A 52,139-nucleotide genomic window follows, 5' to 3' on the forward strand; every position below is an offset into this window, starting at 1 on the left:
ATCTGATCACAATAAGATCACAATGGGTCTTTTAATCGTGTACACCTGTCTAAAAATGTGGGCACAATCAGAATGTGGAAAATATCAGGACAAAGGACGCATGTTAGCACCAGGTGTAGCTCAGTTGGTAGGCGTGGCGTTTGCAACGCCAGGGTTGTGGGTTCGTTTGCCACAGGGGCCAGTATGAAAAATGTGTGCACTCACTAACTGTAAGTCGCGCTGGATAAGAGCATCTGCTAAATGACTAAAATGTATAAATGGGGCTTCTGAGGAGAACCTGTTGGTTTAAAGCTCAATACATCTGACAAAGGCATGACCACCAGATAGACTTGACACGTTCTCTGAAGCAGTACGAACATATTTCCTCTTTTATTTACATTCCTTGTTCAAATGTTAACATTTTATAACGCTATAACAGCTTGATCAAGTTGGCATTTTTTTCTCATTAAAATAAATTGGCACAAGTAAAACATATGTAGACAAAAGTTTATTTACACCATACAACATTTTTCGTTTTTTAAATATTTTATACAGGGCTGCAGATGAGAGTTTTTGCCGAGAGTCTTCAAGCAAGATTCTGCAGTATTAAAGTTTGTGAAATATATTATTCATATAAAAGTGAGTATTACCTTTATTGCATTTAAAGCAATGAAGAATGTAGCTTTGACAAACATTCATTTTTATATGACAGAAAAATCCTCTTTGCCTGCCACTCTCGCTCATATATGTTTTATATTATAAAGTAAAAAAGTGTAGTAATGGCCAAACAGACTTGTTATAAACTTTTTAAAAACCTGCATAAATATATACATTGTGCTTCCAGGGTCCAGTTTTGAGAAATATAAAACTGGACCCAACGAAGCTGGGATCGACATGGTATTATGTCTTCATTTAGCTTTTTGAGGTTTATTCATCTAGAAAGATTTTCACCTTTTTGAACCAATTCTTCTTACCACGGGTACTCTGAAACACATGATGGTAAATATTGTACACCCACCTGGCTGGCCTGCTGCACTAAGTACACTAGTGAGAATACAAAAAGTAACACTGATGTTTTTGTTGTATTTTTTGTTTTATTTTTTCCTCCTGTCCTCTGTCGTTTCCTCGTAAATCGTATTGGCACATCATGTCCTTGTCATACTCCTTTATAATCCAGATATGTAGTAGGCCAAGGCTGTTAGGACAGTCTGTCCATTTTTTCAGTGCAAAATACATCCTTTCCCCTTTCCTCCATGTCCTGGTTATCGTTTTTCTCCTGGTTGTCCTCTTCCTGGTTTCTACTTCCTGGATATACTCCTTCCTGGAGTGCACCCAAAATGTCACCCTATTCCCTATATAGTGCACTACTTTTGACCAGAGCCTTATGAGTCCTGTTCAAAAGAGCCCTATGGGTACTGGTCAAAAAGAAGCCTATAGGACCTGGTCAAAAGTAGTGTGCTTCATCTGGACCTATTTCGTGGTTTGTTTAGATCAGATCAGACCTCTGTCTGGAAGTCTCCTTCCTGGACGTCTAAGGGGAGATTGACACACTTCTCCCACTCCGCTGCGGTCATCTCCAGAGAGTCCTTGGTGTCAGGGTCTAGTACATTCATACTGCTGTAGTTCTGGTACTCACAGGCTGGGTTGTAGCTCTCCCAGGGGTTCTTGTTGGGCATGGCCTTGTCCTTGGGAGGACAGGGACAGGGACAGGTTAGCAGCAGATATGGACAGGGTCATAGCAGGACATAGGAGGTAGCATGCCTTATAGTCACTAGACATGGTTCACTATACACTGTTACTATATGTTATACCCTATGCACTTTATATGTTATATATAGGAAAAGGGGCAGGGATATATATATATATATATATACAGGGATATGTGAGGGTTATTACTTAGAAGGGAGCATGCCTCACTGTCACTAGTCACAGTTCACGGTTCTTCTTTTTCTTAAACATTGGGTAACATTGGTTAATAATAACTTCCATGAATAAGCATGAATAAACTGTTTTATAAATACATTTGTATTTCATCACTTTAAAACATTTATAAACATTCATATGAAAGCTATAATGGGTTATTCAAGAAAGTTATTATAAAGTTTAGCCAAACAATGGATTACACAGAGACTTTGAATTACGATGTACTGCCTCTATGCATTGATCACCTCAACTAATGTTCTGGTAGAGCACATTAATGGTGTAATGGTTCTATGAGAAGCGTAAGTAACAAAAGGTAATGAAAAGTATCTCAAATGTGAATAATGTGGTTAGGCTATATCATGGAAGAATTCAAATGAATAGTGCGCTTTCCCTTGTAGCTGAATAACGGTGACGAGGGACTAGAGGATGAGCTTCCACTGTGTCTGACTGTGTGCTGTTCTGTTCCCATAATCTGGATGTACTCTCACTGACACTCACAAAGAGACTAGTAGGGAGGCAAATAGCGCAGCGAGCTATCGGAGCTGTTACTATGCAGTCAGGGAATACACAATGGTTACTAATGTTGTCTGTAGCTCTGGAGCCTGCCAGCTATTCAGCCAGCCCAGCCAGCACTGCAGTACATTTATTCCCCCCCCCCAAAACAAAATGTAAGTGAAAAAAAAAAGAAGTCGTTTTCTATATAAATGTCCTTGTGGTGGTTACTAAGCAACAAGCAGCCGAATTACGCTGTGCAGTGGGGTTGATTGAAATGTGAGAGAAGAGAGAGAGGATTACATGACATGGCAGGCCGAGGGCTAACTGCCTGCCTGCTTGCATGCCGCAGAGCTGACTCTATTCTCACACAACAATAGGCCTGAGTGTGTTTTGGTCAACAGGCCAATTTCTGTCTGTAAACTATTCCCCGGGATACAGTGCAGAAAGCAATGCAGAAATCATTCACTCAGAACTGACCATGTCCGGTGATATGTCAGGACTGATACAGCTCCTTGCATTTGAATGGATGTACTCAAATTGAGATGGAATACCACGACAGAAAGCCTTCTCACAGGGGCTCCTTTTCAACACATCTAAGATATATAGTCTGATTGAACCTTTCCAACCCCCCAATTCACCTGGGGGTGGTAAAGAGCGCCAAAGCAGGATCCTTTTCCTCGATTCCTTGCATCCATGTCCGAGTGGAGGGGACCTTAGACCTTCTCATTCAATATGGTTGAGAAGGAGGCGAGGAGATGGGATACAAGGAATTGTGGAAAGATGAATTGAGAAAGAGCCAATGAGTCTTCAGACTGCCTGTGATGAGATAATGCCTGCCCTCTCTCAGACAGAGTCTCTCGTTTAGCGACTAGTCATCCCCCCTCACCACCAGCAGCTGGCAGGCCTGCTAGGTATAGAGCCATGTCACCGGATCTGTTCATTTGCTCAATGACTCAGTACGTGGTGCTGCTGAGCGGATGGACATCTAAAAAAAGGCTATCTATCTTGCTTTGTACTCTAATCGGTCGACAACCACCAGCTTCGACCAATCACCCCATCTGGATTTTCTCCAGCTCTGTAATTGGTCTACAACAGCCGACCGCTGACCAATCATCTCCCCTGCCCTTCACCATTTCCTGTTACTGCTGATTTCCTGTTCCTTTTCCTGGTATTATTACTCACCATGCTGCCCATATTTGGTATGTCTTGAAATCGATCCAGGGTTTGAAATTTCTGATTCAGTTCTTGGAACAGCTCCATGTGTCTTTTCCTGGTGTGCATGACTTTCTGCAATGGCAAGGGGTTCGTTTTGGTTTGGAAATCAAAGCCAATAATAGGATGGAGATTATAATGCAATGTGCTTTCCTCTCTACCCCCCTACACCTTTCTGAATAGCATTTCATCTGTCACTGGTATTATGGCAAGGCTAAGACATATTACAGGGGCCAATGTCTTTTAAGGATTTTGCATATAATGTAAGCCAGTTGAGTAATTACATATCATTTATGGCCAATTTTATTATCAAATCTACCTTTCACATTTATACAGAAAAGTCAGAATACAATAATTTGATGGAGAAATGGAATAAACCCACAAAAGTGGTTTGAGACCTTTGTGTCTTGGGCTGTCAGCCAATGTAATATTTTCCATCGAAAAAGCACAAAAGTCAGGTGTGAAATGTGCATGTGACTTTATAAAGCATAACAGTTTTAAAATCAACTCATAGCCAATGGATGTACGTAAGCGATGGAGGAGGAACCAAATGAGAGTGGGTGAGATTTGCTGGCTGACCTTTGTACGGCTTTAGTTTGACAGGATTGTTTTACCTTAACTACGCCACACATCAATACATCTGTGTTGTGTCAAGACCATGTTACTCCAATAAGCTTAAGTGCTACAAAAAAGTAGTAGTAAATTAAAGGGTAGGGCAAACACGAATGCTCAGTGTAACAACGATAGTAAATTAAAGGGTAGGGCAAACACGAATGCTCAGTGTAACAACGATAGTAAATTAAAGGGTAGGGCAAACACGAATGCTCAGTGTAACAACGAAAGCCTGAAGCATGCACTTTGCCAACCAGTAAGTTTACTTACTTCAAAGTCCAGGTCTTGGTAGCGCGATTTTCTTCTCTGAAGACAAGAAAAACATATTGCAGATAATTAGACAACATACAGTATGTTAAAATGAGGGGTTATGACCTTCTAAATACTATAGCAATTATAACTCAGTATTAATGAACACTAATTAACATTCTAAAGCGTGACAAAATAAACACATTTTCCTTTACGGCAACAATGTGACAATCTTCTCACTTGAACACAGCTGCAAATTAATTATGTATTTACTTCTGCAGCTATTTCTAATTTGAACATTACTACAAACAATGGCTTTATTTACTTAAACCAACACTTCAACAGTCTTCTCCACTCCAGCCTACCTCTAAGTTAAACCAACACTTCAACAGTTTTCTCCACTCCAGCCTACCTCTAAGGTTAAACCAACACTTCAACAGTCTTCTCCAATCCAACCTACCTCTAAAGAGCTCATGGATATGGTGGATCCCCGTCTCGCTCCTCGACAGCCCTCCAGTCTCTTCCATCTCAGCCAGGAAGTTCTTGGCGGCAGTGCGGGGTTCAAAGGGAAGGTTCTGCTGCATGTGTTCCTGTCCTCCTCCTGACCCGTACTGCTGCTGCAGGTTCTGATCCATGTTCATGTGCTCCATGCCCCCATCACGCCCATCCCCGTCGGGCTCATGTTGAAGTCCGGTGCCATCTTGTAGTGTTGCATCATTCTCTCGTGGGGCAGCGTATCGCCCATGCCCATGCCCACGTTCATCTTGGTGGAGCTATCGTCCTTCAGGAGAGTGGGAAGTGTGTTACAGTTCCCAGATCCGGCCGCCGCCGAAGCCCGTGGCATCACGATGTAGTCCGTCTCCATCATCTGGCCTTGGGGTGAATGCCCGCCCACGCTGCCCATACCGCCCATATTGCCCATGTCGTGGCCACTGCCCATCCCGCCGTGCCCGTGCCCGCCCATATCCTGGTCGGACTGACGAAGAGCATCATCGGTGCATAGGTAGACGGTGCGGCGCATGTCGGACACGCTGTCGCCCAAGCAGCCCTCTCCCATGTCGCCCATGGGGCCCATGTGCATGCCGGGCTGCTGGATCATCACCTTGGACATGATGTTGCCGGGTAAGGTGGAGTAGTTGAGCCCCTCGTGCCCCTTCTCATCCTCCTCGTCGTTCAGAGAGATGCGGGATAGGGTGCCGGTGATGGTGGCCGCGCGGCAAGAGCCCATGTCTTTGTGGAGAGCTGTGGAGAGGAGAGACAGGGGAGATAGTGGAATGAATGCACCATACTGACAGACAGGGGAGATAGTGGAATGAATGCACCATACTGACAGACAGGGAGATAGTGGAATGAATGCACCATACTGACAGACAGGGAGATAGTGGAATGAATGCACCATACTGACAGACGGGGGAGATAGTGGAATGAATGCACCATACTGACAGACGGGGGAGATAGTGGAATGAATGCACCATACTGACAGACGGGGGAGATAGTGGAATGAATGCACCATACTGACAGACAGGGGAGATAGTGGAATGAATGCACCATACTGACAGACGGGAGATAGTGGAATGAATGCACCATACTGACAGACAGAGGAGATAGTGGAATGAATGCACCACACCGAGAACTAATGTCAGTCTGTTTTTAATGATCTGTTTATTTCTCATTTTATGCTTATTTTAAATAATTCCGATTTCAGACCATTGTTGCAGATTTCAGAACCTAATGTTGCATTTCCTTTTTCTGAATGTGTGTCAAAACAAATAATTGAAATTATAATGCCAGGACACTTGAAACAATGAACCAGATGTGTCTGGTATTACACTTTAATGACTATTTCCTCACACAGGTGGGATGAAATAGACAAAACTTGGCTACCGATCTCTTCAAACAGGACACAGGGACACTACTTCAAAGGAGCCAATATAGGGCATTAGATGTTCCTGACGTAACTAAGTACAGAGCTGACAAGCCGAGACAAGCCGACAAACCTCTGAGGAGGACTTTACCATCAAATAACAGCAGGTCAGGAGAACCTTTCCTCAAATCCGACCCGAAATCCCTGATACCTACGACACCTTTTTATCTTATTAAGGTTTGGTTCACCTTGGAAAACCCCCCCAAACCCCAGACACATAACCAGGAGAGGCTAGCTTTTAGTTCTAAAGCTGCCTTGTCAGAAGTCAGAAATACCCTTTTGGAGGAACAGAACAGCCTGTACTGCCGCGCTCTGTGCTTCTCTCCAGCGCTGCAGAGCTGATGGTTGCGTCCCAAATGGTAGCATATTCCCTACATAGTGCGCTACTTTTGGCCCTGGTCCCTATGGGCCCTGGTCAACAGTAGAGCTATGAAGGTAATAGGGTGCCATTTGGGATGCAGGACAGAGGTGTTTTGGGGCCATTTTAATCTTCGCCTTCTGAATCCTCCACAGGGGAATTGCCTGTTCGAAAACCAACAGGCTGCAAGGAGACAACAAGGTCAGCAGTGTGTGTTTGTGTGTGTGTGTGTATGTGTCTGTGTGTGTCCAGCCCAGCCCAGCCCAGAGCAGAGCAGAGCAGAGCAGAGCAGAGCAGAGCAGCGCAGCACAGCCAGAAACAGAAAACCTAACAATTCCCTTTTTGTTTTCAGCCTGAATCACCACAGAGTGGAACAGGGAGATAAACAGTGGTGCAGAGAGAGAAAGGAAGGAGGGGGTGGAGGTGGTAGGGGGGTAGGGGTAGAGGGTGGTGGAGGGGTCGAGTGGTAGGGAGGTAGGGGTAGTGATGGAGGTGGACGAGGGGAAGGGGGTAGGGGTAGAGGGTGGTGGAGGTGGTCGAGGGGTAGTGGGGTAGGGGGTAGAGGGTGGTGGAGGTGGTCGAGGGTAGGGGTAGAGAATGGTGGAGGTGATCGAGGGGTAGGGGGGTAGGGGTAGAGGGTGGTGGAGGTGGTCGAGGGGGTAGGGGGTAGGGGGTAGAGGGTGGTGGAGTGTGGTCGAGGGGTAGGGGGTAGGGGGTAGAGGGTGGTGGAGGTGGTCGAGGGGTGGGGGTAGGGGGTAGAGGGTGGTGGAGGTGGTCGGGGGTAGGGGGGTAGGGGGTAGAGGGTGGTGGAGGTGGTCGAGGGGGTAGGGGGTAGGGGGTAGAGGGTGGTGGAGGTGGTCGAGGGTAGGGGGGTAGGGGTAGAGGGTGGTGGAGGTGGTCGAGGGTAGGGGGTAGGGGTAGAGGGTGGTGGAGGTGGTCGAGGGTAGGGGTAGGGGTAGAGGGTGGTGGAGGTGGTATGACTCCATGGCATGAGGGATGGGCAGGCAGGCGAGGGATTATTCCTGGTATATATTCTTGGCACAGCAAGTTATTATTGTTGGTATATTTCCTGGTATATATTCCTGGTGTTATTCCAGATAGTGTTCCTGATAGATAAAATAATTTGGATTTTACTTTAATCCTTAACACTAGATCTGCTAAAGCAGTCATTTTGACTGCTCATTATTCATAAAATGTTGCATTACTCTGCCATGTTTTAAGTCATGCCACTCTGTCCTTTACTTTTTTCTAATGAAGTCTATATCACACACTGTCCTTGTTACAATCTTAATATTAGAACCAGTTTTAAGAAGGCATGTCATTTTTTTGAATGGTTTTCCCCCCGTTGCCCCTCCTTCTCCCAACAGTAGGGCCTGCTTCACTCCAGTGCCCAGCTGATAATCACCCCGACAAACTGAACCTAAACTATAACAACAGATGAAATAAAAGTAAAGTATGATGGGGAGAATGGGGGAGAAAGGGGGAGAAAGGGGGAGAATGGGGGAGAGTGGGTGAATTGATGAGCAATGGCAAGCGAACAATGCATAATTATGTAATCACCAATGGTGAATGAAGAACAGGGTGGGACATTCTATTGTATTGATCCATTCTAATTATAGGTCTAATCTTGAAATGGTATTTACCCTATATCAGTTCACCCAAATCAAAGCAGTCGTATCAGTCTACTCTGGCCTACTGGGGGGTAGGCTTCACAGTGAGCGTGTGTAATTATATATGCTGAAAGGCTGAAAATATCTGGGGAAAATATCCACATTGGGCAGCAGACGCCAGTGTGGGAGAATGTGGTGGTAAGGCTTGTTGAACCTTAGGTTGGTAAGGGAGAAATGTCACAATGGACAATTTCTTCACTTCACTGTCATTGGTGAACAAGTTGCTTGCAAAGAAAACAAGTCTGGCCGGCACCATGAACAAAGTGAGAATGACAAGACAACTGGACACAATAAAGAGAAAACTGGAGACTATTGCACACTACAACCAGACAAAGGTACGTCAAAGTGTGTCAAGCAAGTGAAAAGGTACTAAAATTGTGTTAACTGTTAGGACAAGGAATAACAGCTAAATTAAATCCAACTGATGCCGTTGTGTGAAGACGCACAGAAGCAGGAGCTGACAAGAATGGACTATTTTTGACTGCTGTCACATCTACACTCATATTCATTATAATGCCTTTATTGCTTTTGTGCCGAGTTTCACTATTTATAATGATGTTTAGGCTACTGATGTTTTCCTCATTTGACTGCGTGTCTTTTGACCATGTGTCTTGGTGGTTGGGGTATTTTTATTTTATTTTGTCCTTATAAAAATTAACTGTTACCATGTTCCAACGTATATGCTTTCTGTTTCACAGTTGTAACAAAGGCACTCTCGAATAAAATGGATTGAACGCTTTAATTTCGTGGTGTTTCATTTAACTAATGAAAATGCTACTGTGTTATTTCAAATAAAATACACAAATTGTATTCTAATGTCGCCCAAGGCCTTCATAAACACAACCAAATGATTATTTTTGTGATAGCATATATTAAATACACTGTTAGAATGTTGCAGTCGAGGACCAGCGGTTCTATTGTTAAGAGTATTGACGCACCGCTCTAGCCGACGCTTGGCATTGTGCATGGTGATCTTAGGCTGCTCGGCCATGGAAACCCATGGAGCTCATGAAGCTCCAGATGAACAGTTCTTCTGCTGACATTGTTTCCAGAGGCAGTTTGGAACTCGGTAGTGAGTGTTGCAAACGAGGACAGAATATTTTTTATGCGCTGCACGCTTCAGCACTCGGCGGTCCCGTTCTGTGAGCTTGTGTGGCCTACCACTTCGCGTCTGAGCCATTGTTGCTCCTAGACGTTTCCACTTCACAATAACAGCACTTACAGTTGACCGGGGAAGCTCTAGCAGGGCAGAAATTTTACGAACTGACTTGTTGGAAAGGTGGCATCCTATGACGGTGCCATGTTGAAAGTCACTGAGCTCTTCAGTAAGGCCATTCTACTGCCAATGTTGTCTATGGAGATTGCATGGCTGTTTGCTCGATTTTATACACCTGTCAGCAACTGGTGTGGCTGAACTAGCCGAATCCACTAATTTGAAGGGGTGTCCAAATACTTTTGTATATATAGTGTATCTCCTAGATATAGGACAGACACTTCAAAACCTTATTCCTTATGATTTATTTAGTCTTTTTTGCCATTTCTGAATGTGTTATTCAATGCGTTTCTATGGGCTATAGTAGTAAAGGCCAAATTCAATATTTTATCAAATCATTTTTGTATATATATATTTGTTTAACCCTAAAGGAGTCCTTAAATTCCAAATCAAATAGCTAAATGATCCATGGTATGACCATCTTAAAACAATTCCATATGTTAGCTTAGTATCCCCCTCCCCCCAACAGCTTAGACTTTACAGTTAATAAGTGTTAATAATGCTCTATGTAGCTAATCATTTCATGTTTAAAATATTATATATGTAACGTATGCTTCATAATATACCGTTAATCTAGCCTAATTCATAAACGTACTTTTCGTCTTTTATACAGCATGTGTGTCTGCATGGAACAACGGCAGGGTATTACGTAGCAAAACCTATGCAGCTGCTACAATGTCTGTGACGGCTAGTATTGTCGTGTTCATTCACCGTCAGTAAAATCACTTATAACCCACTGCAATCATTTGCATGACTCATTCACACAACAAACACATCCACCTCAATACCCTGTAACAACAACATGCTAAGACCACTTGCCCAAGCCTGGTAGCTGACAACCGCTGTGTTCGCGTCGATTGACCGAAAACCCCACCTTCCTATAGTAACTCGTACTTACTGTGTTGACTAGAAACGTAATGCATTTCTAGTGTGTCTGCAGTAGGTCTGCAGGCTGGCAGCTCAGTCTAGGACTAGGTCTACTGCAATGAATTATTTATGAACTAGATGTGGGCTTCTACAGTACCAAGTTTCACGCATTTATATAAAAAGGTTGTCGCAGTGTGTGGCAGCGTGAAAGGAGCCCAAATTGCAAATCATTAAGTTCAGTTTAGCTCAGTTTACCTTTTAAAAAGTTTTCAATAAGAGGGCGGAATCGCAATAAACCAGCCTAGACTTTTACATCAAAAGACAGAACACTCTAGGCCTAGGGTGTCCACCCACTCGGCCCAGAGTGGGAGAAAACGCGCTTTGGAGATGACATTTCACTTCCTTATGTTATAAAATACATTTTACCTAGACAAATATGATTTTTCTTGTTTTGAATTATTCAGTGGGGTCTTTCTCTAACATATCATTAATATTATATCCAACAAGTCGGATTTAATAACCTAATACATCCGATAATAAGCACCGAGCTCTGTTGACAGAGCGGTGCAGCTTTCTCGATTAAACTTTTGAGGATTTTTATATTTTGTGGTCAGCGCGTCTTCCAAGTTGTTTCCGCCGGTCGCAAATAGCTAAGTTAACATGACACGAGCTGAATTAAATGTAAAAAACATTGAAAATAAAAAAACGTGCGGTTCGCTCAGTGCTCCACTGACATTTCCCAGAGATATGCTTGTTTTTGTGAGAAGTCTTCGAAAAAGAACAGTAACTTCACATTAATATGAACAGCGTATAGTAAAATATGAAAATACTACATGTCATGTCTCAAAATCGATATCTATCTTACCTCCATATTGTTTTATGTCCTCCGGATTTTAGAAGAAAGATGACAAATTCAACGGTAATCCTGTCTGTAGAGTTCAATGGTAATCCTGTCTGTAGAGTTCAATGGTAAGCCTGCTGTAGAGTTCAATGGTAATCCTGTCTGTAGAGTTCAATGGTAAGCCTGTCTGTAGAGTTCAATGGTAAGCCTGTTGTAGAGTTCAACGGTAATCCTGTCTGTAGAGATGGTAACTGTCTGTAGAGTTCAATGGTAAACCTGTCTGTAGAGTTCATGGTAAACCTGTCTGTAGAGTTCAATGGTAAGCCTGTCTGTAGAGTTCAATGGTAAGCCTGTCTGTAGAGTTCAATGGTGAGCCTGTCTGTAGAGTTCAATGGTGAGCCTGTCTGTAGAGTTCAATGGTAAGCCTGTCTGTAGAGTTCAATGGTAAGCCTGTCTGTAGAGTTCAATGGTAATCCTGTCTGTAGAGTTCAATGGTAAGCCTGTCTGTAGAGTTCAATGGTAAGCCTGTCTGAGAGTTCAATGGTAAGCCTGTCTGTAGAGTTCAATGGTAATCCTGTCTGTAGAGTTCAATGGTAAGCCTGTCTGTAGAGTTCAATGGTAAGCCTGTCTGAGAGTTCAATGGTGAGCCTGTCTGTAGAGTTCAATGGTAAATGTCTGTAGAGTTCAATGGTGAGCCTGTGTAGAGTTCAATGGTGAGCCTGTCTGTGAGTTCAATGGTAAGCCTGTCTGTAGAGTTCAATGGTAAGCCTGTCTGGGAGCCTTAATTCTCTCACAGCATCCAGCCTAGCTGACTCCATGATATTCTCCTGATTTATGACCATTGATTTTGTCACCCTAATTCTGACCATCCTACAAGGGTAAAAACTCCAATACATTTTGAACAGATTATGATAGAGACATTAACATATTATTTTAGCCATTGGTCAAAATATGTGTTTTTGATTGGATACTCTTAAAAACACAACGTTTACATGAAAAGACAGCGTACCGTTAAAAAACACGCAATACTTTCAACATGAGTCATCAACAAAACCAACGAAACCAGGGCTACAGTGCAACGCTTTCCCATCGTCCATTTTGTTAATGAACAACAGGCACAAAGGAAACGATAAGCGCTGTCATTATTATTCAGATTCACGACTCTCCCACTCTATCTTACCCTTCCTTTTGATTCCAAGCAATGCGTTTCATCCCACACAGAAAGCTAGCCGGCTTTCTGACACCTAACAAATTCTCTTCTTTCACTAAAGCCTCCTCTTCTCACTCCTCTGTTGCGTCCCAAATGGCACCCCTATTCCCTTTATAGTGCACTACCTTTGACCAGGGTCAATAGGGCTTTGGTCAAAAGTAGTGCATTGTATAGGGAATAGTGTGCCATTTGGGATGCATTCCTCTTCGCAAATCAAATGGGTCTGTTTTGATCATTAAGCCAGCAGGCGTCCAATGTGGATAGTGGGCTGTTACACAACCTGGGATATTATTTTATACTGTGTCTAACTCCTTTTTAGGGCTTTCATTTCAATAGGCAAAGTAATCAGGAGCTCATTCATTTAATATGACACCATCTGGTTGTTTACCTGATCGACAGGCGATGTCCACGTCTTTCTCAAAGTCCGTCTGTTGGGGGAGAAAATACAAAAGTGGTGAAAATACGGTCAGACAGATTTATATTTCAGCTTTGACACAACAGAATATGTCATATAATGTGACGCTGCCACAGATGTGAAGTGACAGGCACATACACATGCACATGTCTGGTTTAAAGTTTAAAAACCTAGCAAAGTTAAACCTTTATGTGTATTTTCCTTTTCATGCTGTTATGTTATGAATCTGCCAGTTCTGACTGTTATGTTATGAATCTGCCAGTTCTGATTGTTATGTTATGAATCTGCCAGTTCTGACTGTTATGTTATGAATCTGCCAGTTCTGACTGTTATGTTATGAATCTGCCAGTTCTGACTGTTATGTTATGAATCTGCCAGTTCTGACTGTTATATTATGAATCTGCCAGTTCTGACTGTTATATTATGAATCTGCCAGTTCTGATTGTTATGTTATGAATCTGCCAGTTCTGACTGTTATGTTATGAATCTGCCAGTTCTGACTGTTATGTTATGAATCTGCCAGTTCTGACTGTTATGTTATGAATCTGCCAGTTCTGACTGTTATGTTATGAATCTGCCAGTTCTGACTGTTATGTTATGAATCTGCCAGTTCTGACTGTTATGTTATGAATCTGCCAGTTCTGACTGTTATGTTATGAATCTGCCAGTTCTGACTGTTATGTTATGAATCTGCCAGTTCTGACTGTTATGTTATGAATCTGCCAGTTCTGACTGTTATATTATGAATCTGCAAGTTCTGACTGTTATGTTATGAATCTGCCAGTTCTGACTGTTATATTATGAATTTGCCAGTTCTGACTGCTATGTTATGAATCTGCCAGTTCTGACTGTTATATTATGAATTTGCCAGTTCTGACTGTTATATTATGAATCTGCCAGTTCTGACTGCATTATTTGCACTGGCAAAGCTAAGATGGCTGCCATTGTCATTTTGGTAGACTATCCCTTTAATGGGGCATGTCCCTTTAAGAAAAAAGTAGCTGTTTGGGGAAATGTTTGGCTTGTACCTGGCTGAGGTTCTATTTGTGTGGAAAACTTTTTAAGCACAGGAGGCTGCTGAGGGGAGTACAGCTCATAATAATGGCTGGAATGGAGTAAATGGAATGGCATCAAACACATGGAAACCATGTGTTTGATGTGTTGGATACCAATCCATTAACTCCCGTTCCATCCATTACTATGAGCCCGTCCTCCCCAATTAAGGTGCCACCGGCCCCCTGTTCTTTTAAGCAACTTAGATTTAACCACTCCAGGGAATTATTTTTGTTTATTATTGTTGATTTTTACTCCTACTTGGAGGATGAAATTTAGCTGTTGTGAGAAAATCTCCCCCAGGCCGGATTTCCCTCTCCCTCAACCATCCGGTGAGATCTATCCCGGTGATTGTATTTTTATTTGAATTAATTGTATTTTTGCATTTTGAAGGGGGATTGCTAATTTTTACCGTTTGATTGACTTTGGGACTATTTTCTGTTAGGATTCTATTTGGGATTTTTTCTTCCTGAACTTTATTTTGGGTCTATTTGAATTGGTTTTGTGAAATGATACACATTCTATGACAATATGCTGATGTTTCTCACTATATTCATTTAGTCTGTCTTGTTTTAGTCACCTTCATATATATATATATATATATATAGTATTTCTTTGAACTTTAATATTGTAGCATTGTTTGAGATCCAAGTTGATTGTTACAATATGATATCATAAATGAAACCTAGAGCAACTCCAGCTACATGCATTGTTGAGATTAAGTCAATAGAAAAATATTTTGCCTATCCTTTGATATCTGATTAAACATGTCATCATTATATAGGAGTAGTTTCATTGCATCTATCTATTGCCTTTCCCTGTTTGGGTCAGTTACTGTCAAGTTAAAGGTCCTATTCTTCACTGCTCCGTTCCTAACAATATGGCAATACGCATGTAAAAGGGATTTTATAGCACTAAAACAGCAGTCGGGAAGCAATCACTGTTTGTTCTCTGCAAATTATACTATTGAACCGGGGGCACCCCGACAGCCAACACACCATTCTACAACGGTGAAATTAATTCAATCTGAGTAGGAGGATATTAGGATATTAGAATGCAAACGATGGGAAGATCAGACGATAGATATGATGAGCGAAGGCCGTTGGCAGTTGGCGTTCTGCTGGATCAAGAGATTTGGTGTGGCGTTACAAAGGTCATTCAAAGAACTGGTGCTTTATTATGTGTGTTGGGGGGTTGGAGAGGGGGCTCTGTAAATGAAAAAGACGCTTGACGAAAGTGAACAGGAAGTAGGAAAACGGAAAATGGATCTCATTTATTAATGTGTGTGTGTGCATGTGCGTGCGTGTGTGTAATGTATTACAGGGGCCAGGGCCACATGCGGCTGTACACTGTGTGTAACTACAGTTGAACTAAAGCAGCTATTTGTAAAACGATGGGTAACAATGCCTCATCCAGCCGAACCAGCAGAATTGGAATTTCAGTTTACTTCCTTAATTGGCTGAAATGGAATGGACCCCAAACCCTGCTATGAAGGCTTGTCTTGAGGGTATATAATACTATACCCTTTTCACACTGAGCTGAGCCAAGGCGATCCCTGCCGAGCCGTACTGCACTGGCCTGGTTACGCATCCACCACAGTTGCTGGAAACATACTGGAAAGGACAATGTGAAAAGAATGTATCGTAGCCAGAGCCAGCACAGTACGGTTCAGTTCAGTCCTATAGTGTGAATCAGCTGTTAGGGGCAAATCCTAACCTCCACTTAAGTGGAATTTTCACTTGGTGTATGTCCCAAATGGCACCCTATTACCTGGTCAAAAGTAGTGCACATATAGGGAATAGGGTGCAATTTCAGACGTAGTCTCATTGACATCAATTAAACATTTTACTCGTGAAAATGTGGATTTGCTCCTTTGTCTCAAATATAAAGGCAGGTATAGGCTTTGGTTGAGCGCAGAGGAGGCTGGTGAGGGGAGGACAGCTCATAATAATGGATGGAATGAAGTGAATGGAATGGTATCAAACACATGGAAACCAGGTGTTTGATGTGTTTGAGACCATTCCATTCATTCCGTTCCATCCATTACCACGAGCCCGTCCTCCCCATTGGAAATGCCACCAGACACCACTAGGTTGAGGGTTATACTGGTGTTGCTTACCATAATCTGAGCATGACCGTTGGGGAAAGTTCCAGTGTTGTCAGCATTGAGGGGGTCTTGACAGTTTCTGGGGTCCTGACAGTTTCTGAGACGACATCTGAAAGCATCTTGGACCTGGGGAAAGTGAGGCACCATAGAAGTAGTATTATTATTATTATAAGTAGTATTAGAGCACATTAGTATAACATGATATATAATGTGTATTTTAGTTTCTGACATGCTATGGCCATGACTCTAGAGAGTAAAGAAAAAAACCATGCTCTATTGTTCCTGCTGTAACCTTGACCTTGCTCACAGTAATTACAGCTACTTTCCAAAGGGGAGGGGCAAGTTAACAGGAAAGTGATCTGGAGTTAATCTGGTCCAGATCACTAATCTCCTAATCATCTCCTAATAAATACTGTAGTTAGGGCCAAACGGGAAACAGGAAGTGTGAGTGTGTGTGGGGCAACACGAGATAAGAGGGATTAAACATGTATAAGGGTCAACAAAACGTAGTGACACAGGGTGTGACCTGGGGCATGTTCATTTGGCACCGAACGTAAAATAGATCAAATGGGGAGGTTCTATCTGAATTGGTCTAATAAGAAACCTTAATTTTTATATCCTGTTGGAAAGTATTTTTGAAAATAATTTTTCTATGGTGTGCACTATGAACAGAATCCTACTAAAAGAGTATCCCCTTCTCCCTAACCCATACCTCCCTCTCCCTCCTTCCCTCCCCCTCTCCTTCCCTCACTTCCCCAATACCTCCTCCTCTCCCTCCTCTCCCTCCTATCTACCTCCTCCATCCCCTCCCCTCCTCTCTCCCCTCCTCTCTCCCCTCCTCTCTCCCTCCTCTCTCCCTCTTCCTTACCTCTTTCCTCAGGATACAGTGCACCATGACGATGACGAAGCCCTGCAACGAGTCGAAGACAGAGAAGAGGATCTGAAATAGGATGGAGCGCTTGTCTGTCATGGCCAGCACTGCAGACATCCAGGTCAGAGCCAGCAGAGGCAGAACCACACAGGAACTCCACAGAGAGGCCCTGAAGGAGGGAGGGAGAGGCAGGAGAGGGAGGGAGGGAGGGGGAGGGAGAGGGAGGGAGACAGGGGATAGAGGGTAAGGTAAGTGTCTGCATTACCACCTGACACACATCAGATCATAGAAGACATTACTGCCTGGCCAGACTACTACAGCGGTCTCTCTTGTTGATAGAAGACATTACTGCCTGGCCAGACTAATGATTCACATTGCCAGCAACTCAGTCTAGGAAGACATACAGAAGCACCAGAAACACCATCTACTGTTTATGAACACATACTCTGTTACCAGCTAGTGTTCTGTTGTCTCTCTGACATACAAGACATTACTGTCTGACTGCCCAGTACTCTACTATAGGTCTAACATTACTGTCTGACTGCCCAGTACTCTACTATAGGTCTAACATTACTGTCTGACTGCCCAGTACTCTACTATGGGTCTAACATTACTGTCTGACTGCCCAGTACTCTACTATAGGTCTAACATTACTGTCTGACTGCCCAATACTCTACTATAGGTCTAACATTACTGTCTGACTGCCCAGTACTCTACTATAGGTCTAACATTACTGTCTGACTGCCCATTACTCTACTATAGGTCTAACATTACTGTCTGACTGCCCAGTACTCTACTATAGGTCTAACATTACTGTCTGACTGCCCAGTACTCTACTATAGGTCTAACATTACTGTCTGACTGCCCAGTACTCTACTATAGGTCTAACATTACTGTCTGACTGCCCAGTACTCTACTATAGGTCTAACATTACTGTCTGACTGCCCATTACTCTACTATAGGTCTAACATTACTGTCTGACTGCCCAGTACTCTACTATAGGTCTAACATTACTGTCTGACTGCCCAGTACTCTACTATAGGTCTAACATTACTGTCTGACTGCCCAATACTCTACTATAGGTCTAACAAGGTATTTCTCCAGACCATCAGACCATAGCAGTCTCAGTTGAGGAAGGAATACAGCTATCTATGCAAGGACACATATGCTGCCCTGTTTATTCTCTGTAGCGCTACCAAGGTCTTGGTCCAGACACACAGACCATCAGACGAGTCATACACACACACACACACACACACACACACAGCTAATCTTATTAATTCCCCCTGCCAGGTATCGATGTACTGTAAGACAGCACTTACATGGCATTGCTGGCTGTAGTTGCAGAGAGAGCAGTTGTGGACACCACACCACATTTGGCACATTTCAGAGTTAACCCTGTATGGGGGCTCGTTCATCGGTCTGTGGGACAACAAACAACAAGAAAACAACAGGAAATAGTGTTAGTGAAGAAGCAGCGCTAGGACTAGCATAGCATTCCAACTGTTCTATCATACAAGATGTGGACACTAGTGATGATAGTAGTGAAGAAGCAGCACTAGGACTAGCATAGCATTCCAACTGTTCTATCATACAAGATGTGGACACTAGTGATGATAGTAGTGAAGAAGCAGCACTACACCATCCCAACGTTCTCTATCATGTTAGTAGTAACCAGGGCCAATTTGTCAGTGTTTTTAAGGAAAAACAGTAGCACCCACAACTTTTCATATAGTATTAGCCAGACAGACGTGTGTTAGCGTGGGTGTTGTAGAGGGCTTTAGGATTAACACGCATCAAGAGGACGACATAACATAACGTTTGTGAAGAAAAAAAACATCACTAGGAATGGAATCCCAACTTTCTCTATCACCCAAGTAGTAGTCAGGCAGGGCCAAAGTGTTTTAACAACGCATTACAAGATGACATAAGGCTGGTCTATGGACTGTCTGTGGACAGTTGGCACATTCTAGTGGGCTACAGGCATGTTGTTAGACCAAGTATAAACCAGTCTTTACGTGGTGCTTTTTTAGAGGGATTCTGGTGTACCAACCAACAAGAAGACAACAGAAAATAACACATTCCAACTCTCTGTATCATGTTAGTAGTAGTCAGGGCCAATCTGGGGATGTGTGTGGGGTGTGGGCGTTTGAAAGGATTTTCATCATGGACTGATTCTGCCACGTCTACACACACACACACACACACACACACACACACGTCGTCTCCCCCAGAGAGATGTGACCTCTTTATGTTGATGTTCTCCCATCAGCCAGAGTAAAGAACGAGGTCTTATCTCCATGTGGAAAATGAAGACATCCAGAAGGTGTGGGTGAATGTGTAGTGAGGAGGAGTCAGACTATTATGTCAACTAAAGGACTAGAGAAGTAGGCCGCTGCAGATCTTAAGAGAGCTACACAGTCAACAGTCCAGCCAACCTGCAGGTAAACAACAAGCACTTCAATGTCCATAGACGTAAGTATAACCAGTTACTGTCTGTCTTTGTCGTGTATCACAATGTATTTTGTAAGTAGGTGGTTTCTTACCCAGCTGCTTCAGACATACTTCAGGTCATAGAAATATAATAAAATAGAGCTTCTCTTTGCTGTAGGTGGTTTCTTACCCAGCTCGATGCTTCGGCTTCTTCTCCAGAATCCCGTCTCTGGAGACCAGCTTGTTGAACACCAGGATGCCAATCACCATGTTGACCTGTTTATAGAGAAGGAATACCTTTATATATCTATTACAGTTTTTTTCAATTGCTTAAGCACAATTTTGAAAAACAGGGCCCGGTTTTTCAAACCCCTTCACACAATTAGCACAACACTACACCAAAGTAGCACAACACCTCAGATCATTTGCAAAATTGAACACTTTTGTCAAAACTATACAATGTCTTATAAAAACCTTATTTTGTTGTCATAACATAAACCCAACCATAATAAGCCATTTAGCAGACGCTTTTATCCAAAGCGACTTACAGTCATGCGTGCATACATTTTCTGTGTATGGGTGGTCCCGGGGATCGAACCCACTACCCTGGCGTTACAAGCGCCGTGCTCTACCAGTTGAGCTACAGAGAACCACAACCATCATATGGTCTGATTCTGTTTGAATCAGTTAAACACTCCTGTGCTCAACCTAAAACACTTTCAGCATTTACACAGAGAAAGTGTCAAAATAAATTCACCAACACCACATGACACCAATTGTGCAGACTAATGAAAATATTTATTTATTTTCATGTACTCAAGTCAGTCAATACTGAACATTTCAACAAAACATTCATAACAAAACATTTTCCAGTTTTCATACAGTATTTCTGAACGTACCATAAGCTTACAATAATACTGTAACATAAATTACATATCCAGTTCAGTACCGAATAACAAAGAAAAATAACCTAAACATCTCTCCGCCTAGCTGGATCTGGCCACAGGGCCTCGTCAACATCACAGGCTATATTTTCATTTGCAAGGCAACGTGGGAAGAATCTTTTGGAGTGACAAATCCACTCTTGTATGGATGCTGCATCAATTTGATCACATGCTTCCACCATAGCTTGAATGAGGGCCATCTGGACATAGGGCCGGAGATCATAAACCTTCCACCGCCATGCTGAGAAGAACTCCTCGATGGGGTTTAGGAAGGTATTGAACTGTAAATTGTGGGTGTTGATGAAACCAGTTTTGGACCAGAGCAGAACGATGGAAAGCTACATTATCCCAGACGACAATGTATTGCATCTGGTCCCTTTGGTTTGCTGCTGTGATAATATTGTGTAATCTGTCTAAAAATGTAAGAATGAGGTCAGTGTTGTAAGGACCCAAGTTGGCATGGCGGTGGAGGACCCCATTCTGTGTAATGGCAGCACAAAGGGTAATGTTACCCCCACGTTGCCCTGGTACATTGACAATAGCCCTGTGGCCAATGATGTTTCTTCCCCTTCTCACTGTTGTCAGGTTAAATCCAGCCTCATCAATGTATATAAACTTATGCGGGACTTCCTCTGCATCCATTTGCAAAACTCTCTGAAATACAGCAAAAGATCACATTGTGTAGATCAATTTACTGTAGGTCTGCTATACAGTAAAATTACATGTACAGTAAAAAGGTTATGTGTGCAGTACACAATACTACTGTCAGAATGCGACGGTGAAATGCGGTAGGCGAAGTCAAACGCAGGACACAGAGTATACTGGAAAACGTACTTTACTCGAAAGTAACCAGAGTAGAAAAACAATCTCCACATAAGGAGGAATAAACAACCCGCACCCGAACACTGCCGATGACGAATACAATAATACACAATACACAATGAACGACAGAGGGTTAAATAGGGAATACAATACAACATAATGGGGAACAGGTGTACACAATCAGGACAAAACAAGTCAAACACCGAAACATAGATCGGTGGCAGCTAGTACTCCGGGGACGACGAACGCCGAAGCCTGCCCGAGCAAGGAGGAGGAGCAGCCTCGGCTGATTCCGTGACAGTACCCCCCCCCCCCTTGACGTGCGGCTCCAGCCGTGCGCCGACCCTGGCCTCGGGGACGGCCAGGAGGACGCGGAGCAGGGCGAGTCGGATGACTCCGGTGGAAGTCCCTCAACATGGAGGGATCTAGAATGTCCCTCCTGGGGACCCAGCACCGTTCCTCCGGACCGTACCCCTCCCACTCCACGAGATACTGCAGGCCCCCCGTCCGACGCCTCGAATCCAAGATGGAACGGACTGAGTACGCCGGAGCCCCCTCGATGTCCAAAGGGGGCGGAGGAGCCTCTCGTACCTCACTCTCCTGGAGTGGACCAGCCACCACCGGCCTGAGGAGAGACACATGGAACGAGGGGTTAATGCGGTAATTAATGGGCAGTTGTAACCTATAACATACCTCGTTCAATCTCCTCAGGACTTTAAAGGGCCCCACAAACCGCCGACCCAGCTTCCGGCAGGGCAGGCGAAGGGGCAGGTTTCGGGTCGAGAGCCAGACCCGGTCTCCGGTGCATACACCGGAGCCTCACTGCGGTGGCGATCGGCGCTCGCCTTTTGCCGCCTGATGGCCCGCTGCAGATGGACATGCGCAGCGTTCCAAGTTTCTTCCGAGCGCCGAAACCACTCGTCCACCGCAGGGGCTTTGGTCTGGCTCTGATGCCAAGGTGCCAGAACCGGCTGATAACCTCTTCTTCACAAAAAAGAAACTCGAGGACACAGGGGAAGTAGACGGCCGTATGTACCCCTGTCTCAAAGATTCTGTGACGTAGGTCTCCATAGCGGCCGTCTCCTCCTGAGACAGAGGATACACGTGACTACGTGGAAGCACAGCACCTACCTGGAGGTCTATCGCACAATCCCCCTGTCGATGAGGTGGTAATTGAGTCGCCTTCTTCTTACTGAAGGCGAGAGCCAAATCGGCATACTCAGTTGGAATGTGCAAGGTGGGAACTTGGTTCGGTCTTTCCACCGTCGTTGCCCCTACGGAAACGCCTACACACCGCCCAGTACACTGATCAGACCATCCCTGGAGAGCTCTCTGCTGCCATGAAATGTTGGGGTCATGAGCTGTTAGCCAGGGAAGCGCCAACACCATGGGAAACGCAGGAGAATCAATCAAATACAAACGTACTATCTCCTCATGACCCTCCTGCGTTTTCATCCGGAGAGGCGCCGTGACCTCCCTAATCAATCCAGACCCCAACGGGCGGCTATCTAGGGCATGAATGGGGAAGGGCACATCAACAGGTACGATAGTAATCCCTAACTTATAGGTGAACTGGCAATCAATAAAATTCCCAGCTGCGCCTGAATCTACTAGCGCCTTATGCTGGGAGTGAGGAGAAACCTCGGGAAACACCACTTTACAGTTTTTCTCCATTGGTTTGGCTCATTTCTTGAAACAGAAATTACATTCTCAAAACTACATGGACAAACCTCCAAACCACTTGGCAATTGTTCACAACAGAATTGAATTTCTCATTCATTTCATCAAATTGCAAATGTCTAAGTACATGTCTCAATGTCTCAGTACATCTTTGCAAATGATTAAGTACAGGTAGCCTACATTTAGCACAATTTCCAAGTGAATAGATCTTGTTGATCTAAACTGATTGTTGATTCTCAGTCTAATGGTTGTTCGCTCCAAAACGTGTCAGCGTCATTTCATTGTATAAGTCATCACATGCACAATAGTCTGTTCAATTGTCAAAATTAGTCAAGAACATAATACCATGAATACCATATATGAATCCCTTGGAACATTTGATAAATTTATTACAGCAATTGACAGTCAGGTGAAACTAGAACTTGACTAACGAAGGAGGAGTTTCACACATCTCAGATGACCAATCAAACAGTATGTTTAGTTACCTGACAGGTGCTGTCCATGACTGTGAATGCTGCCAAACATGTATGTAAAGAGCTTGACCATGCAGGACCAGTACAATTTCTGAACATGGAGGCACCTGGCCAAGTAAATGAACAAGGGCAACTGCCTGCTCGAGGAAGAGGAAGAAGAAGAAGAGGAGGAGGAGGAGTAAGGGTGCGTGGTGGTGGAATAGGGGGAAGAGGCCGAGGAGCACGAAGACACCATGCTGTCCCGGATGAAATTCGGGCCACAATTATAGACCATGTCATCAACCATGGCCTCACAATGGCGGAGGCAGGTCGCCGAGTGCAGCCTAATGTGCCTCGCTCAACAGTCTCCTCCATCATCCAAACCTTTCGCAGGGAAAACAGGTATGTAGTCAGTCAATGATGGAATTATATGTTGTATAGGACAGGACACTGTGCATAGAGCAAGAAATATATTTATTTACATATTTACCTATTCATTTAGTGTGTGTGTGTGATAGGCCTACAGTAATATCTTACCTCAATGGGATGTTATGATACTAAAAATGACAAGAAAAACATTGGAGAAAATAAACTATGGAATAGTTTATTTTCTACAGTATTGATGATACAGTTTACAGTAGTATTCCAGTCACTGTGCAGTGATGCATTAGAATTGTGGTAAAGTTACTGTAAGTAAAACAACAATACAATTACATAGGTAACTCATTCTGTAAGGAATACATAAGGTATACATTACGAATGGAGTGTTGTCCTTTGACTTCTATATCTAGGATTGGACGACAACCTTGCACAGGTGGCAGAGGAAAACTTCTCAATGAACAACAAGAACAAGAGATCTGTAACATGGTGATGGCAAATAATGCCATCACATTGAGACAGATCCGCGCTGCAATCCTACAAGACAATGCCATATTCCAAAATGTCAACTCTATAAGCATCTTCACAATAGACCGGATATTGAAGAAGCATCAGATGACAATGAAGCAAATTTACAGGGTACCATTTGAGAGGAACTCTGATAGAGTGAAAGAGCTGCGGTACCAGTATGTACATGTAAGTCAGTTACTGGTTGTCCATCATTATAACATTTTTTACAATTAAGCAGTGGTTCCCAAACTTTTTTGGCTTCAGTACCCACTTTACCTGATTTGTGTATCCAGGTAATCCAGGTATGGAAGTATTTGATTTATCTGACTTCAACATTTCGCCTAAAAACTGCAGCTTACTGTATGATGCAATTATCATTATAATCCTTATTTTGAAGAATATAACATACAATAAGAAAAGGGGTCAAAGAGCTGCAATTAGTGCCTCCCATGTAAATCTATCTAATACTGTGGGTTTTACTGTAACATTTCAGTAAGTCTAGTCATTGATGATTTCCCCCCTCCCCTTTCTGTCAAATACCCCTGTAGTACCTCTGCATAGGGGTACATGTACCCCAGGTTTGGAACCACTGGAGTAGTGGCCAGTAGTATATTGAACTTGTGGAGAACATAGAACATTCCTATGTAATTGTCTGTAACTGTAGTGTATGACTCTTCTGTATGACTGATTTGATGTTTTCTTTTTTTACGCTATTGTAGAGAATAATGGCATTGGAAGGAAACGAGACCCATCACATCCTCGTGTTTGTGGATGAAGCTGGCTTCAACCTGGCCAAGGGCCAAGACGTGGCCGTAATATATTGGCCACCGGGCCGTGGTGGATGTCCCAGGCCAGCGAGGGGGCAATATAACTATGTGTGCTGCCATATCGGAGAATGGTGTGGCCACTCACATCCCCAGTCTTGGCCCATACAATACACAGAAGCTCCTCATCTTCTTGGACCGCCTTCATGTTGATTTGATCCCTGAAAATGAGAGCGGTCTCGTAGGGCCTCACCTACCACAATATGTCATTGTATGGGACAATGTGAATTTCCACCGTGGCCCGCTCATCAGGGCCTGGTTCACTACTCATCCAAGGATGGTCACGGTGTTCCTACCACCTTACTCTCCTTTCCTCAATCCTATTGAGGAGTATTTCTCCGCTTGGAGGTGGAGAGTGTATGAGCATCGGGCTCAAGATCAGAGGTCCCTGCTCCATGCAATGGACGCTGCGTGTGAGGATATTACAGGAGATCAGTGTAGGGGATGGTTGCGACATGCACGCCCGTTTTCTTCCCTCGTTGCATCGCAAGGGAGAATATACGCTGTGATGTGGACGAGAATCTGTGGCCAGACAGACAGCAGCGTGTGGATGGCCAGGAGGGTGAGGACAGCGACCAGTGAAGAACTGTTAGTTGTGAAACTCCAGCTTTATTTACAGCACTGTAGGCTGCATATAATTTTCATTGTTTTTTGTTTGTGTGTTTATATTACAGTATATTATGCTGTATACATGTTCTTTTTTTACTCTGATGTATGGAAGTTACTTTATGTGTGTGAATGATAATGGTTACAATTTCCTTGGCAGTATGAGTGCAATGTGTGATGTCAAACCTTGGAGGCTACTCTTACCCTAAAATCCTATTTATTTTTTTCAGTTTTATACACAATTGTATTCTGTGCTAGACAAAAAACAGTACAGTAACCATTGTCAATGAAGGACTGGGCTAAGACTGAAAGGTGGACATGAGGGATATTTCAATGGTCCTCTGCCATAGTGACAAAACATCTAAACATTTTGACTTGCAGTGCTTACACAATGCCAAAGGGACGAAGCATTTTGGGGGCACTGACTGTTTAAATGAGAAGGAAATTTAGTTTTGACACATGCGTGAACTGTTTTGGGAGAGGTATGAGCTTTTGCAGGTGAACCATGGTGTTGTGCCGAACCATCCACGTTATTTTGGCTAAAGCACCAAGAGTGTTGAGAACGTCCGGTCTGTTTCAAGAAATGAGCCAAAGCAATTGAGAAGGATCTTTGCCATTTTCGTGGCACTGACTCCTTATATGGGAAAGGAATTTAGTTTTGAAGCATGAGTGAACAGTTTTAGGAGAGATATGAGCTTTTGCAAGTGAGCTATAGTGTTGTGCTGAACTGTAAGACTGTTTTGCCAAATGATCTTAGAGTTTTGAGAATGTAATTTCTGTTTCAAGAAATGAGCCAAACCAATGGAGAAAAACTGTAATACACATATGATCAGCAGAGAGCTCTGGGTGAGTTGGGTGCCTACTCACCTGGAATGACTCATCAGTGCGTCGCCCACTGCCTCGATTCCTAGGAGACCCTCCCCAGCACCGACCAGCAGTGTTTCCTCTGCGGCCACAGTTGGTGCAGGGGACGGCCTCCCTCCTGGTCTCCCTCCTGGTCTCCCTAGCACCAGCACCCCCGAGCTCCATAGGGGTCGGCTCGGAAGTGCTGGGGGATGGAATGGACGGCCCCGAATCCGGACGTCCGCGGGTAGCCAACAGGGTATCCAGACGAATCGACATGTCCACCAGTTGATCAAAGCTGAGGTTGGTGTCCCTGCAGGTCAATTCCCGACGCACGTCCTCCCTCAGGCTGCATCTGTAGTGGTCGATGAGGGCCCTCTCATTCCATCCCGTGTTGGCAGCTAGCGTCCGGAAGCCCAGCGCGAACTCCTGCGCGCTCCTCCTCCCCTGTCTAAGGTGGAATAGACGCTCACCCGCCGCTTTACCCTCTGGTGGATGATCGAATACTGCCCGGAAGCGGCGGGTGAACTCCCCATAGCTGACCGTAGCGGCGTCTATCCCACCACATTCGGCGTTGGCCCACTCCAGCGCCTTGCCGGACAGACAGGTATGTAGAGTTCAACCTGGAGTAGGAAACCCTGACACCCGGCCGCGGTGCCATCATAAGCACTCGGGAGCGAGAGCCGAATCCCACTGGACTCCGGAGATGTAACGATGGGTATGGCTGATGGTGGTGGTATCGTAGGAGGAGGTGTGGGCAAACCTCCACTCTCCCATCGCCTCAAGGTGTCCATCACCCCTTGCATGGTGGTGCCCAGGTTCTGGATCATGGCCTCTTGGTGGATTACGCGCTCCTCCAGTGATCCACTTGGCACCGCCGATCCTGCTGACTCCATCGGAAGGTGTGTTATTCTGTCAGAATGCGACGGTGAAATGCGGTAGGCGAAGTCAAACGCAGGACACAGAGTATACTGGAAAACGTACTTTTACTCGAAAGTAACCAGAGTAGAAAAACAATCTCCACATAAGGAGGAATAAACAACCCGCACACGAACACTGCCGATGACGAATACAATAACACACAATACACAATGAACGACAGAGGGTTAAATAGGGAATACAATACAACATAATGGGGAACAGGTGTACACAATCAGGACAAAACAAGTCAAACACCGAAACATAGATCGGTGGCAGCTAGTACTCCGGGGACGACGAACGCCGAAGCCTGCCCGAGCAAGGAGGAGGAGCAGCCTCGGCTGATTCCGTGACAACTACAGTCAGTGAACAAAACGTACCACCACATATTCACGCCGCAGGCCTTTCACCCTGTCTTAATTTCTTTCAAATACAGTTGTTTCATCAGAACTTTATGTTTTTTAAGGATACGGGCTATTGTTGACAGAGAGACCTGTTGGACATTATTGAAAATTCTGAGATCATTGACAATAAAGGCTTGAAGTTCTCTAAGTCTGATAGCATTATTGGCCAAAACGAGGTTTATGATGTCTCTCGCTTGCTCCTGTGTGAATATGGGGCCCCTCCCTCCTTGGTGTTCTCGACGTTCAATCCTATGTTGGCCAAATGAAATACATGTAGCTTACTGTAAAATGATACAGGAATAGATACCAAAACTGTTGATATAGTACATGCAGTAAGCTATGGATTTTCTGTTGACAGAAGATACGTTTCTCACCTGTGCTCTTGACGAAATGTCTGAACTATTGATGCCACCATGTACCTGCTTAGGTTAGGCTGTACTCTCAGTCCAGTCTCCCTCAGCGTTAGTCCGTGGTTTATGGTCCACAATTGTAGCACGAATTTCGTTACACAGATTTGGTTGTCTTCTTCTTTGTGCATGTCCTACCCCTCCTCCAGGTCTTCCTCTTCCTCTTCCTCTTCCTCTCCCTCTCCCTCTCCCTCTCCCTCTTCCTCTTCCTCTTCCTCTGACACCGTCCATTTTTTTAAAAGACAGGTGAACTTACCTGTTGCCTTTTTATAGTGCTTAAACCTGATTGGTGTGTCTACAATTAAGCTCCAGTGTGTGTGCACACCTGGTGGCTGTGTTTAACTAATTGGTTCATGGGTGTGTTCATTTGAAAGCCTTTGCTTTGAAATTGCAAGGAAATGACATCATGATACATTTCTGTGTCAAATGCATACAAGTGTGTTTAGTGTTTTGCAAATCACTGTGTGTAATGTTTTGCAAAAAGTGTGAAGCTGACAATGTGCTTACAGTTGTGCAAATCTAGGCCGGTGTTTTGCTCCTTGAGTGTAAGGTTTTGCTAATTGTGGGAAAGTTTTAATTTTAGTGTGTAAGCAATTGAAAAAAACTGTAATATATCTGAGGGAAACCTGAATATATCTAGTCATATACCTGAGGGAAACCTGAATATATCTAGTCATATACCTGAGGGAAACCTGAATATATCTAGTCATATACCTGAGGGAAACCTGAATATATCTAGTCGTATTGGGCGGCAGGTAGCCTAGCAGTTAAGAGCGTTAGGCTAGTAACTGAAAGGTCGCTGGTTTGAATCCCAGAGATGACTGAAAATATCTAACTAGTTAGTTACACTCTCTCATGTTCACCTGTTTATAGAGAAAATAGGTGTAACTGGTGGGAATCAAACCTGGCTCTCACCAACCCAACTCCATTAGACTAAGAGGACACTGTCAAGGTCCGAAGGGTGACATTTACATTTTCATTGAGGGGAAACAAGGCAGGTTTGGGGTCAATTCCATTTCAATACAGGAAGTAAACTGAAATTTGGATTCCAACTCCAATTTTTCTAATGAAATGGACCCCAGCCGTGTAATAAGGTGAGGGAACAATGTCATATCTAAAGACACTTGTGTACTTCAGGACAGTTAGCTGCATCAGTATCTCAATATGATGTTATTATCCTTGTGAAATACAAAAGGTGATTGACATCATTAGTGTACCGTAGACATGATTTATTTCCTCCATTCTTCCTCTCCTCTATTTCCAGTCCCTGCTGCTGCTGCTGCTGTGTTGTCATGTGACCTCTAGGGTTGCATGGCTTACTCATGGCGTTGACATTTACTAACTCGACAGACCTGACCTCTATGCTCCCCTCAAGCCAACATAAGAGCCTTCAGGGAGGCTTTGTCTGTCTGACAGCAGATTCTGTTATTTTCTAAAGCAAAGGCACCTCCTTAGACAAACAGTAACTCCAGCACTGTAACAACAGCATTGTAATAATTGCCCCTTGTGGGATATATCAAGTATTCTGAATTTAATTGAATCAGTGCTTCCTGCTTTGATTAAAAAACTGCAAGATTTTGGAAGGAGGCTACAGTCTTAGAAAAAAGGGTTCCAAAAGAGAAAAAAGGGTTCCAAAAGAGAAAAAAGGGTTCCAAAAGAGAAAAAAAGGGTTCATAAAGGGTTCTTCAGCTAGCCCCATAGGAGAACCCTTTTGGGTTCCAGGTAGAACCCTTTTGAGTTCAATGTAGAACCTTCTGCGGAAAGGTTTTTTCAATGGAACCCAAAAGGGTTCTTCATAGGGTTATCCTATGGGGACAGTCGAAGAACCCTTTTGGGTTACAGATAGCACCTTGTTTTTCTAAGAGTGTAGACAGTGATTGTAATAATTACTAAGAATTGACGTTTCTTTCAGCAAATAGTCACAGTTGTACTAAAAGGATGAATAACCAACAATGCAATGAATGAGTAGCCTATGTTAGTGTCTATGTTTTATATTTGATAGTATGCATGCTCATCTCGCCTGCAAACCAATATTCTGTATGGGATAATTAAGACATCTTGAACCTTGAATAGTACTTAACCTAAACATACAGTGATACTGCAAGCCTTCTCCCTTTTAATGAGTAGATAAGCACTGTAATACTATAACACATACTTTAATCAGTAGTACTGTAATACTATAATATGTACTTTAATCAGCAGTACTGTAATACTATAATACATACTTTAATCAGCAGTACTGTAATACTGTAATATGTACTTTAATCAGCAGTACTGTAAAACTATAATACATACTTTAATCAGCAGTACTGTAATAGTATAATATGTACTTTAATCAGGGGTACTGTAATACTATAATATGTATTTTAATCAGCAGTACTGTAATACTATAATATGTGCTTTAACCAGCAGTACTGTAATACTATAATACATACTTTAATCAGCAGTACTGTAATAGTATAATATGTACTTTAATCAGCAGTATTGTAATACTATAATATGTACGTTAATCAGCAGTACTGTAATACTATATAATATGTACTTTAATCAGCAGTACTGTAATACTATAATATGTACTTTAATCAGCAGTACTGTAATACTATATAATATGTACTTTAATCAGCAGTACTGTAATACTATAATATGTACTTTAATCAGCAATAGTGTAATACTATAATACATACCAGAACCACTGCTGCTGCCGGTCCAACAAAGGCATACAGGAGACCACCTTCTAGAGATAGCCAGCAGCTGTAGAGAGAGGAGAGGAGGAGAGGAGAGGAGAGGAGGAGTAGAGAGAAGAGAGGAGAAGAGGAGAGGAGAGGAGAGGAGAAGAGGAGATATCAGCTAGCGAACCAACTCCCACAAAGAAATTAACACCCAGAATCACATAAAATGAATGGTGCACAGCTGCATACAGTTGTATTATCCTCCAGTGTGAATGGAGTACTAGCTAGCATATGCTGTGGTTCTACTTCAGAAAGTTTTACTGGAGAATAAAATGCTAAAGAGAGTTTTAAAACATTGTTTATGTACTAGTATTCAGCTGGGACACAACTTAGGAGCAAATGGGGTATTGTCAGAATCTTTTAAAATGCCCTCTGGGATTGTCTTGGGGGTTTTGTCAGGTTTGTAGGGTTCACCCTAGTCTGGGTTAGGAAACCCACTTGTTTCTGCTCAGGCTGTGCAGAGAAGAGACTTAATATAAGTTAAAGATTTGGTTGGCTGTCGCCTTGCAGGACTGCTCATAAGAGACTAGGTATGCTTTTTCCAACTGGATTTAGTTCACACCAACATTTGAAGGGGACACAGCATGATAATAGGGATTCTGAAGGTTTTACTGAGGGGTTTGAAGAAGATGAAGAGTTTATTTCCAAAACGCTACAGTATATCCACGTGTGTTTTTTCATCAGAAATGATTGCTTATGGGTACCTTCATGTGTGTGTAAAATATTACTGCTCTCAGATTTTTTATTTATATATTTTAGATGTGAATTAAAATGTAATTATTTTGCAAAATGCTATATATTCATTGTTTAGCTGGAATGGAATGTTGGTATCCTGTATATTTGACTGTGATATGTGGTTGTCTCACCTAGCTATCTTAAGATGAAGGCACTACCTGTAAGTCGCTCTGGATAAGAGCATCTGAAATGACTAAAATATAAAATGTAAATGTTTTACATATAGATCTCATATTACTGTATATCTATATATACAGTACCAGTCAAAAGTTTGGACACATCTACTCATTCAAGGGTTTTTCTTTATTTTTCACTATTTTCTACATTGTAGAATAATAGTGAAGACATCAAAACTATGAAAATAAAAAGTCTTAAACAAATCAAAATATATTTTATATTTGAGATTCTTCAAATAGCCACCCTTTGCCTTGATGACACCTTTGCACACTCTTGGCATTCTCTCAACCCTTGAATGAGTAGGTATGTCCAAACTTTTGACTGGTAGTGTATATATATATATATATATATATTTTAACATTTTTTTAATACTGATGCCATAAATGTATCATTTGTACAGTTCTTTATTATAAATGTAGTTATTTGTTATTTTTGCTGTGTAAAACCTAGCAGTACTACTGATTTCTCTGAGAGGGAGGCAGATATACGGTACAGTGTTTTGCAAAAAAACGTTATTATTTGTCTCTCTGAAATGAAACCATTAAGTGATAGATTTGAAACGAATACATGTGTCATTGAACAACCCCATGCCATGATTATATAGTGAAAAAACACACCAATCTCTTTCATAAGTTCTTTAAACAATAAAAGCTAATTTACCAACATTTCTGAAAATGAAACTCTTCAGATTTAAATGACCATTGACATAATTAGTATGAGGTTTTACAAATTGAAACAATTACATTTTGGGATATAGAGAGTGATTACCATTAGCAAACACCACACGTTAGAAATTATAATCATTACCAAAATATCAGAACTACCAAGGTGACACATAGGTAGACAGAAGTGAGATAAAACATACTATTGGGGTGTCCCATAGCCTTTTGCTTTCGTGAATCCCATTGAGATGGCAACCACTAAGGCAGGTAATCCTGAAAAAGAGTAGAATGAATACATGAATAACAAGAGAGGCAGTTCTGGTTCTGGTTCTGTTTCATTGTGCCGTACGGTCTTTATACAGAATGTGCAGGTTAACTATCTCCACCATCATTAGCGCCATAGATTGCAATGTTCTGCAGATAGAACTCCAGTCATCATAAGTAGCATAGTGTATTTAAAGATAGAATCCTTAGTTGCTACATCCATTTTTGGTTTTATAAATTAATTATATATACCCATTGATTCTTGAAGAATTTAACTTATAAATGCCTCATGAGCTTAGTTCAACAGTCGCACCCCATCAGAACCCAAAATAGAAGCTTGATTTACCCCAATGTTTGTAAACAATGTAGATGTAAACACACACTGCATAACCTCAACACATGGTTAAAACTATCATGTTGATTTCATGGATGGTCAATCCTTGCATCCGTCGCTCTGTCCATGAATTTGAATGTGGTTACATTTCGTCAGGCCCACCCCTCAACCTTTTTCCAAAGCAGAGGAGGGGTGACCGCTTTGATATTGTTTCAATGAAGGATTCTAGCTTTAAGAGGAGTGCTACCTACACACACAGTAGCATAATTCACAATGAAAACAATGAATAAGCGCTATGACAGACTGCTGTGGGTTTCCCTCTCTCTAGGACATGGGGCTTGTTCCCCCTCTAAACCACCCCATAATGCATTGCTGTTATGGATTGTTGCATTCCATCCTGCCTGCAGTATATGTGCCTGCCTGGAATATTAACACATTCCCTCTTGGCACAGCCCGGGAACACACACACACACGCACACACGCACACACACACACACACACACACACACACACACACACACACACACACACACACACACACACACACACACACACACACACACACACACACACACACACACACACACACACACACACACACACACACACACACACACACACACACACACACACACACACACAGCCTGGGAAGGATTTATTGATGCAATCATATTACCTGGAGGTAGGGGCGGAGACCTTGTGGTCGTCCACTAGTCTCTCCCAGTGCTGAAGAGGTAAAGGTGTTCCTAATGTATGGAGCTATGGCATAAATCACCTAACCTCCAGAGCACTGATCTGCTCTACACACATGTTCATATAAGCACATGCTAAGCACACACACCAACAGTGCTTGATTTACTGTAAAAAAAAAAACAAGGAATATTTACAATCTGAACAAGACAAGCAAATCAATTCTTACTGTAAACTATAAACCCCCACAGAGACCTTGGATGATACTGAACACTTGCAGTTCAAAAACCAACATTTATAATTGATGCTTGAGGATTGTATTGGTGCTTCAAATATTTTTCATAACTGTTGACTCATACTTTTCTTTCATTGGTTGAACATCTTTCATAGCAAACAAACACTTGCATGTTTCTGACAGTATCGTATGCTCACAGAGATGCTACAATGGATGAGTCTACAGAGATGCTACAATGGATGAGTCTACAGAGATGCTACAATGGATGAGTCTACAGAGATGCTACAATGGATGAGTCTACAATATATGCTACAATGGATGAGTCTACAATGGATGCTACAATGGATGAGTCTACAGAGATGCTACAATGGATGAGTCTACAATGGATGCTACAATGGATGAGTCTACAATGGATGCTACAATGGATGAGTCTACAGAGATGCTACAATGGATGAGTCTACAGAGAAGCTACAATGGATGAGTCTACAGAGATGCTACAATGGATGAGTCTACAGAGATGCTACAATGGATGAGTCTACAGAGAAGCCACGATGGATGAGTCTACAGAGATGCTAAAATTGATGAGTCTACAATGGATGCTACAATGGATGAGTCTACAGAGAAGCTACAATGGATGAGTCTACAGAGAAGCTACAATGGATGAGTCTACAGAGATGCTACAATGGATGAGTCTACATCGATGCTACTATTGATGAGTTTACTGTCATTTGTTCTCAGACTCATCCTCTCATTGATGTTCTGTGCAGTTGCAGGAGAAAAGATACAGCAAAGATACAACAAATCTATTTCCTGCTCTCCTAACATGACCATACAACGTCTAACCTTCTAACATCGAGCAAGACCACCCGTTTCTATCAGACATTCCACATTTACATTTAGCCTGTCTTTACATATCAGCTTTTACCTTTACACTTAAAGAACATCTCTCTCTCTCTCTTTCTCTCTCTCTCTCTCTCTCTCTCAGCCAGTAGCTCGGCCTAGAACTGCAATGACAAATAAAGAGAGAGAGACTTTTTTGTTGCTAGGTAACAGGAGGAATGAGTGTGTGGGCTCTTTCGTAATCAATTGGATTCTTAAAAGAGATTTCGGAAGTGTCTTTACTGTAGGTAAATTGTAATTATTTTGCACTATGGCCTATTTATTGCCTTACCTCCATAACTTACTACATTCGCACACACTGTATATATATTTTCTGTTGTATTTTTGACTTTATGCTTTGTTTACCCCATATGTAACTCTGTGTTGTTGTTTTTATCGCACTGCTTTGCTTTATCTTGGCCAGGTCGCAGTTGTAAATGAGAACTTGTTCTCAACTGGCTTACCTGGTTAAATAAAAAAAGGTAAGAGGTCCTTGGATGAGAGGTCAGTATGACATACAGGTTCAACTAGAGGTCTTCACGGATCCACCTGTACCCGAATACCTGAGACCCGATCCGGGACCCGAGCGGGTCCAGATACAGAATTCTAAATAATGTCACGGGTCTGGGTCGGATCTGATCTGATATGATTGTCATGGGTCTCAGGTATGTGTATGTAATTTTAACTGACTTCTGCAGTAGCGAGAGAGAGAAATTGATGCTGACTGGATCCGACCAAGTCTATACGGAACGGGTCTAGTTGTCCTCGGGTCCGTTCTGAACGGGTTTCTCAATTTATTTATTCATGCATAGCGGGTCTGGATGGGAAAGCCTCAGGTCCATTTAGAAACGGGTCGAAAACCTCTAGGTTCAACTGTACTTAGCAGTATGTTTCTCTCACACACTCTCTCTCTCTCTCTCTCTCTCTCTCTCTCTCTCTCTCTCTCTCTCTCTCTCTCTCTCTCTCTTCTCTCTCTCTCTCTCTCCTCCCTCTCTCTCTCTCTCTCTCTCTCTCTCTCTCTCTCTCTCTCTCTCTCTCTCTCTCTCTCTCTCTCTCTCTCTCTCTCTGTGTGGCCTGATGTATATCTATATAGAAATACTTTAATAATAATCATACATGCACTAGTTTCCTTTATCACTTAGTAGCAGAGCGGTGTCTTCTAGTTTAGCTCGTTGTACCATAAAAAGACAACAACAACAGAAGCCTTGTGCTACAACACTGCATATGCCTGGGTTCCATCCTAGCTATCAGCCATGTCGTAGTGAACTCCTATGAGGAAACAACCACCAGGCTAGCTCCTCAATCTCCCTACAGCCCAAGGGAAGTCCATTTACAGATCCCTAGGAGAGTTGGAACGGAGAGAGCACATCAGCACTGCAACACAGAACCTAGCTGACAGGAGGACGACAGATGAGGAGAGAGAGAGAGAGAGATGAGAGAGAAACAGAGAGAGAAACAGAGACAGATATATAGAGGGGCCCAAAGACAGATATCAGAGAAACCAATACTTTCTGCAGTCATGACCCAGGAGACACACACTCAGAGAAAAGGGAGGGGCAGAGAGATAAATAGACGCATTAAAGAACAGACCTACGAACCAATAGAGAGAGACCAAGGCATTTCAGAGTCATGACCCATGAGACAGAGACACTCTCCCCATCCCAGACAGAGACACTCTCCCCATCCCAGACAGAGACACTCTCCCCATCCCAGACAGAGACACTCTCCCCATCCCAGACAGAGACACTCTCCCTATCCCAGACAGAGACACTCTCCCTATCCCAGACAGAGACACTCTCCCTATCCCAGACAGAGACAGAGACACTCTCTCCATCCCAGACAGAGACACTCTCCCCATCCCAGACAGAGACAGAGACACTCTCCCTATCCCAGACAGAGACAGAGACACTCTCTCCATCCCAGACAGAGACAGAGACACTCTCCCCATCCCAGACAGAGACACTCTCCACATCCCAGACAGAGACACTCTCCCCATCCCAGACAGAGACACTCTCCCCATCCCAGACAGAGACACTCTCCCTATCCCAGACAGAGACACTCTCCCCATCCCAGACAGAGACACTCTCCCCATCCCAGACAGAGACAGAGACACTCTCCCCATCCCAGACAGAGACACTCTCCACATCCCAGACAGAGACACTCTCCCCATCCCAGACAGAGACACTCTCCCCATCCCAGACAGATACACTCTCCCCATCCCAGACAGAGACACTCTCCCCATCCCAGACAGAGACACTCTCCCCATCCCAGACAGAGACAGAGACACTCTCTCCATCCCAGACAGAGACACTCTCCCCATCCCAGACAGAGACAGAGACACTCTCCCCATCCCAGACAGAGACAGAGACACTCTCCACATCCCAGACAGAGACACTCTCCCCATCCCAGACAGAGACACTCTCCCCATCCCAGACAGAGACACTCTCCCCATCCCAGACAGAGACACTCTCCCCATCCCAGACAGAGACACTCTCCCCATCCCAGACAGAGACACTCTCCCCATCCCAGACAGAGACACTCTCCCTATCCCAGACAGAGACACTCTCCCCATCCCAGACAGAGACAGAGACACTCTCTCCATCCCAGACAGAGACAGAGACACTCTCCACATCCCAGACAGAGACACTCTCCCCATCCCAGACAGAGACACTCTCCCCATCCCAGACAGAGACACTCTCCCCATCCCAGACAGAGACACTCTCCCCATCCCAGACAGAGACACTCACCCCATCCCAGACAGAGGAACCTCTTCCTGATGAGCCTGGTGCGGACCTTCCCGGTGACGGCCATGTAGGACTGCCAAGCCTCCGTCAGGACCCAGCAGAACGACGCCAGGAAGAAGAAGTGAAGAAAGGCTGTTGTCATGGTACAGACACCCTGTTGGTGATGAAGAAATGGGAGAATTAGGTTCTGGATGGTAAAACCTTGTGATGAACATGAGTGAGAGGGACAACAAAGCGTCTCAGAGTGGGATAGCTGATATAGGATCAGTTTAGCCTTTTAGATCATAATGAATAAGATTACATGGACGAGGAGGACCTGGTCCTAGATCAGCACATATGGGCCTAGCTTATTAGAAGAATTGACTGGGTCAATTCTGTGATTCCCATAATGCACCACAGTTTGATCACATAAAAACAGTCACAAAAGCAGCACAGTATCGTATAACAATTCTACTCAGGTATAAACCACAGTAGCTCTGAACTGCACTTTCATTCTACATAATACCTTATAAACCAAAGATTTTACTACACTCCATTAATACATTATCCATTTGCCATGAGCACTACAACTGCATACAAGTACAGCATACATATATAAAGCTTCTTCTAAATGGTATATTGGTTAGCTTGACAAATACATCTTGTAATAGTACCCTGCCCTGAACAGTAATAGTACCCTGCCCTGAGCAGTAACAGTACCCTGCCCTGAGCAGTAACAGTACCCTGGCCTGAGCAGTAACAGTACCCTGCCCTGAACAGTAATAGTACCCTGCCCTGAGCAGTAATAGTACCCTGCCCTGAGCAGTAATAGTACCCTGCCCTGAGCAGTAACAGTACCCTGCCCTGAACAGTAATAGTACCCTGCCCTGAGCAGTAATAGTACCCTGCCCTGAGCAGTAATAGTACCCTGCCCTGAGCAGTAACAGTACCCTGCCCTGAGCAGTAAGTGAATAAGAGCATTGGTTAGAATCCCATGACTGCAGCAACAGGAACGACAGACAGGCAGACAGACAGACAGGCCGGCAGACAGACAGACAGACAGACAGACAGACAGACAGGCAGGCAGGCAGGCAGGCAGGCAGGCAGACAGACAGACAGACAGACAGACAGACAGACAGACAGACAGACAGACAGACAGACAGACAGACAGACAGGCCGGCCGGCAGACAAACAGACAGACAGACAGGCAGACAGGCCGGCAGACAGACAGACAGGCAGCACTACTACTAATGATCAGATTGGGAGCCAGAGAACCAGGCTGACTGACTGACTAACTGACACAAAAGCCATGGCTCTGCATTTCTCTGCCTGCAGCACACACACATTAGTATGCTTGAGATCGAACAGGAAGGCACGTGAAGCAAGGTCAAGCCATTTACACAGAGAGGGAGTGTTTGTGTGTATTTTTGTTTAACTGTCCTTGTGGGTACCAGAAGTCCTCACAAGGATAGTAAAACAAGGAAAAGTCGGACAAGTGGGGACATTTTTCCGGTCCAAATGAGGAAAAATGCTATTTTAGCCTTAAGGGTTAGGTTTAGGGTTAGGGTTACAATTATGGTTAGGGTTAGGGTTAGGGGTTACAGTTAGGTTGAGGGTTAGGTAAGGGCTGGAGTTAGGGTTACAGTAGGTATAGTTTTAGGGTTAGGGGTTTGGAGTCAAGGTTAGGCTTTGGGTTAAGGTTAGGATTATGGTTAGGTTAAGGGTTAAGGTTAGGGTTAGGGTTAGATTTTGGGTTAGGGGTTAGGGAAAATAGGATTTTAGATGGGAATCAATTATTTGGTCCCCACAAGGATAGCAATACAAAACTGTGTGTGTGTGTATGTGTGTGTGTGTGGGTGTGTGTGTGTGTGTGCGCTTGTCCATCACTATTCTTCCTAAGCAGATAAAGCAACAGCCTGGATTTGGGCGTGAATCCATGAAAAAGAGGATTAGTGAATGAAGAAGTAGCCTTAATAAGCTTGGTGAAAGGGAAGGGACATGTACAGTGGGTAGTGAGAGGATTACGCTGATGTCAGTTCAGACACTCTCTGGTTTCAGTATTTCCTGTTTTTGAGTGTTACTACGCAAAGAGGGGGAACAGTTGAGCATGTGTCAGCTCCTTCCAATTCCAAGACTTCCCTCACAACATCTTCCACACTGTGCTGTACTGTAGACACCCACAGCAGAGTGATTAGATTAACATTCAACACATCCATCCTCTTGAATTCGAAAAGCTACTTAATTCGAAAAACAACAAAACTTCAGCCCCGCCACGTAGTTTGCTATTGAGCTGAGGGATGGGGCTGGAGATGCTTTAATTGAAATGACCAATGAACAGCAGTATATTTTGCAGATCGCACCTTTAATGTTGATGGAAGCGACTAGGGATACTGACTAACCCATGTTTAGGCCATGTGAGAAATTAAATTATGTTTACCCATGGCCAGGAGGGAATTTAATCACGCCTTTGTGGATGCGGCTGGCAAATGTTTTCCCTGAATTCATGCATGCATGCACATAGTCCCCTTTTGAACTCTAATACAACTGCCTGCTTTAGAAAGAGATCGCACACCAACAGTATGTCATGTGATCTCCTTATACCTCCCAGTTTGCATCATTATAATTTAAAAATAGGGTAATGTTTTCTCAGTTAGAGGAGATGAGCACGGAGACATGCAATATGTGTTTTTGGAATGGGGGTATGGAACCCATTCATTTTTGTATTTATCTTCATGTGTTTCCTATACTACTTGTCATTTTAGGTCATTTCTTGGACTGCATTCAGGGCTCCCTCAAAAAATTGACTTTGGTCTCAATGGTGCTCCCCTGCCTAAATAAAGGTTAAATAAAATAAATAAATAACCCCATTTGTTTGGTGTGAGCTCATCATGTCAGATGTATTTAGAAAACAAATCTAAACAGAAAGACATTACCTTATTCAAAGTAATTAAAAAGAGATTGCTGTATCCTGATTTCCCCCCAACAATCCTCCCTGGGACATAATCTGAGGTAAAGTAGGCAAAGACTTCACATCTGATCACTGTACCTATCAGTGTGGTGTGTGTGTGTGTGTGTGTAGTTGTGTCTGTGTGTGTGTGTGTGCGTGTGTGTGTGTGTGTAGTTGTGTGTGTGTGTAGTTGTGTCTGTGTGTGAAGTGTTGCATAATGCTACGTTATATAAAGTCTCTTCTAGTCTCTTCTTCCTCTCCTCCTCTCCTCCTCTCCTCCTCTCTTTCTCCTCTCTTTCTCCTCTCTTCCTCCTCTCTTCCTCCTATCTTCCTCCTCTCCTCCTCTCTTCCTCCTCTCCTCCTCTCTTTCTCCTCTCTTCCTCCTCTCTTCCTCCTCTCTTCCTCCTCTCCTCTTCTCTTTCTCCTCTCTTTCTCCCCTCTTTCTCCTCTCTTCCTCCTCTCCTCCTCTCCTCCTCTATTTCTCCTCTCTTCCTCCTCTCTTCCTCCTCTCTTCCTCCTCTCCTCCTCTCCTCCTCTATTTCTCCTCTCTTCCTCCTCTCTTCCTCCTCTCTTCCTCCTCTCCTCCTCTCTTCCTCCTCTCTTTCTCCTCTCTTTCTCCTCTCTTTCTCCTCTCCTCCTCTCCTCCTCTATTTCTCCTCTCTTCCTCCTCTCCTCCTCCTCTCCTCCTCCTCTTCCCTTCCTCCTCTCTTTCTCTCTTTCTCCTCTCTTCCTCCTCCTCTCTTCCTCCTCTCCTCCTCTCTTCCTCCTCTATTTCTCCTCTCTTCCTCCTCTCTTCCTCCTCTCCTCCTCTCCTCCTCTCTTCCTCCTCTATTTCTCCTCTCTTCCTCCTCTCTTCCTCCTCTCCTCCTCTCCTCCTCTCTTTTTCCTCCCTTCCTCCTCTCCTCCTCTCCTCCTCTCCTCCTCTCTTCCTCCTCTCCCTCCTCTCCTCCTCTCCTCCTCTCTTTCTCCTCTCTTCCTCCTCTCTTCCTCTCCACACGGCAGACAGTAGGTCTAGAGCCAGGTGTTGGAGGAGAAATATAACACATTCTCTCCACACGGCAGCCAACCAATGTACCATCCACAGATTTACAATTTTATTATGTTTTTATAAGAAAACACCAAGAGACCATGAACTTGATAATGAACCCCTTTGTTAGTCTAAGGGTGTATCCCAGACGGCACACTTTATAGTGCACTCCTTTTGCCCAGAACCCTATGTGCCCTTTGGGTGCCAAATAGGGTTCCATTTGGGACGGAACCTACATTTCACGGCTGAGACAGCCACCTCCAGAGATGATGCCAGAACACCAATTTCCATTTCAAATATTGTTGATATAATTATGTTTTCTTCTTATCAAACGTTACCTGGACGAGGCTGTGTGTCTTATTGACATGCGAAATCTACCGTGTTTGTGCGTGTGTCTGTTTGTGTGTGTGTGTGTGTGTGTGACCGTGTGTGTGCACTCACTCGCGGGTGTGTGTCTATGTATGTGTGTACGCCTGTGTGTGTGTGTACGCCTGTGTGTGTGTGTGTGTGTACGCCTGTGTGTGTTTGTGTGTAGGCCTGTGTGTGTGTGTGTGTGTGCAAAGAAAATGGACGCTTCATAGCACACGTGAAACCTCCCAAGACAACCGTGCCATCTGATCTGGCCCTGTACAGTAATTACAGATAGGACACACACACCGTACACACAACTTTTGTTGTTCCAGTCGCATCGCACGCATGGTGAAACACACGATGTCAATGCTTTGAACGCCCACCTTATTAATACTGTAAATAGGCTTAGATGCAGACAAAAGGCTTAGATGCAGACAAAAGCTGAAAATCTACATATTCATATTTACAGGTTAGAGCTGCTCCTTCCTTGTGTGAGTCCCAAATGACACCCTATTCCCTTTCTAAAAAGTGGGTGGGTTTTCAAAGCAGTGATGCTACAGGGTCTTAATACAGCCGCTGTTGTTACTAATTGGCACATAGGCCTATGTAAGCCGGGATAAAAACAACCTGACAATGTGGCCATGACGTAGGCGCTGTAGCTTCACAGTGACAGATGCTTTAGATCCCAAGGCCAATTACCATAACAATGTCAAACAACATTTAGTTTAACTCAATACATGCATTTCAGTGGCAATGGTTAGTTCTGTTATTTGACATCATGCATTGGTATGACTACTGCATCTTGGATCTGAATGACTTGAAATAAAAACTATCATGGTAGGCTACACGTTGTTTCCTCAATGCACAGGTTACCATGACATGCATTCTCTCTGTTCTCTTATTGTTCAAGAAATGGTATAACTACTGTTTCTTATGATATTCAAGTAGAACCGATCACTGTGAACAAGTGGTGGAATAGTAAATATGACAGCAGCTCCTGAGTCGTCAAGGACCAGAGAGAGGAGAAGATGGCGGATGGCTGGATGAAGAGATGTGTGAGACATCCTTGTGACTAGAAGGTGACCAAGTAACGAGAGGTGTCTGATCTGCCTGTGGAGAACAAAGACGTCTGGAGGGGTCAACAGATAGAGGCTGGCAGTAATGTAGAGTCACACACACATTGGCACACAAACGTACACACTCACAACAAAATTGTGATTCTCAGGATTTAAAGGCCCACAATGTACGTCAAGAGTAGGTCCGACTCACATCACAGTACAGTTGAAATATATATGGCAAATAGAAATCCTATATGGATGGTGTTAAAAGATATATGGGAGGTATTGAATGGAATTGAAGGATGGGACTAATAACAACTAACAACAAACAATAACAAGATAACTAATAATGTAGGCACGCTGTGTCCATAATAAGTGTATGGGTTGTAGGTTGGGAGCTTTTGTGAAAGAGCACAGTTAGAAAGATATGGCATATAGAAGCAAACCGGATGGACATCATGAAAATGATCGGAGAGGTTGAGAGTAGAAGAAGTTCAGGAGAAAGAACAAACGAAATGTAATTAGTGTAAAATTGACTGTGTCCATAAAATGTAGATAGTGGGTATGGGCTGGAAGTAGAGTCCTAGGCGTTGTTGTTCACTAGTTTACTGCAAGTGGGGAAAGGGTGGCGGGGTTGGAAAGTAATAAAGGGGAATATATATATATTTTTTTAAAGGATATGTACAGTGAGGGAAAAAATTATTTGATCCCCTGCTGATTTTGTACGTTTGCCCACGGAAAAATAAATGATCAGTCTATAATTTTAATGGTAGGTTTATTTGAACAGTGAATCCAGAGAAACGCATGTCAAAAACGTTATAAATTGATTTGCATTTTAATTAGGGAAAAAGTATTTGACCCCTCTCAATCAGAATGATTTCTGAGCTCCCAGGTGTCTTTGAAACACGGTAACGAGCTGAGATTAGGAGCACACTCTTAAAGGAGTGCTCCTAATCTCAGTTTGTTACCTGTATAAAAGACACCTGTACACAGAAGCAATCAATCAATCAGATTCCAAACTCTCCACCATGGCCAAGACCAAAGAGCTCTCCAAGGATGTCAGGGACAAGATTGTAGACCTACACAAGGCTGGAATGGGATACAAGACCATTGCCAAGCAGCTTGGTGAGAAGGTGACAACAGTTGGTGCGATTATTCGCAAATGGAAGAAACACAAAATAACTGTCAATCTCCCTCGGCCTGGGAATCCATGCAAGATCTCACCTCGTGGAGTTGCAATGATCATGAGAACGGTGAGGAATCAGCCCAGAACTACACGGGAGGATCTTGTCAATGATCTCAAGGCAGCTGGGACCATGGTCACCAAGAAAACAATTGGTAACACACTACGCCATGAAGGACTGAAATTCTGCAGCGCACGCAAGGTCTCCCTGCTCAAGAAAGCACATATACAGGGCCGTCTGAAGTTTGCCAATGAACATCTGAATGATTCAGAGGAGAACTGGGTGAAAGTGTTGTGGTCAGCTGAGACCAAAATCGAGCTCTTTGGCATCAACTCAACTAGCCGTGTTTGGAGGAGGAGGAATGCTGCCTATGACCCCAAGAACACCATCCCCACCGTCAAACATGGAGGTGGGAAACATTATGCTTTTGGGGATGTTTTTCTGCTAAGGGGACAGGACAACTTCACTGCATCAAAGGGACGATGGACGGGGCCATGTACCGTCAAATCTCGGGTGAGAATCTCCTTCCCTCAGCCAGGGCATTGAAAATGGGTCGTGGATGGGTATTCCAGCATGACAATGACCCAAAACACACGGCCAAGGCAACAAAGGAGTGGCTCAAGAAGAAGCACATTAAGGTCCTGGAGTGGCCTAGACAGTCTCCAGACCTTAATCCCATAGAACATCTGTGGAGGGAGCTGAAGGTTTGAGTTGCCAAACGTCAGCCTTGAAACCTTAATGACTTGGAGAAGATCTGCAAAGTGGGACAAAATCCCTCCTGAGATGTGTGCAAACCTGATGGCCAACTACAAGAAACGTCTGACCTCTGTGATTGCCAACAAGGGTTTTGCCACCAAGTACTAAGTAATGTTTTGCAGAGGGGTCAAATACTTATTTCCCTCATTAAAATGCAAATCAATTTATAACATTTTTGACATGCGTTTTTCTGGATGTTTTTGTTGTTATTCTGTCTCTCACTGTTCAAATAAACCTACCATTAAAATTATAGACTGATCATTTCTTTGTCAGTGGGCAAACGTACAAAATCAGCAGGGGATCAAATACTTTTTTCCCTCACTGTATGTATGTATGTATGTATGTATGTATGTATGTATGTATGTATGTATGTATGTATGTGGGTGTGTATGTGGGTGTGTATGTGTGTATATGTATAAATATATGTGTATGTATGTGTATAATATATATATATATATATATATATATATATATATATATATATATATATATATATATATATATATACACATACATACACATATACCTATACATATACACACATACACACCCACAGTGGGGAGAACAAGTATTTGATACACTGCCGATTTTGCAGGTTTTCCTACTTACAAAGCATGTAGAGGTCTGTCATTTTTATCATAGGTACACTTCAACTGTGAGAGACGGAATCTAAAAAATCCAGAAAATCACATTGTACATGATTTTTAAGTAATTCATTTGCATTTTATTGCATGACATAAGTATTTGATACATCAGAAAAGCAGAACTTAATATTTGGTACAGAAACCTTTGTTTGCAATTACAGAGATCATACGTTTCCTGTAGGTCTTGACCAGGTTTGCACACACTGCAGCAGGGATTTTGGCCCACTCCTCCATACAGACCTTCTCCAGATCCTTCTGTATATGTATGTATATGTATGTATGTGTGTATATATGTGTGTGTATATATTGTGATGTCACGAGAGGCTACACAGCTTTCAGCGGGATTGCTCAAGTAGTGCAAGGAGACCAGGTTCAACCAAAACAAGGATTTTATTAAAGGTCTTGGGAAACTAACGAAAGTATAACACAATTCTGTTCTCGGGTGGCTCTTTAAGGGTTACCAGTTCAGGGATGTCTCTTCCACATCCAAAATCATAACTCTCCCTCGCTCAAATAACTTTTCCCCAGTCTTACTGTATTCCACGTTGCAGCTAGTGGCCAACCCAGCAAAACGTCCTTCCAAATGTCCCACACGTATTTCCACAGGTGCATATATCCAAAGGTGAGTATTTCCCAAAGGTAAGTATCTCCAAATCCTTATATTCCTCATGGAAGTGGACGTGCAGCACTCTTGTCCTCCAGAGAGCCCAGCTTGGAGACCGTGTCTCTTCCCTTCAACAAACCTTCAGCTCATCAGCTCCTGATTGGTTTCAGCTGCGTGGGAAGATTGGCCATAGAGGGGTGGAGTTCCCGACCATACCAGCAGATGGAGCCATAGCTGTCTGAGTTTGCAGCCACCTCAGGGGGATGTAACGTCCCTCCAGGACACAGCCTCTCGTGACATCACACATCCCCCTCCTCGGGACCGACGTCCTCGTCGGGGTAAAGGCAGCGAAGAAGGCATCACGCCGGGAGAGGGCGTCCGCATTGCCGTGGTGCTTGCCAGCCTGCTCTCTCTTCAACTCCTCCACCTCTAGGACCAGGGACTCAGCCTCCTGTTGTCTCTCCTTGAGTTTCTTACTGAACGCATCAGCCTTGGTTTTAGCAGAGTTTAGCTTCTGTTGAGCAGCTTTCAGTTCCTTCTCTCTGCCTCCGCATTCTTCATCTTGTTCTCCAACACCTTGTACTTCTCCTCTGCCTTCTTCTGGACCTCCTTACTACTGCGTGCAGGGTCTCCTCACACTCCTCGATGGTCCTGCGCAGCCTCTCCAGCTCCTCCTGTTGCTTAGGAAGGAGCTCTGTTGGAGTTTAGCCTGGAGGATATCTAACTCTTCTCTGTCTTCATGTCTAACTGTTGCTTTAACAAACGATACCTCTCAGCGGGTCCCCTTCAGACCAGACAGTTCTTTGTCCAGATTCTGTAGCTCCGTCTCTGTGTCGGTCTGGGCACCTGCCATCCCTATCAGAGCCCGGGCGGGAGTGAGTAATTCGGAGGGATTGCACCGAAGCTTCCCAGGATGAGTCTTGCCTCTCCGTTTCCGAGGTACTCGGGTTATCCTCTCCTGAGACTCTCTCCAGAGTGGGTAAAAGGCTGGGCAGTCTCGTCCAATTAGGACAGGGACGGGGAGGGAATCAACCACCCCCGCCGTCTGTGTATGGTTCCCCGTGTGCTGGTCATTGTAAGTTCAGTAATGGGGTATTCTCTGGTGTCCCCATGGACACAGGAAACTGGGAGGACTTTTCCCCGGGGTCAGACACGTTGGGCCCACCAAATCCTTACGCACCAGGGTGGCCCGGCTACCAGAATCCAGTAAGGCCTCCACATCATGGTGATTCACAGTTACCGGGCAGGTTGGGGGTGTCGATCTGGGCCGCCATCTACGACTCCCAAGAGCGAGGCAAAACGGTGTGTGGGTGCTGAGCTGGAGGACTCCGCAGTGGGCATAGGTTCATCGGCTGGTTTCCCACACTGCCAGGAGATATGTCCCATCTCCCCACACGGTAACACTGTCGAAGTTTCCCCTCCTGGTGTACTCTTCTTGGCCCCGCCTGGTTTTTGGCTCCCCTGGGCCGGGATAAGTCCTGACGTGGCTGGGTTCGAGACCTTGGGGTCCTTTGGACGGGGTTCTTCCCATTTGTGGTGGGGCCGCACTCCTGGGGTCTTTTTGGGAAGCATTCAGCATCTCCGCTGTGGCCTGGTACTTTTCCACAGCTTCCACGGTCAGATCAGCCGTGGTCAAGGCCTGTTGACTGATGAACCGTTTTGCCTCTATAAGGCAGGGGCGCGTGAGGTAACGATCCACCACAACGGCCTCCACCACCGCCGCTGCCTGTATTCCTCTTCGCGGATCCAGCCATTTCCTTGCGATTCGGACAAGTTCATGCATCTGCGCCCGAGGAGGTTGGTCTGGTTGGAAGGTCCAGCCGTGAAAGCGCTGGGCAACATACCAAACTTTGTGAGTCCATATCTGCTGAGGATCTCAGACTTCAGGGCATCATAGTCAGTAACCTGGTCAGGGCCCAGGTCCCGGACAGCATTCAGCGATTCCCGGTTAGAAAGGGGGCTAACAGACCAACCCACTGTTGCTTGGGCCAGGCTTCCCTAGTGGCCGTGGCCTCAAATGCATGCAGGTATGCCTCAATGTCATCGGTGCTCCCATCTTAGATATAAAGTCACTTGCCTTTATTGGGCGGGTATTTTGGACCACCCTCTGTCTCTGCAACTGCAATTCCTCTGCCTTCAGAAGGTTGGCTTTCTTTTGCTCCTCCAAGAGAGCCACGTTTGCTTGCATCTGGGCTTGCTGGCCAGCAACAAGGGCTTTCAATATGTCCTCCATTTCAGTCGGCGGGGAGCCTACGGCCAACTTGGGAAAAACTGGGTGATCAAACCTTCGGTATCCCTCCTCTGACATGCACTATTAACGCTTGAGCGTACCTGTATTCTCCACCATCTGTGATGTCACGAGAGGCTACACAGCTTTCAGCGGGATTGCTCAAGTAGTGCAAGGAGACCAGGTTCAACCAAAACAAGGATTTTATTAAAGGTCTTGGGAAACTAACGAAAGTATAACACAATTCTGTTCTCGGTGGCTCTTTAAGGGTTACCAGTTCAGGGATGTCTCTTCCACATCCAAAATCATAACTCTCCCTCGCTCAAATAACTTTTCCCAGTCTTACTGTATTCCACGTTGCAGCTAGTGGCCAACCCAGCAAAACGTCCTTCCAAATGTCCCACACGTATTTCCACAGGTGCATATATCCAAAGGTGAAGTATTTCCCAAAGGTAAGTATCTCCAAATCCTTATATTCCTCATGGAAGTGGACGTGCAGCACTCTTGTCCTCCAGAGAGCCCAGCTTGGAGACCGTGTCTCTTCCCTTCAACAAACCTTCAGCTCATCAGCTCCTGATTGGTTTCAGCTGCGTGGGAAGATTGGCCATAGAGGGGTGGAGTTCCCGACCATACCAGCAGATGGAGCCATAGCTGTCTGAGTTTGCAGCCACCTCAGGGGGATGTAACGTCCCTCCAGGACACAGCCTCTCGTGACATCACAATATATATATATATATATAAAACATGGGGGATTGGAAGTGATGCAGACAATTACATTGATGGAAGTTGCAATCTATCTGCAATATTAAGCTGATCTACCAACCCCCCCCAAAAAAAAATAAGAAAAAAATAGAGTAGGTCCTAAAGCTTTCTTAAATTCTATACACACGACACAGTACTAACATGGTGTAACACCCTGACATGCTGAATCCTTCCCTGCAAGTTAAAGGATGGATGGAATCAAAGATGTCTACGTGTACAGCAACATATTGGATATTTGATGATTCATCTTCAATTTCAACTGACAGGTAAAAGTCTAGTTAGCGTCTTAGGGAAGCTAACCCTACCGCCTGGTTCCTCAGATCATCAAATAGGAGAGATCAAGACGTACATTCTTGTCTGATAGCACTGCTTTGATGAAGAGTGTGAAGGGGGTTACCATAGAGATCCTATTAAATATTCTAATTACGTGAGGGTTACCCTTGACAGAGCACTTAGGGACAGTAAGCAAGATGATGTGCTTAGTGAGAATGTTCACGAGGAGGAACTGGATGTTCAAGAATACATTTAAGTGTGTCTGTTTGTATTGGGTGAATGTGTATGGATTAATCTACATTGTATGGGGGAATGTGTATGGATTCAGCTACATTGTATGGGGGAATGTGTATGGATTCAGCTACATTTTATGGGGGAATGGATTCAGCTACATTATATGGGGGAATGGATTCATCTACATTATATGGGGGAATGGATTCAGCTACATTATATGGGGGAATGTGTATGGATTCAGCTACATTATATGGGGGAATGGATTCAGCTACATTATATGGGGGAATGGATTCAGCTACATTATATGGGGGAATGTGTATGGATTCAGCTACATTATATGGGGGAATGTGTATGGATTCATCTACATTATATGGGGGAATGTGTATGGATTCAGCTACATTATATGGGGTGAATGTGTATGGATTCATCTACATTATATGGGGGAATGGATTCATCTACATTATATGGGGGAATGTGTATGGATTCAGCTACATTATATGGGGGAATGTGTATGGATTTAGCTACATTATATGGGGGAATGTGTATGGATTCAGCTACATTATATGGGGGAATGGATTCAGCTACATTATATGGGGGAATGGATTCAGCTACATTATATGGGGGAATGTGTATGGATTCAGCTACATTATATGGGGGAATGGATTCATCTACATTATATGGGGGAATGGATTCAGCTACATTGTATGGGGGAATGTGTATGGATTCAGCTACATTATATGGGGAATGGATTCAGCTACATTATATGGGGAATGGATTCAGCTACATTATAGGGGGAATGTGTATGGATTCAGCTACATTATATGGGGTGAATGTGTATGGATTCATCTACATTATATGGGGAATGTGTATGGATTCAGCTACATTATATGGGGTGAATGTGTATGGATTCATCTACATTATATGGGGGAATGTGTATGGATTCAGCTACATTATATGGGGTGAATGTGTATGGATTCATCTACATTGTATGGGGGAATGTGTATGGATTCAGCTACATTATATGGGGGAATGGATTCAGCTACATTATATGGGGGAATGTGTATGGATTCAGCTACATTATATGGGGGAATGTGTATGGATTCATCTACATTATATGGGGGAATGTGTATGGATTCAGCTACATTATATGGGGTGAATGTGTATGGATTCATCTACATTATATGGGGGAATGGATTCATCTACATTATATGGGGGAATGTGTATGGATTCAGCTACATTATATGGGGGAATGTGTATGGATTTAGCTACATTATATGGGGGAATGTGTATGGATTCAGCTACATTATATGGGGGAATGGATTCAGCTACATTATATGGGGGAATGGATTCAGCTACATTATATGGGGGAATGTGTATGGATTCAGCTACATTATATGGGGGAATGGATTCATCTACATTATATGGGGGAATGGATTCAGCTACATTGTATGGGGGAATGTGTATGGATTCAGCTACATTATATGGGGGAATGGATTCAGCTACATTATATGGGGGAATGGATTCAGCTACATTATATGGGGGAATGTGTATGGATTCAGCTACATTATATGGGGTGAATGTGTATGGATTCATCTACATTATATGGGGGAATGTGTATGGATTCAGCTACATTATATGGGGTGAATGTGTATGGATTCATCTACATTATATGGGGGAATGTGTATGGATTCAGCTACATTATATGGGGTGAATGTGTATGGATTCATCTACATTGTATGGGGGAATGTGTATGGATTCAGCTACATTATATGGGGGAATGGATTCAGCTACATTATATGGGGGAATGGATTCATCTACATTATATGGGGGAATGTGTATGGATTCAGCTACATTATATGGGGGAATGTGTATGGATTTAGCTACATTATATGGGGGAATGGATTCAGCTACATTATATGGGGGAATGGATTCAGCTACATTATATGGGGGAATGGATTCATCTACATTATATGGGGGAATGGATTCATCTACATTATATGGGGGAATGGATTCAGCTACATTATATGGGGGAATGGATTCAGCTACATTATATGGGGGAATGGATTCAGCTACATTATATGGGGGAATGGATTCATCTACATTATATGGGGGAATGGATTCATCTACATTATATGGGGGAATGTGTATGGATTCAGCTACATTATATGGGAGAATATGTATGGATTCAGCTACATTATATGGGGGAATGGATTCAGCTACATTATATGGGGGAATGGATTCAGCTACATTATATGGGGGAATGGATTCATCTACATTATATGGGGGAATGGATTCATCTACATTATATGGGGGAATGGATTCATCTACATTATATGGGGGATTGTATGGATTCATCTACATTAT

At 43.7% G+C, this 52,139-nt stretch overlaps 1 pseudogene; it reads right to left on the bottom strand.

Moving 5' to 3' along the window:
• Positions 1-474: 474 nt before the first annotated feature.
• On the bottom strand, positions 475-47,553 carry LOC123486328 (annotated as a pseudogene).
• Between the last annotated feature and the right edge of the window lie 4,586 nt (positions 47,554-52,139).

Source organism: Coregonus clupeaformis, unplaced genomic scaffold (assembly GCF_020615455.1).
Source record: "Coregonus clupeaformis isolate EN_2021a unplaced genomic scaffold, ASM2061545v1 scaf1145, whole genome shotgun sequence".
NCBI lineage: Eukaryota > Metazoa > Chordata > Actinopteri > Salmoniformes > Salmonidae > Coregonus > Coregonus clupeaformis.